General features: G+C 38.2%; 2 protein-coding genes across 2 annotated transcripts; one reads left to right on the plus strand and one right to left on the minus strand.

Annotated features, from left to right (window-relative positions):
* Window positions 1–23733: 23733 nt before the first annotated feature.
* On the minus strand, window positions 23734–24566 carry LOC142550021 (uncharacterized). The gene is made up of 3 exons (XM_075659263.1): window positions 24440–24566; window positions 24150–24333; window positions 23734–23947 (listed from the first exon to the last, which is right to left on the minus strand). The coding sequence occupies exons 1-3, from the start codon at window positions 24564–24566 to the stop codon at window positions 23734–23736; spliced, it is 525 nt and encodes a 174-aa protein (XP_075515378.1).
* Window positions 24567–39261: 14695 nt separating this feature from the next.
* On the plus strand, window positions 39262–40057 carry LOC142550022 (uncharacterized). The gene is made up of 2 exons (XM_075659264.1): window positions 39262–39632; window positions 40054–40057. Exons 1-2 carry the CDS (start codon window positions 39262–39264, stop codon window positions 40055–40057), a joined length of 375 nt encoding a protein of 124 aa, XP_075515379.1.
* The last annotated feature ends 32032 nt before the right edge of the window (window positions 40058–72089 follow it).

Here is a 72089-nt window from a genome sequence, read left to right on the forward strand (position 1 = left end):
GGTTTTGTGTTGGCACTATGAGGATTCGACTGTATATGGATAGAAATCCCAATATGACATGTTTATGGACCTTACATGGTGAGATTGTAACCGTTATACGGCATCGCCCCTTAGAGGAGTAAAAATTAGGGACTGATATCAGTAAACCATGGAAAGTAGAAGAATCTCACTGCCTAGTCAAAGATATGCTTGTTGTATGAGTCATGTTATTTCAAAATTTATGTATTTTGTCACGTATGTGCTCGAACGGCCCCCACTTATTGAGTGACGACCATATCACCCACCTCTTCCTCAGGTCGAAGAAGAGGAGTCGGACAAATTTTGGGGTTGGTGATTCATGAGAACAGTAATTTTGAATTGTGTTTTATTTACGTTGTAAAACTTTTCCGCATTATTTCTATCGTTTCAGTTATTCAGTTGTAAAGACAATGTTTTTTTATTTGGAATTTATGATATAAACTGGTTTTGGTTTATACTGTTCTACGAGACTTGTTGTTTTACGATTATGTGATTGTTGGATAACGTCGGTATTGACTAACCCAGATCTCAAGACGTGACATTTGGAGCTCAGCAAATACACGAGGTCGTATCTCGAAACAAGTTAATGAGTTGAGTTTACTGCATGGACCTTGATAATTTTTTCCTTTCAATAACATTATAGTAGGGTTTTAACACTGTTGTAAATATGTATTTTACTTGTGGTCATCGAGATTTAGCTACAATTTGTTTAAAATAATAAATTCAGTGTATTCACATATCCTTTTTTAAAAAAATATATGTCTAAGGTGATAATTATGGTAAGGTGATAATTATTCCGTTGAATGGACTCAATAATAATGAGAACTATTGAGCTTTGACATGCGTTGTGTGCTTATAAATTTTTTATAATTAATTTATTTTATATTTAAATGAGAATCATATCGTAATTTTGGGAAATAGTGAGAGTTTAAATTGAAATTTTTATGTAATGAATTAAAAAATCAGAATAAGAACAAAAAACAATCCAAGTACAAGTAAGATTGAAACTACAACTTTGAAATAAATTCTCAATGGATTGTGCTATAATTATAAAAACAGATACTAGTCTAACTGATATCAAGTCTCTTTGAACTATGTACTTATGTCAGGAGGTAATGTGTTTGAGACTTGGGGAGGTATCACTCCACCAACCTGGTGTGGACAGTCCTATGCGTAATAACGCATGTGGAAAGCCTGTGAGAGAAAAGGCCCAGAGGAAACCCAAGATGAGACAAGGCCTCCGAGAGAGACCAAGATCGGGATAGTACATGATCGTTACAAGATTTTTTCATTCTATTACGAATAAACTTTAGTAATAGAACACGACGCTGTTAAACAAGCACATATGAGTTAACCTCAAGAAAACAACAAACCGACGACATCATTTAGAGGAGACATCTGAGCGCACCTTTGCATGCAATTTTCTTCTTTAAGCAAAATTTATTATTCTAGGTTTTGCTTTTAAATGTCACATTAAATTTACAGAAGTTATTCGTAATAATAATAATATATAAATACTACAATTTATACATGAGAAAAATTAATTATTTGGTTAGGAATGAAGTTTCAATTTATTGTAGTTAAATATATTAAAATCACATATTACAATCACTGATCTAAAAATCGAACTAGGGATTTTGTTTTTAATTTGTTTGGCTTTTAATTGGAATTAAAAATCTAATTAAAAAATTGAAAGATAATTTTTTATTTGTCATAAACCAAAGTCCAACAAAATATATAATTTTTTGGTTTACCCTAACACATTAAACAATTATTTCATATCTTAAAATCTTATTTTTGCGTCAAAAAATGTCACACTCCAATGTTCAAATTGGTTGTTGCTGGATAAAAACCTCAAAGAGCTAGAGGTCATCGTACCTTGTAAATAAAAATGCATTTTCTATTTATTGATTCTTGAAGATACTTGTGGGCTTGGGCCTTATATGAGTTTTATTAAAATTTAAGAGCATTCTATAAGTATATCAAGCCCAACTTTAATTACATAACCTATACATCAAATATTAACATAATATTCTATTCCAAATTAGTGGAGTAGTTCATCGCGTTTGCTCAATTGTCAGGAGTTTGATTTATCCTACAAATATTTTATCAGTCGTTCTTGTTGCACGGGATTTACATATATTTAGCAATTAATCACATATATAATCCATTTAAAATTACATTTATTTTGTGATTCCTAATTTGGGCCTACCTAAGTGAGGGTTGTTTTCAAAAAATATAAAAATCCATCCAACAATCCTTCCAAGTCTACGAAGTGTCACTCATCATCAGTTCCTTCATTGCCTAATGCACCCACGAAATAAAACAAAATCCCACATAGGGGTGAGCGGATGCCCTGGGGTTTTTTTTATTAAATATTATAAATTAATAAAAGTTTTATAAAAATGTTACAAATTGAAATTTTTATAAAAATAGTACATTCCGCTGAACACTGTCACAGATTCAAATTTATTTTTTTAAAAAAAATTAAAAAAAAATAAAATAAGCAGGTCACGGATATTATTGCCACGAATTCAATACTCACCCGTGACTTCTTTCCGCTTATTTAAATGCGGTGTGTGCTCTTCATTGTCACCGAAGCCGAGCAAAGCCTTAGGAGCAAATTTCTTTCGATCACCGAGCATCGAGCACTCTTTTCAGCACCGGTCTTCAGAATTTTCCAATTATATATTAGCGTAAGTCTTTTTTTTTTTCAGAATATTAAGAGGTAACGATTTTTTTTTATGTTTATTATATTTATTATTGTTCGTTCATTATACCAGTTCTAAGGTAATAACAATAGTTATAATATTAATTGTATTATTGGAATTATAATATTGTAATTTAGAATTTTTGCATCACCGAGCACTTTATGAACGCATCCTAGTAGTTTTAAGTAATAATAATAAATATTATTTACGTGATTTTAAAATAATTACATGATTTTAGAATATTTACGTAATTTTAGAATTAACTAATAAATTTTTAATTACAATAATTATAATATTAATTCTATTATTGGAATTAGAATATGTGTATAAAGTACGGATTTTATATTTACCTGAAATTTTATGTATATTATATGTATAATTATAATATTAATTGTATTATAAATTACGGAGGTTAAAATTACGTGAAATTTTAAAACTTATTCTCAATTTGTTTTTTATATACTTTTTTATTTATGTTAATGAGTGATATATTTTAAGAAAAAATTATCTAGTGGCGAAAATAATTATTAGTGATAGGAATTAGCTAATAACCAAACTAAAATTAATATTAAAATAAAAAAATTGACACGTATATATCATTTAATAACATGTAGTAAATCTCCCGGATTAGGATAGAATTGTCCTTATTCTTATTAATAATGTATTTATTATAAGTATAAATTTATACGAATGTATTTATTATAATTAAATGTTACGTATTATGAAGTATTATTGATTTTTAAAATAAATTATTTAATCTACAGTAATTAGTTTTATTACCAATTTGTCATCAACAAATACGTTTTATTTTTTCGAGCCGGAAATTTCAAATAAATTTCATTTAATTTAAAATATGTAGTTAAATTTTGTTGATAAAAAATATAATATTTGTTAACTAATGATTTTTTATTTGCAAGATGGCTGAAAATACGAATAATATGTTGTATTTGCGGGGTAGACACATATCAAATAATATCAACGCTGAGAACATGGATGCACTAATTCCACCACGCCGGTCTAACAAATATATTCGGAGATTGCTTAATGCTGGGATTCACCTCCGTGTCCACCTATGTTTTGCACGCATGGGCTTCTATAGTGTCATTCGGTGTGGTCCTATTAAAAATTATGATAATCATTTGCTTACAGCCATTGTTAAGAGATGGCGACGTGAGACACACACATTTCACCTTACAGTGGGCGAGGCAATAATCACCCTACATGACGTTCTCTTATTTGAGGGTTGAATATTGATGGCATGCCAATCACTAGTGTAGATACCGCGTACAACAAACATATTTTACAACAGCGCTGCGTTACTTGGTTGAGTTTTACGCCTACATCTTCTCAGAGTAAAGGTGCACATCTTTATCTGACCGCTTTGCTAGACCATTGCCTACATAATATGATTAACGATCAAAGCACTGAAGAGGACGTGACACAATATTTCCGTTGTGTTGCATTAATGATCATTGGTGGATGTATGTTTCCGGACTTGGAAGGTGCTGCTGTGAAACTTATGTATTTGCAATTTCTTGAGGACATAGAAATGGTGAATACGTTTAGCTGGGGTTCTGCTGTGTTGGCATATCTTTATAGAGAGTTGTGCGACACATCAATGAGATTAAAGGTCGATTTGTGTGGCTCTGTTCAGATATTGCAGGTATTTTTACACTTCTATGGTCATTATATTTGTTGTACTGAATTTTTCTTATGATTTGACTATTTCTGTTGTGTGTTATTGCAGATTTGGGTATGGTCTAGAATTACTCTTCTTTGCCCTGATAGAGCGCAACAAGTATCTATTTCAGAAGAGCAGGCTGCAGATGTTCTTCAGGGTCTACCATTCCCACCATACGACGCACAGTACTAATAAGAAATAATTAACATTTATTATTTTTATTTTGTTATTTAGTTTTAATGACTGTATTGTGTACTGTTATAAATTGCAGGTGGAGATGCGGATTCTCTTGGACATAAACGGCCTATCATTCGGTCCGCATAATGAGAGATATGCTTGACAGGATGGTTGAAGGGCAGGTAGATATATAAATTAGTTGTTTAGAGTTTGAAATTTTTTAAAAATTCAGTCTCAATTATATATTATCAACTTGATAATTTTGTTTTTCATTTTATTTGCTTCAATTTCTATGGACAGTTTATGATATGGAGTCCCCGGAGGTCGGAAGAATTCTTGATGAAAATATAATTCATTTATGTCGGTCGGCATGCACATTAATCAATTTTCATATAGTTGAGATGCATAGACCAGAGCGGTGTCTCCGACAGTTTGGAATGCGTCAGGGTATTCCGCCACCTGCTACTAACTTCGACAATTTTCATAAACTGACGTGACAAGGCCGGAACAACTTTGATTGGGCGACATATCACAAAGATTTTGTAGAAATGTGGAATGACATATATAATTTTGTGATTTGTGGGGATTATGTCATACCTGGTACACCCGCCATCACAGTGGACTATGTTGGTTGGTATCATGGCATTTCACAAATAGTGCTCTCGTCGCCAGTGGTACCTTCAAACATCATGGGCTACCATCCTGTTGATGCAAACTACCGATAAATTATCGTAAGAAATGTTCAATTCATCTACATATGTACGTAAAATATAATTTATTGTATTAAATATATGTTACATAACATATGCATCTATGTCACAGACACGCCCAGCTCCGGTGCAATATCCACCGATGTGGACAGGAAATGGGTTTACAGCCTCAGCAGAACTATCAAAATGTCTGACATTTGTGGTATTTACTTCAGGAGCCCATGAATTTAAATCCAATTGGCCTGTTCTACTAGAACCCCACGCAACATCAACTCCTGATAGAACCGTGATATGATGATCCCAACCCCCTGAGGTAAAATCCAATTCTCGTGTTCTATTTATCCCCCATGCATAGTCTTCTTCAGTGTGAGTCGTGATATGGTGATCCCAAGAACCTGTGTTGACCCAGAGTAGGTCTGAGCTGACTGTTCATCGACGTGATACATAGAAGGTCCCGCTTCATTTAAACCTAATGTTCCCAAACCTTGCGTTATTACCAGCATGACTGCATCAAAATCGTAATCACTTACGGTATGTAACACTGGCGATGAATCAACATACAAGTACATGCAATCCAGTGTCGGCAACTCAAACATAAATTGTAGACCATCATCATCTGTGATATAGACATGCTCTTCAATGTAACGAGACAACGAGCTATAACAATATTTCGTTGACAATTTGATGCAGAATTTTGACGGGTCGATCTCCAGCTTGCGATGCACATAATTCACCAGTTGGGAAAATGTAGTAGAGCGAGGGATTTTAATGGGCCTGGTCGCGGTGATACTATATCCAATCCTACCATCTTCAATAATGACATAGCCACCTACGTAAAGTAAGATGATACAGTATCCATGTCTGCAACCAAAAACTATGACATAATCTATACAATCATAACAAAATTTAATTATGAGTATCTTACATATATATTAAAACTATGACATAATGTATACAATCATAATAAAATTTCAAGAATTACTTACAAGTTTTTTTTTTATTATTAAAATTTATATTGTAAAATCATTTTTATTAAAATTTATATTTATTAATACCATCGTTTGTTTTCATAATAATAAAAAATTTGTTATGAGTTATATTAAAAATTTAAGTTTTTAAACATGTGTTATTAAAATTTTCAAATATATCAATTACTTATATTAACAATTTTAACAATTAAAAGTATCAATAGATTTAAAAAAAATAAATATAATGATTTTATTAATTTATAATATTTTTTAAAAATTTACAAGATAAAACGTGATTTTCGGTGCAGTGAATGACGAAATATATTAGTTTTATAAACATTTTCAATTTGTAATATTTTTATAATGATTTTATTAATTTATAATATTTTTTTAAAAAAAGCCCTCACATCATCACAGAAAAACAGTGATAACACAAAAATATTTTACATAAATAAGTAAATTAAATATTTTAAAAAGTAAAATATATTGGACATAGGAAATTTTTTATTATTCATATATTATATTACTCGTACACAATGTGTATGGTTCACTCCATTAGTACTTGAAACATCTATGACTGTATGGCTTATACAGTAATGTTTTAGTTTGAATTACACGTATTAAAAATTCACTTAAACAAAAGCACGTTCTTTTTTTTTTAAAAAAAAATATTTAACTCTTAGTCAAACCATGGAATTAATTCTAAATTTTCTAATATGTATCATATTTAAATTGTAGGAAATTATGGAGAGATAATTTTTCCTTTTTATATTTTATATAAAAATATGTAAAAAAAAAACTACTTAGAAATTTATTGGCAGTTATGATATTAAAAAGAACTTACATGCCGAACATATCATGTTTAATTTTCACTTATATATTTTTTTTAAGTTTAATATAAGATGCACGAGTTTAAAACAGTTCAATAATAAATATAATGAACAAAAATAACTACGTTACCTCTTAATATTTGCTCGTATGAAATAAATGATTAATCAACGAACAATATAATAACCTGTCATGTTAAACATTCTTACAAAAAATACAACATAAAATAATATTAATTCAATAATAATAAAATAAATTAATACTTGACAAGTCTCGATAAAAAAAAATTATGAGCCTAACAAACCGACGAGAATTATTACCAACAAACGGAAATATTAACGTTGCGCAAAATAAAAATATCTAAGATGGAAGAATATGTCACCGATGATCCAACAAATTGAAATGTTGAGGACTATCAATAAATCGCCGAATGAAAATATCGAATGGAATGATCGGGGAAGGTGCAAATATGTAAGGCCCTGTAATTAATTATCCGGTAATTTGGCATAATTAGAATAATTATTGAGTTGTAAATTAAAATAATTATTTATGCCAAATAAATTCTAGAAGTGTGTTAAAAAAATATATTTTAGAATATTGGAGTTAAAACGATATAAAAAAAAATACATATAGAGTTTAAATAACACACGAGAGCAAAATAAATTCAGACCGGGATAAATGGGCTTGAGTTACTATTTGATTAACCAAATATACAATATATATATATACATATATATACACACAACGTACCTTTAAAAGAATGAAAAAGGAAAGAGAGAAGAAGAAAACCCATTTCCCTCAACCCAATTTTCGCAACACATGTAGCAGCTGCGGGAAAGTTGCGATATCTCTTCCGTCTGGTGTCCAAATCTCAATCGGTTTGAAGGGGTGTCTTCCTAACATCCTAGGCTTTGATTCAAGTCAGAAATCGCGAAGTTTGAGCAAGGATTCTGGTAGATCAAAGCTGCTCTTCCGGTGCTCTGTTTCTGCGCGAATTCTTCCGGTTTTGGGGTGAGAGTTTTGGTGTTGCTGCGATTTTTACAATTTGAATTTGTAGAAATGACTTAAAAAGAACTTGTAGCTCCATTTGTTAGCTTTCTATAGCCGCTACAATCATCAAATTTGGATAAGAAACGGAATTGATATGATTTTTCTACCAAAATGTGTCAAATCGAATTCTGAAATGGTGCTGTGCAGGACACCTACTGTAATTCAAGTTTTTGTCAATTAAGCGCTCATATTCTAAACTTGTGATTCAAAAAAAGTTGTAGATCTATGTGTTATCTTCGTAATGATATAAGATTCGTTAAATTCCATTAAGAATTGAGCAAGTTATGCTCATTTTACCGAAACTGCTCAGTAGAAGAATTTTGTTCGAAAATCTGTTGAGTGGCAGTGTGTTCTTGAAAATTCTGGGATTAATCTATTGAGATTTGGAAGATTGTTTCTTCTAGAAAAAGTTAGATATTTGAGTTATCTTTCATTTCCAATTGGCGGATATTGATTTGAGTTAATTTTGAGCGAGATACGAATTTTATGCTCTTTTGTACCAAATTGGACATTGGTATGGAATGTAGTTCATGATCGGTTTATTGTTGCTTTGTTTAGGCCAAGGGTCTTGAAGTAAAGTTGTTATTGGATTGTCAAGTTGGTATAGGTATGTTACAGCTCGGTAACATACGACGGTAAAACATAAACTATGTTTAATTTCCATTCTGTGTTACATTGATCGGGTGTATGACTTGTTGGCTGTTGGAAATTGTTAAATGCCTTCGTTGTGATCTATATTTATTATTGTGACATATTATTGGCATTTAGCATCGGGCATACTGTTATGACATTCATGTTGAGCCCTATCGTTCTTGTTAGCCCATTGTTGATATCCGTTGTTATCTGGAACTGTTGTTTATCTCGGGATCATTGTGTGGCTGATAGGCCTATACACATGAGACCGTAGATGTGATTGAAAAATCCCGTGGTTAGTGCAGCTTTTTGAGATGAGCGCTGGGATTGTGTCATCTAGTTCGTTTTGTTGTGTCATCCTGTTATATCGTATCAGCTGTATGGAGGCCGAGTCAGGGGTGTTATTCAGCACAGCTTTGCATACCTCGCATACTTGGCAGGGCGGTTTAGCTGCATGACGATGTAGCTCCCCTGTGTTGTTGCTCGAGCATTATTCCAGTTGTTATCGTACCGTTTGTTGGCTCCTGTTATCTTGATTATTCGTTGAGCCTTTCATGCATTGCATATTACATTTCATTATATGATTATGCATGATTTATGTTATTGTTGTTATTGTTGAACTGTTTCATACCAGAATCCTAACCTCAGTTGTTTACTGGGGGGGCTGCTGTGGTTGTTTTTTGGGCACCATGGTAGATCTCCCAAGTCGTTTTGCAGCATCAGGCCGAGGTTCCGCCAATGGAGCTCGGGATTGAGGCTGGATTGCTTGGTTCCGTTCAGTGGAGTCTCCCAGATAGTCTATATGTATGTCTTGAGTTTGTTTCAGACTTGTATTGTACTTTATTTGCCGGGGAGATGCCCCGTGTATCTGTAGTAGTATTTGATTTCTTTGTGATGTTCTGAGTCCTCTATGATATTTATGATCTGGTGAGTATTTGGTAAGTTTTAATTTCTGTTTAGTCCTGGCCAGTTCGGCTATAGGTTGTTGTATATTTTGATATAAATTGCTGCTTGAGTTTTTCGGGATGTCCTATTTACGGGGAGGTCATGCCGAAATTTTTCTAGGCCCTGAGGTCCGTTTTAAAGTATTTTAAACCTTTTCGCTGCAGTTTTAAGTCAAACCATTATTGTTTGATCATTAATTGTCATTAGAATAAATGAGCCTCACATCTTGGTATCAGAGCGTAAAATGGGATACGCTCGAACTAGAGTCTAGGACACTTGAGTCTTGGCACTAAAATGGTTGTTGCGCCTGTGTATGCTACTTGACAACATGCTTATGTGATTATATGATTTGTTTACTTCCATTCTAATTGTTTTGGTGTTTTATCGTATAGAATGGAAGGAGGTGGAGAAATTCCTGTTGATGAGATTCCTTTAGCTCGAGGTCGAGGTCGTGGTCGAGGTCGTGGACGTGGTAGATCTCGTGTCCGTGTTATTGATGATACTTTTGTTGAGCAAGCTGCTGATCATCTAGAGCAGCTTAGGATGGATGAGTTAGTTGCGCGTTTCCATTCTATGCACCCTCCTCGATTCAGTGGTTCAGAGGGAGCTGAGAAAGCTGAGTTATGGATTTCTGAGATTGAGGAATTGTTTGATTTGATTGAGTATCCTCCAGAGTGTCGATTGAGATTAGCTGTGCATCAGTTGAAAGATCATGCTAAAATGTGGTGGTCTACTACATTGATGACCTTAGATGCTCAGAGGATCATTCCATCGTGCGATATATTCAAGTTGAAGTTTAAGGAGTGTTGCTGTCCTCCATCATTCTACAGTTCTAAGGCTTCAGAGTTTCATCACCTGAAACAAGGTGATATGTCAGTGGCGGATTATGCAGATACTTTTTATGCTATGCTGAGATATGCTCCTCATGTGGCTGCAAGTCAGGTTGCGGTTGTTGAAAGTTTCATTGAAGGATTGAACGATCATCTGCACCCTTTTGTTTCTACCGGTAAGCCACTGAATTATCTTGAAGCACTGGAAATAGCAAAAAGGGCTGAAGCTAGTCTTAAGAGGAGTAGCAATCGAGTTCCTACCCAACATCATCAGTCGGGGAGGCAACAATTCAGTTCATCTGGTTCTGCATCTCTTCGTCCACGTGGAAAGCAATTTAAGAAGCCTGGTTTTAGTTCTTCGAGTTCAGGGAAATGTGGTGGATATCGTTACAGTGGACCTTATTGTGATCACTGTGGGGGCAAGTATTTCAGTAATCAGTGTGTTGGAGTTCAAGGGGTTTGTAATAATTGTGGTCGACCGGGTCATTTTTCTAGAGTTTGTCCTAGTAAGACGGGGAAATCAGCCCAGGCAGGTAGTGGAGCTCAAGGTAATAGAATTCCAGCTGCGTCCCAGTCTTCCCATCAGCCTAGTCGCCCTTCGCATCAGAGCAGAGGGCAAGGTGGTCAACAGAATCAGTCATTTGCTCATGTATTTGCCTTGACTGAGGATGAGGCTCAGGCAGCTCCAGGTACTGTAATTACTGGTAATTGTACTCTATGTGGTTTTATAGCACGAGTGTTATTTGATACTGGAGCATCTCATTCCTTTGTTTCTCATGCATTCGTTGTTTCGCATGATCTTCGCACCACTAGTATGAATTCCAATCTATCTGTTGTTACTCCGATGGGCAAAATGATTATCACTGATAATTTGGTGTTCAATACGGTTTTGTTTCACGATGAAAAAGTTTTATATCTGAATCTCATAGTTCTACCTATGCATGACTTTGATTGCATCGTTGGTGTGGATGTTTTGACTGCAAATCGTGCCATTGTTGACTGTTATCGAGGAATAGTTTGTTTCAGACCTAGCTTTGCTCCTAAATGGAATTTCTATGGTCGTGGTTCTCAAGCCAAGATTCCTCTAGTTTCTGCCATTGAAATGAATCGATTGTTAGATTCTGGTCATGAAGGTTTTCTGGTTTATGCTGTGGATCTATTGCAAGATGAGCGACGGATTTATGATATTCCTGTAGTCCGTGAGTTTCCTGATGTGTTTCCAGAAGAGATTCCTGGCTTTCCACCAGAACGAGAAGTTGAGCTCAGTATCGAATTAATGCCTGGAACTGAACCCATATCTCGAGCACCATATAGTTTAGCCCCTGTTGAGCTAAAAGAACTGAAAGAACAATTACAGGATTTGTTGAGTAAAGGTTAAATTCGTCCGAGTTCTTCAACGTGGGGTGCACTGATTCTATTTGTCAAGAAGAAAGATGGAACGATGCGGATGTGTATTGATTATCGGCAACTGAATAAGTTTACTGTCAAGAATAAATATCCACTCCCTAGGATTGATGACTTATTTGATCAGTTGCAGATACTTCGGTGTATTCTAAGATTGATCTCCGTTCTGGATACCATCAAGTGCGAGTTAGACAAGAAGATGTGCCGAAAACAGCATTTCGCACGAGATACGGACACTTTGAATTTTTGGTTATGCCTTTTGGTTTGACCAATGCTCCTGCTGTGTTTATGGACTTGATGAATCGAGTATTTCCTAAATATCTCGATCGTTTTGTGATTGTATTCATCGATGATATTCTTGTTTATTCCAAGTTCGAGGAAGAGCATGCCAAACATTTGAAATTAGTTATTCGAATTCTTCAAAAGAAGCAGTTGTACGCCAAGCTATCCAAGTGTGAATTTTGGTTAGATAGAGTTGTGTTTCTCGGTCATGTCATATCTCAACATGGTATTTCTGTCGATCCAAGTAAAGTGGAAGCAGTTCTGAACTGGGCAAGACCGACCAATGTGCCAGAGATTCGTAGTTTCATGGGTTTAGCTAGTTATTACCGGAGATTTATCAAAAATTTCTCAAAGATTGCTAGACCTATCACTCAACTGACTCAGAAAAATCAGAGATTCATTTGGTCTGATGAATGTGAGTCAAGTTTTGTCGAGTTGAAGAAGAGATTGTCTTCTGCACCCGTTCTTACCATCCCAAGTGGTTCTGGAGGATTCGTTGTTTGTACCGATGCATCTAATCGAGGTCTAGGTTGTGTTCTGATGCAGCATGGCAGAGTTGTGGCCTATGGTTCTCGTCAGTTGAAACCACATGAGTCTAAGTATCCTGTTCAGGACTTGGAGTTAGCTGCTATCGTTTTTGGTGTCAAGATTTGGAGACATTATTTGTTTGGGGAGCAATTTGTAATCTATTCTGATCACAAAAGCTTGAAGTATCTGTTCTCTCAGTCAGATATGAATATGAGACAGAGACGTTGGATGGATCTTTTGAAAGATTATGATTGTGAGATCCAATATCAACCGGGAAAAGTGAATGTCATTGCCGATGCTTTGAGTCGTAAGGTTGTTGATATTAGTTTATCCTCGATTCATGTTTCTAAGTTACGAGAGGATATTTGCACTTCTGGGTTGGATTTTCAAATCCAAGGTAATGCTGTTTGTGTATCTCAGATTTCTGTTGAGCCAGAGTTGATTCAGATTGTAAAGTCAGCTCAGAAAACTGATGATCAAGTTCTGAAATCTTATGAGTTAGTATCTCAAGGACACCAATCTGGTTTCTCAATTCACTCAGATGATTCTCTTCGATTGAATGGTAGATTGGTTGTCCCAGATATTCCTGAATTGCGTACAACCATCCTTAAAGAAGCTCATTGTACTCGATATAGTATCCACCCAGGAGGAAGGAAAATGTATCATATTCTACGGCCTCAGTTTTGGTGGAAGATTATGAAAAAGGAAAGTGGCTGAGTTTGTGTCTCGTTGTATGGTCTGTCAGCAAGTCAAAGCAGAACGAATGAGACCTGGAGGATTACTGCATAGTCTTGAGGTTCCTCAGTGGAACTGGGAGCATGTGGCTATGGATTTTGTCACGCATTTGCCACGTACTTCTCGTCATTTCGATGCAATTTGGGTGATTGTCGATAGGTTATCTAAATCGGCACACTTTATTCCGTATGAGAGGACGTATTCATACAAGAAAATGGTTCGTCTGTATATTGAAAATGTTGTGAGACTTCATGGAGTTCCAGTTGCAATAGTCTCAGATCGTGACCCTAGATTTACATCAAAGTTTTGGACTAGTTTCCGAAAAAAAATGGGTACACGACTTGCGATGAGTGCTGCGTACCATCCTCAGACAGATGGTCAGACAGAGCGTAAAATCTAGACACTCGAGGATCTGCTTCGAGCTATAGTCATGGATTTTAAAGACAGTTGGCAGGAAGCTTTACCACTAGTATAATTTTCATATAACAACAGTTTCCAGGTGACTATTAGTATGGCTCCTTTTGAAGCTTTGTACGGCAGACGATGTCTATCACCTCTTTGTGGGATGAATTTGGTGAGAAGCAGTTGACTGGACCTGACATTGTTCAGGAAATGCATGATAAAGTCCATTTGATTTGTTAGAGAATGAAAGCTGCCCAAGATCGGCAAGCTAGTTATGCTAACAGACATCGTCGACCTCTAGAATTTCAAGTTGGAGATTTTGTGTTTCTTAGAATCTCTCCGTTTAAAGGTGTTGTTCGTTTTGGCATGAGAGGTAAGTTTTCACCTCGTTTCGTTGGCCCCTACGAGATTGTTGAGCGTATTGGGACTTGCGCTTATCGTTTGGATTTGCCTCAGTCTTTGTCTGGCATCCACGATGTTTTCCATGTTTCTATGTTGCGTAAGTATGAGCCCGATCCGTCTCATGTGATTCAGGCTGATGAGGTTGAACTTGATCTGTGTTTATCGTATACTGAGTATCCTGTTTGTATCTTGGATCATAAAGATAAAGTTTTACGCAATAAAGTTATACCACTTGTACGTGTTCAGTGGTCGAGACATGGGGTAGAAGAATCAACATGAGAAACAGAACAGAAGATGAGAGAATCTTATCCATATCTGTTTGATTCTTATTAATGTATTGTTGGTTTCGTATCGTGTGTAAGATGTATGTGTATAAACAGAAATTTCGAGGACGAAATTTGTTTTAAGGGGTGGAGAAATGTAAGGCCCTGTAATTAATTATCCGGTAATTTGGCATAATTAAAATAATTATTGAGTTGTAAATAAAAATAATTATTTATGCCAAATAAATTCTAGAAGTGTGTTAAAAAAAATGTATTTTAGAATATCGGAGTTAAAACGATATAAAAAAAATACATATAGAGTTTAAATAACACCCGAGAGCAAAATAAATTCAGACCGGGATAAATGGGCTTGAGTTACTATTTGAGTAACCAAATATACAATATATATATATACATATACATACACACAACTTACCTTTAAAAGAAGGAAAAAGGAAAGAGAGAAGAAGAAAACCCATTTCCCTCAACCCAATTTTCGCAACACATGTAGCAGCTGCGGGAAAGTTGCGATATCTCCTCCGTCTGGTGTCCAAATCTCAATCGGTCTGAAGGGGTGTCTTTCTAACATCCTAGGCTTTGATTCAAGTCAGAAATCGTGAAGTTTGAGCAAGGATTCGGGGAGATCAAAGCTGCTCTTCCGGTGCTCTGTTTCTGCACGAATTCTTCCGGTTTTGGGGTGAGAGTTTTGGTGTTGCTGCGATTTTTACAATTTGAATTTGTAGAAATGACTTAAAAAGAACTTGTAGCTCCATTTGTTAGCTTTCTATAGCCACTACAATCATCAAATTTGGATAAGAAACGGAATTGATATGATTTTTCTACCAAAATGTGTCAAATCGAATTCTGAAATGGTGCTGTGCAGGACACCTACTGTAATTTGAGTTTTTGTCAATTAAGCGCTCGTATTCTAAACTTGTGATTCAAAAAAAGTTGTATATCTATGTGTTATCTTCGTAATGATATAAGATTCGTTAAATTCCATTAAGAATTGAGCAAGTTATGCTCATTTTACCGAAACTGCTCAGTAGGAGAATTCTTTCCGAAAATCTGTTGAGTGGCAGCGTGTTCTTGAAAATTCTGGGATTAATCTACTGAGATTTGGAAGATGGTTTCTTCTAGAAAAAGTTAGATATTCGAGTTATCTTTCATTTTCAATTGGCGGATATTGATTTGAGTTAATATTGAGCGAGATACGAATTTTATGCTCTTTTGTGCCAAATTGGACATTGGTATGGAATGTAGCTCATGATCGGTTTATTGTTGCTTTGTTTAGGCCAAGGGTCTTGAAGTAAAGGTGTTATTGGATTGTCAAGTTGGTATAGGTATGTTACAGCTCAGTAACATACGACGGTAAAACATAAATTATGTTTAATTGCCATTCTGTGTTACATTGATCGGGTGTATGACTTGTTGGCTGTTGAAAATTGTTAAATGTCTTCGTTGTGATCTATGTTTATTATTGTGACATATTATTGGCATTTAGCATCGGGCATACTGTTATGACATTCATGTTGAGCCCTATCGTTCTTGTTAGCCCATTGTTGATATCCGTTGTTATCTGGCACTGTTGTTTATCTCGGGATCATTGTGTGGTTGATAGGCCTATACACATGAGACCGTAGATGTGATTGAAAAATCCCGTGGTTAGTGCAGCTTTTTGAGGTGAGCGCTGGGATTGTGTCATCTAGTTCGTTTTGTTGTGCCATCCTGTTATATCATATCAGCTGTATGGAGGCCGAGTCAGGGGTGTTATTCAGCACAGCTTGGCATACCTCGCATACTTGGCAGGGCGGTTTAGCTGCATGACGATGTAGCTCCCCTGTGTTGTTACTCGAGCATTATTCCAGTTGTTATCGTACCATTTGTTGGCTCCTGTTATCCCGATTATTCGTTGAGCCTTTCATGCATTGCATATTACATTTCATTATATGATTATGCATGATTTATGTTATTGTTGAACTGTTTCATACCAGAATCCTAACCTCAGTTGTTTACTGGGAGGGCTGCTGTGGTTGCTTTTTGGGCACCATGGTAGATCTCCCGAGTCGTTTTGCAGCATCAGGCCGAGGTTCCGCCAGTGGAGCTCGGGATTGAGGTTGGATTGCTTGGTTCTGTTCAGTGGAGTCTCCCAGATAGTCTATATGTATGTCTTGAGTTTGTTTCAGACTTGTGTTGTACTTTATTTGTCGGGGAGATGCCCCGTGTATCTGTAGTAGTATTTGATTTCTTTGTGATGTTCTGAGTCGACTCTGTGATATTTATGATCTGGTAAGTATTTGGTAAGTTTTAATTTCTATTTAGTCCTGGCCAGTGCGACTATAGGTTGTTGTATATTTTGATATAAATTGCTGCTTAAGTTTTTCGGGATGTCCTATTTACGGGGAGGTCATGCCGAAATTTTTCTAGGCCCTGAGGTCCGTTTTAAAGTATTTTAAACCTTTTTTCCACTGCAGTTTTAAGTCAAACCATTATTGTTTGATCATTAATTGTCATTAGAGTAAATGGGCCTCACAAAATAAATTGCTGAAGGAATACCGAATGGAATGGAAGGGTGCAACAAATAAATAGAGGGGAAGAGTTCACGAGTCACGGATTCTGAATCCGTGGCAGGAAGGTCACAGATTCAATGAATCCGTGACTCCCTTCTTTCATTTTTTTTTAAAATTTTTATTTTATTTTTAAGTGTGAATCCGGTGCAATGGAATGCGGATTGTATTAGTTTTGTAATCCCTTTCATTTAGCAACATTTTTATATGATTTTTTTAATTTATAATATTTTTTTAAAAAAACCCAATATGTATAAGAACTGCATATATCAATTTTCGAAAATAAACATTGATGCAAATGATCAATAAATTTGTAATCATCAATGAATAGTGTCATGCACACATATGGTACTCCCCGCACTGCAAGGAAATTGAATTTTCGAAGCGTCGTATCAACAGCGTGCTTTTAATCCATGCTGTCAAAAATGTTATTGACGACGTGCCTATCCATGCGCGTTGTGGATAAGATTAAAGCTTATACTAACAACAGCGTGCATTCTTCGCACGCTGTTAATAACGCACGAGTTGTACCACAAAAGGCGTGCTAACACTTGCACGCAGCTAATAATGCAATAGTTATACAATTAACAGCGTGCACATTAAATACTATTACTTGTGTTTTCGACCGCGTGCTCGTAGCGTGCTGTTAATAGTTTATAACAAACCCAAATTTCAATCTCAATTTTATTTCTCTCAATTTTCGAGCGCGATGACCAATACAGACACAGTGAATGATATGGCCACCCGAGGTCCACCCAATGGAGTAAAAAATCGCATCATGTTAGGAAAGAACAGGTCCAATCATGTTGGACAAAGTCATATAATGGTTATCGTCAATGATACGTCTACCCGCTAAACAGTCAAAACACCCCACACCACAAGAAAAATGCTAATAGAAAAGAATCAATCAACAATAAGTTTAATAAAAAAAACTATTGTCATTTAGGTATGGACAAAGGTTTTCAGGACTAACAGAAAATCATACAAGAATCAAAGCCTCGCACTCCAATAATATAATAACTCTCTGTATTGTATTTCTCTCTCTCCTCACAACCCAAATTTGATTTATGCCATCTTCAATTGCAGAGGTCAAAGCCTCGCTCTTAAATAATATTTCCCTTCTTTGTGACACGTCGAGGAACACTGCTCGCTATATTATTGCCTGGACTCGCCGTGACAGCCCTTCCAGTCTCTTATTGTTGACAAAAAATTTGGATCTTAATAATTTTTAAAATTAATTTGTTTTATATTTCGCGTTCGAATAAAGAACGGAGACCGATGATTATCAGGAAAATGTTTTTATTAAATAATTATTTTAATTATTTAATATATAGTGTAATTAAGTATGATTTTTGAAAATAGACCTTGTTTGGATATTTTTACTCGTCGGGTCATGTTTTTCACCGACACATAAATTTTAACGATTCAGAGAACTTTTTGAGGGTGTGGGCAACATTTTAAAAAACGTACATAAATAAAATATTTTTCGAGAGTGTTTTTAGGTTTGAGGAGTTTGGTTTTTTGTATAATGTGCCTAAAACCATTTTAATCCTCTTTATTTTAACTAAGGGCCCATTTATACCTTTTATTATGATTTAAACTCATCTTTTGTAAACCTTAAACCTAATCTAAACCTAGCAAGCCACGGCCGCCCCTTCCCTGTCTTTAGCAGCACCATTTAGAAGGTTCTTCAATAGTTAACTCGAAAATCTCTCAAAGTTTTCAAGTAAACTCCTTCCCCGTCTCTCTGGTGCCCGTCCTACGCGAAGATATCAGAGTTTTCGAGCGTTTAAACGCAAAGGCACGCCATAAATCTTATTTTGCTCATTATTTTCACACTACTTATTGTTGATGTGTGTGTTTTTGCATGAGAAATTATTTATTCCAAGCATGATGTTACGTTTTTGCAAAGGTTTTGACATGAACATGCATATATCCTATATGCAACTCACGTTTTTCATGTTCTTGTTTAAGGGGCTGCCGAAATGGGATGTTAGGGGACTGCTTAAGACGAGAGTGAAGGAGACACGATGCTGGAGTCGAGTCTTTGTTGGTTTGGATGTGGGCCGATCGGTTTTGGTTTGAGATGGCTGGGGATTTCGATCAGCAGAGTGAAAAAAAGGGTAGGCATGGCCAAGGAGGACTGAACCAGGCCATGATGCAGTCCAGGAGGGTCCAAACGGAGGCCTAGGGAAGGTCCATACGTGGCTGGTCTCGGGTAGAAGGGAGTTCCGAGGGCTAAGAGTCGATTTGGGATGAAACAATGGCAAGTTCGGTATTTTCTTGAGGAACCATGGGGTAAGCGAGCATGGGCTGAGGGTAGTGCCTAGGGTGGTGAATGAGGATCCGATGGTGAGCTAGGAGTGGCTGGTTCGAGGTTGGTCCAAGATGGTTAGGTGTAAGGTCGATGGTTTGGCCGAAAGTCTCACTACAGTTTCGGGGTATGCATGTATCGAAATTCCAGAAACTTTCAGGTGTTTTTCGTAGGTCCTAAGGGGTATGAAACAAGTGGTTTAGTGGCTGGTCTTGTAGGTTCGAGTCATCGTTTAAGTTGGGGAAAGTTTTGTTGAATATTAGGTTGATTCGAGTTAAAACCTGGACCCCGGTTCAAGTTTTAAAACGAATCGTATAAGTTACGAAACAGGCTCGAGTTTGTCACGCCCCGAGACTCGGGATTGACACCGGCGTTGTTTAACAATCACACAATCGAAACAACAAGACTTTGTAGTATAGTGTAAACCGAAACCAGTTTATAAATCATAATCTCAATGAAATAACAATTGTCTTACAATACCGAATTTTCAAAAAACGACAGAGTTAATGCGGAAACGTAAACTGAATAATAATAACTTAAACTTAATCTAAATCTTGAAGTTTCACCAGCCCCAAAACTGGTCCGATTCCTCCTCCTCGATTTCTCCTTGGATTTCTTTGGGACAGGTTGTAAGGGGGTGAGTATTTTGGGAAATACTCACCAAGTGGGGGTTATCGAACACAACATAAAAATTTTATAAAATTTTCGAAAAATACATATAAGTACAGCATGCTTTTCATAATCGTAACACCATATCCGTAACATAACAACACTGACCTTTAATGGTTTACTGACGTCAGTCCCTAAGTTTTAATCGTCTAAGGGAGCGATGCCATAAAACGGTTCTATCCCACCGTTGAGGGCCATATGTTGGAATTCCACCCATTTTCAGGGAGTCCTCACAGTGCCAAACATAATGTACCAAAATTTCATAAAATCGTATAGACGGGAGACGGTGCTCGACCGAATTTTAAAATCAAAAACCGAAAATCACATATGCATAAACCGAGATTTAAATTTTAAAAACAAGCACACTTACAGTATTTGAATGCTAAGAAAACATGGATGCTTGGCTTCGGAATTTAGATCGCTCATCGCTCCTCGTCCGGGCAGCGTTCGGTTCGATTTTTATTTTAATTTTGGGACGATATTTGGGCCGAGTTTCGGCTAGGGAATGCTGAAATTTTCAGACCTTTCAGCTTTAAATTTTTGAGAATTTGGGGTAGGGAATCCTAGGCTTGATGTGGTATTTATAGGGGAGGAGAAGGGAGCTAAACTTGGTATTCAAATCTTACCAAAAATCATGCCCAATCTCATCAATTTTGACTCCAAAATCTTGTTTTTTTTGTATAATGCGCCTAAAACCATTTTAATCCCCTTTATTTTAACTAAGGGCCCAATTACACCATTTTTTATGATTTAAACTCATCTTTTGTAAACCCTAAACCTAATCTAAACCTAGCGAGCCACGGCCGCCCCCTTCCCTCTCTTCAGCAACACCATTTCGAAGGTTCTTCAATAGCCAACTCGAAAATCTCTCAAAGTTTTCAAGTAAACTCCTTCTCCGTCTCTCTGGTGCCCGTCGTACGCTGAAGATATCAAAGTTTTCGAGCGTTTAAATGCATTATTGCTGATGTGTGTGTTTTTGCATGAGAAATTATTTATTCCAAGCATGATGTTACGTTTTTGCAAAGGTTTTGACATGAACATGCATATATCCTATTTGCAACTCACGTTTTTCATGTTTTTGTTTAAGGGGCTGCCGAAATGGGATGTTAGGGGACTGCTTAAGACGAGAGTGAAGGGGACACAATGCTGGAGTCCAGTCTTTGTTGGTTTGGATGAGGGCCGATCGGTTTTGGTTTGAGATGGCTGGGGATTTCGATCAGCCGAGTGAAAAGAAGGGTAGGCATGGCCAAGGAGGACTGAACCAGGCCGTGGTGCAGTCCAGGAGGGTCCAAACGGAGGCCTAAGGGAGGTCCATATGTGGCTGATCTCGGGTAGAAGTGAGTTCCAAGGGCTAAGAGTCGATTTGGGATGAAACAATGGCAAGTTCGGTATTTTCTTGAGGAACCGTGGGGTAAGGAGCACTGGGCTGAGGGTAGTGCCTAGGGTGGTGAATGAGGGTCCAGTGGTGAGCTATGAGTGGCTGGTTCGAGGCTGGTCCAAGATGGTTAGGTGTAGGGTCGATGGTTTGGCCGAAAGTCTCACTACATGTTTCGGGGTATGCATGTATCGAAATTTCAGAAACTTTCAGGCAGTTTTTCGTAGGTCCTAAGGGGTCTGAAACAAGTGGTTTAGGGGCTGGTCATGTAGGTTCGAGTCATGGTTTAAGTTGGGGAAAGTTTGGTTGAATATCAGGTTGATTTGGGTTAAAACATGGACCCCGGTTCAAGTTTTAAAACGAATCATATAAATTACGAAACAGGCTCGAGTTTATCACGCCCCGAGACTCGGGATTGACACCGACGTTGTTTAACAATCACACAATCGAAACAACAAACCTTTGTAGTATAATGTAAACCGAAACCAGTGTATAAATCATAATCTCAATGAAATAACAATTGTCTTACAATACCGAATTTTAAAAAACGACAGAGTTAATACGGAAACGTAAAATGAATAATAATAACTTAAACTTAATCTAAATCTTGAAGTCTCGCAATTCACCAGCCCCAAAACTGGTCCGATTCCTCCTTCCTCGATTTCCTCCTCGGATTTCTCTGGGACAGGTTGTAAGGGGATGAGTATTTTCGGAAATACTCAGCAAGTGGGAGATATCGAACACAACATAAAAATTTTATAACATTTTCGAAAAATACATATAAATACAGCATGCTTTTCATAATCATAACACCATATCCGTAATATAACAACACTGCGATTTTTCACCTTTAACGGTTTACTGACGTCGGTCCCAAAGTTTTAATTCTCTAAGGGGGCGAGACCATAAAACGGTTCTATTCCACCGTTGAGGGCCATATGTTGGAATTCCACCTATTTTCAGGGAGTCCTCACAGTGCCAAACATAACGTACCATAATTTCATAAAATCGTATAGACGGGAGACGGTGCTCGACCGAATTTTAAAAAAAAAAACCGAAAATCACATATGCATAAATCGAGATTTAAATTTTAAAAACAAGCCCACTTACAGTATTTGAATGCTATGAAAATGTGGATGCTTGGCTTCGGAATTCAGATCGCTCCTCGCTCCTCATCCGGGCAGCGCTTCGGTTCGACTTTTAGGATAATTTTGGGACGATATTTGGGTAGAGTTTTGGCTAGGGAGTGCTGAAATTTTCGGACCTTTCAGCTCTAAATTTTCGAGAATTTGGGGTAGGGAATGCTAGGCTTGATGTGGTATTTATAGGGAAGGAGAAGGGAGCTAAACTTGGTATTCAAATGTTACCAAAAATCATGCCCAATCTCATCAATTTTGACTCCAATATCCTTGCCTAATTTCGAAAATTCATCTACCTAAGTTGTGAGATTTCTTGATCTCATGGCCCTTGATTTGGCTTGAAAATATGATGGCTAGATCCAACGGTTTTGATGCAAGGTTTTGATGATTATCTTTCAATTAACCAAACATCTAACCATCACCAATTTTGGCAATTAATCTAGGAGGATTTTCGAAAATCATATACAATATCATGCCTTAATTCTTTAAGTATTGAACAAATCTTCCATGATCTTGTATTAATTCCCATAAATTTCGAAATTATGCTTGTACAAGTGCATGTATCAATATCTTGACATCAAGGATTTCCATATCAAATATTCTCCAATATACATATCTTATTTTAATACCATAATCAAAGAAATCCTATGCTCTTAAATTTCCTTACAATGATAAATCATATGGTGGGAAAAATTGGTTCTCAGGTCCCTCCCTCCTTATGAGAAGTTTCGTCCTCGAAACTTGAGTTGGCTTGGTCACCAAATAGGTAAGGATATTCTTTTCGCATCTTTTCTTCAACTTCCCAAGTTGCTTCTCGCTCTGTGTGGTTAGACCACTGCACCTTGACGTAAGGGATGATACGTCGTCTAAGGATTTGTTATTTGGTGTCCACGATTCTGATAGGAACTTTTTGAGAAACATGGAACACATTGTGGATTCTTGACATGCTCGGTGGCAACGCTAGTCTGCATGCTAGCGTGCCTACTTTTTCAAAGATTTCGAAGGGTCCAACATATCGAGGGTTCAGTTTCCCCGCCTTACTGAATCGGACAACACCTCTCATAGGCGATACTTTCACATAAGCCTTTTCGCCCACGTTGAACTATACAGGCCTTCTTTTCAGATCTGCCCAACTCTTCTGTCGGTCTTGAGCTGCCTTGAACTTTTCCCGAACGATCTTAACCTTGTCCACGGTCATTTGTACTAGCTCGGGTCCCACTACAGCTTTCTCTCCCACTTCATCCCAATAAAATGGTGATCGAAATTTTCTCCCATAAAGGGCTTTGTATGGAACCATTCCAATGCTGCTGTGATAGCTGTTGTTGTAAGCAAACTCAATTAAGGGCTAAATGAGTGCTCCAGTTGCTACTGAATTCAAGAGCGCATGCTCGCAGCATATCTTCTAAGGTTTGGATGGTTCTTTCCGTTTGCCCATCGGTTTGAGGATGATAGGCCGTACTTAGGGTCACTTTTGTTCCCATGGCCTCTTGAAAGCTCTTCCAAAAGCGCGAGACGAACCTCGGATCTCTATCAGATAAGATGCTCACTGGCACTCCATGCAGCCTCACGATGTTGTCCATGTATAGTGAAGCCAGCTTGTCGAGATTGTAATTCATGCGGACGGGCAGGAAGTGTGAAGTCTTTGTGAGTTTGTCCACGATCACCCATATTCCGTCGTGGCTTTGCCTAGACTTTGGCAATCCTACCACAAAGTCCATGGAAATGTGCTCCCATTTCCACTCGAGAATTTCCAGAGGTTGCAGTAATCCTCCAGGTCGCTGGTGTTTTGCTTTGACCTGCTGACATACCTGACATCTGGAGACAATCAGCTACATCTCTTTTCCTGCCATTCCACCAGAAATTATTCTTGAGATACCTGTACATTTTCGTACTGCCTGGATGGACTGAAAATTTTGACTTGTGCGCCTCTGCCATTATCTCTTGGCGAAGGTTATCGCTATCGGGCACACACAGTCTTCCTTTCATCCATAAGATTCCCTTATCATCAATCTGATGATCTTGAGACTTCCCTTCTCTGACTTGATCCTTAAGTTTAAGCAGTACAGGGTCTCTATCTTGGTTTAACTTGACGGTCTCCTGCAGACATGGCTGGGCCGAGAGGGAAGCTAGAGTTACCTTGCCTGGGCCTCTTCCGACTTAGCGCATCAGCCACTTTGTTTGCTTTACCCGGATGGTAGCTTATGGTCAAGTCATAGTCCTTCAGAAGTTAGATCTATCGCCTTTGCCTCATATTAAGTTCTTTTTGGGTGAACATGTACTTGAGGCTCTGATGGTATGTGAAGATTTCACATTTGGCACCATAGAGGTAGTGCCTCCAAATCTTTAAGGCGAAGACAATGGCTGTCAGCTCCAGATCATGAGTAGGGTAGTTCTACTACGTGCAGTTTCAACTGCCTTGATGCGTAAGGGATCACTCTTCCTTCTTGCATTAGTAAGCATCCTAGACCGTCCTTAGAGGCGTCACTGTAAATAGTAAAATCTTTATTCTCTGCGGGCAGGATCAACACTGGCGTGGATGCGAGTTTCTCTTTCAGTGTCTGGAAACTCTTCTCACAATCCTCATTCCAGATGAATTTAGAATTTTTCTGTGTGAGTTTCGTCAGTGGCACGACTATCGAGGAGAACCATTCGACAAACTTCCAGTAGTAACCTGCCAATCCAAGAAAGCTTCTGATGTCGATGGCGTTCTTCGGTTTTGGCCACTCTGTAATTGCCTCTACTTTCCTTGGATCCACTGACACTCCTTCTTTAGATATCACGTGTCCTAGAAATGACACACTCCTTAGCCAGAATTCACACTTGCTAAACTTGGCATAGAGCTTATTCTCTCTTAAAGTTTGCAGAGCAAGGTGAAGGTGCTCTTCGTGGCTCGTCTCATCAGGAGAATAGACGAGGATGTCGTCGATGAATACAACTATGAACTGATCCAGAAATAGCTTGAATACTCTGTTCATAAGATCCATGAATGTTGTCGGTGCGTTTGTCAGACCAAAAGGCATCACTGTGAATTCATAATCCCCATATCTGGTTCGAAAGACTGTTTTGGAGATATCTTCAGCCCTCACCTTCAACTGATGGTAACCTGTCCTCAGATCCAGTTTAGAAAAGATGGCGGCTCCGTTAAGATGATCAAACAAATCGTCTATCCGAGGTAGAGGGTACCTGTTCTTGATTGTGATCTTGTTCAATTCTCTGTAGTCGATGCACAATCTCATACTCACGTCTTTCTTCTTCACGAAGAGTACTGGAGCTCCCCAGGAGAACACACTCGGTCGAATTTGCATTTTATCTAGAAATTATTGGAGTTGTTCTTTTAGCTCCTTGAGTTCGGCTAGTTCCATTCTATAAGGTGCTTTAGAGATTGGAGCAGCACCAGGAACCAGATTGATCTCGAACTCCACTTCGCGGTCCAGGATCGTCCCCGAGAGTTCTTCTGGAAAAACATCTGAGAACTCTCTCACTATCGGGATGTCCTCCAGTTTCAGCTCGACTTTTTCTCTTACTTCACTGACCATTGCTAGGTAAATGTCTTCTCCGGATTTCATGGCTCTCCAAGCTTGAGATGCGGAAAGGAGTGATTTCCGCTCCTTGGATTTACCTTGGTACACGACTTCCTCCTGATTCGGAGTTATGAGTTTGACTTTCTTCCCTTTACAATCTACCATTGCATTGTTCTTGGCTAACCAATATATCCATAAGATAATGTCGAAATCGACCATGATCAACTGTATCAAGTCGGCGCTAAAAGTCTGATTACTGATACTAACCTTACAATCTCTGTACATTTCGTGAGTTTCAATGACCCTACTTGTAGGTGTGGCTATTCGAAAGGGCTCATTTAGTTCTCGGGCTTACATCCTAACTTCTTAACAAATCTCTTAGACATAAAAGAATATGTAGCACCGCTGTCAAATAACACATAAGCAGGCACTTGCTGAATAAATATGGTACCTGACACGACATCGTTCGCGTCGTCTGCCTCCTCTTGCGTTATGGCAAACACCCTGGCATTCGGTTTGTTCTCTCGTGGCTTATTGGCATGCACCCCTGAGTTTGACCCGTCTCTTTTACCCAGTCCAGTTGTTCTGGTGGTGGCGTCTGGACATTCTGCCATACGGTGTCCTGGTTTCCCGCATCCAAAGCAGACACCGCTCGCTCTACGACACTCTCCCAGGTGTCGTAAGTGGCACGTTGGGCAAGGCTTAATAGCTTGGTAGTTTGTGGCAGGCGAAGGCCCTTTTGATGGTCCACCAGACTAGTTAGGTCTCTTGAAAGTCTGACCGACATATCCGGAGCTTGAATGAAATTTTCAAACTCACACAGTTTCTGCAGTCTGACCTCGGCTGGATAATACTGTTTCAGTAAGGCGTCTCTAAATCGCTGCCACGTGATTGTTCCTGCAGCTGTCATGGCTGGCGAGATTTCTTCCCACCACTTGCCTACTTTATCTTCTAGGAAAGGCACTATCACATCCACTTTCAGTTCCTCGGGGACTTCCAGCAGTCATAGATGAGTCTCCACACTTTTCAGCCAACTCTGGCTAACTTCAGGGTCTACAGCGCCACCGAAAGCTGGGCACCTGTTCTTGCGCAGTGATTCATAATGAAACTTGATTTCATGCTGTGGTGGAGGTGGTGGTGGTTGATTGGCGTTTGGGTTCACTAACCCTTGCAGTTTTGTCGCCACGATCGTGGCTGTGGCCATCAGGTCTGCTTGGTTAAGACTAAACCTAGGTGGCGGTCCATTATCGCCTTCGTTGGTATTGTTGTTGTTAGCGTAGCGAGGGTTGCGGTTTTGTCTTGGAGGTCTACTGGCCATTTCCTACAATTTTAAACGTTCCTAAGAATTTGCGGAGCATAACGACATGATTGAGTAAATAAGTTATGCTGGAACAACTGAGATAAGTAAATAAATATAACTTTATTAAATTTGAATATCGAGGAACAACTGAATGGAAACAAATAGTACTGAATGAAAACAAATCGTGCTGAATAACATAGCAATAAGGATAAAATAACTCCTAGTAATAAAGCAAGGTTACTAAGACAGCCTAGTCATCTATCTCTCCGTCGCCAACTACTGCTATGGGCTCATCTATCTCTATCAGTTCCTCCTCTTCCGATTCCTCCTCTGGCTCTTCCTCTTGCAGTATCTCCACCATATGGGTGAGCTGGGCGTTCTCTTCCATGAGCTACGCCACCCTGTGCCTTAAGTCCTTGTATCTCCGCATCAGCCACGTCCATCTCATCATTCCAATGCTGCTGATACAGCAATGGTACTGTTTCTTCTGCTTGATTTGGTCCTTCAGTGCTTCAACTTGCTGAGTCAGACGTTTGTTCACATACTCAAGGCTGTTCATGGCCTCACTTGAATTTTCCAGTCTCCTCTTACCTTTGGCATTCTGCTGTTTCTCTTCCTCCAGCTCCTTGCGATAACGCTCCGTATCCTCTCGTAGCTTCCCATGTTGATACATACATTGTTCTATGACATCTCTTAGGTCCATGTTATCACCTCTAACTAGCTCACCCGGATAGATAGACTGGTTAAGGCGGACACGAATCTCCTCTTTTTCAGCTGCTAAAGTCTCGACCTCCCTCCTCTTCTCACTCAGTCTGGCTCTAAGTCGCTGAATCCGACGGGACTGATAGTGAAGGGCAAGCTCCTTCAAACGAATGGCAGCTTGGGCACGGGTGTGGGGTCGCATGGGAGTAGATGGAGCCATTTCCTGAAATCAAAAAAATGGAAAAATGCTCAGAATCGGAAAGAGACAATATATAATAAGGGACCATATGCAATATATATGAAATTTTCGAAAATTACATAAATATATTTTTTTTCAAAAATGGGAAGTTTTGAATTAGACATATGGGTTCGAAGCATATGTCGAGAGGATTCCAGAACAATCGACGGAATCGAATTCGGAATTTCCTATGAGAAGTTATAGGGTCTACGAATATTACCTAAAACGGCAAAAACGACGTTTCGGAGGCCTAAACGAAGGAATTTCGCGATTTCGACCCCTACTTAACGACAAAGTCGTGAAAATCGCTCGTTGGGCCGTTTCGGAGGTGATAGCATCGGCCTTACTCAAAAATTCCACCGAATTTTTTTTTTTTGTAAATTTTTTTCTCATTTTTTCCAACCGGATTATGAACCTGGCGGCTCTGATACCACTTAAATGTCACGTCCCGAAACTCGGGATTGACACCGGCGTTGTTTAACAATCACACAATCGAAATAACAAGCCTTTGTAGTATAGTGTAAACCGAAACCAGTTTATAAATCATAATCTCAATGAAATAACAATTGTCTAACGATACCGAATTTTCAAAAAACCGACAGAGTTAATGCGGAAACGTAAACTAAATAATAATAACTTAAACTTAATCTAAATATTGAAGTTTCACCAGCCCCAAAACTGGTCCGATTCCTCCTCCTCGATTTCCTCCTCGGATTTCTCTGGGACATGTTGTAAGGGGGTGAGTATTTTGGGAAATACTCAGCAAGTGGGGGTTATCGAACACAACATAAAAATTTTGTAACATTTTCGAAAAATACATATAAATACAGCATGCTTTTCATAATCATAACACCATATCCGTAACATAACAATACTGCGATTTTTCACCTTTAACGGTTTACTGACGTCAGTCCCTAACTTTTAATCCTCTCAGGGGGCGAGGCCATAAAACGGTTCTCTCCCACCGTTGAGGGCCATATGTTGGAATTCCACCCATTTTCAGGGAGTCCTCACAGTTCCAAACATAACGTACCAAAATTTCATAAAATCGTATAGACGGGAGACGGTGCTCGACCGAATTTTAAAACCAAAAACCGAAAATCACATATGCATAAATCGAGATTTAAATTTTAAAAACAAGCCCACTTATAGTATTTGAATGGTAAGAAAACATGGATGCTTGGCTTCGGAATTTAGATCGCTCCTCGCTCCTCGTCCGGGCAGCTCTTCGGTTCGACTTTTAGGGTAATTTTGGGACGATATTTGGGCAGAGTTTCGGCTAGGGATTGCTGAAATTTTCGGACCTTTTAGCTCTAAATTTTCGAGAATTTGCGGTAGGGAATGCTAGGCTTGATGTGATATTTATAGGGGAGGAGAAGGGAGCTAAACTTGGTATTCAAATGTTACCAAAAATCATGCCCAATCTCATCAATTTTGACTCCAATATCCTTGCCTAATTTCGAAAATTCATCTACCTAAGTTGTGAGATTTCTTGATCTCATGGCCCCCTGATTTGGCTTGAAAATATGGTGGTTAGATCCAACGATTTTGGTGCAAGGTTTTGATGATTATCTTTCAATTAACCAAACATCTAACCATCACCAATTTTGGCAATTAATCTAGGAGGATTTTCGAAAATCATATGCAATATCATGCCTTAATTCTTTAAGTCTTGCACAAATCTTCCATGATCTTGTATTAATTCCCATAAATTTCGAAATTATGCTTGTACAAGTGCATGTATCAATATCTTGACATCAAGGATTTCCATATCAAATATTCTCCAATATACGTATCTTATTTTAATACCATAATCAAAGAAATCCTATGCTCTTAAATTTCCTTACATTGATAAATCATATGGTGGGAAAAATCAGTTCTCACATAGTTTACGTCTAAGAATCGATTATAAATATGTTTTGAGGTGTTTTAAGGTGTTTGGTTGGCTTCGGGTCGAAATTTTAATGTCTGGAGGTAAAATGGTCGATTAGGGTTTCCAAGGGCGAAATAGTCATTTTGCACCCGAGTCGAGTTAGCAGTCCTGGCAGCGCCCTGATCACAAAATTGCACGTTTTTAAATGTATACGATATCATGAACATGACTTTTTATGTAATTATGAAAAATACGTTTCATGTTTGGTTTTAAGAAAAAATTTCGTATAGGCATGATTTTTATAAATGATGAATATGATGACATGTTTTGAAGGATGATAGTTGATTGTGACTATACAAATAGTTGATTGTGACTATACAAATACAATGACATGTAAGGCCATTATTCAGTGGATGTGTAATATTGTCGCTGATGTCCGCGTCGTCGGATATAACGGTTATACGTATATGGATCCATCGAATAGAGCTGATACGATAGAGCTGATACGAAAGTCACAACTAATGAACTAAATTCAAATAAAAAAAATGAATACGTATATGATGATATGTTGAGACATGTTTTGACACATTATACTTTGTTACGATACGTTTACGTTTACGTTTTTAAGATCATGAAATGTATGTTGATTACAGTACTTTTCACTGTTGTATGTTATGTATATGTACTTATTATAACGTTTATGATGTTTTGAGTCTTTAGACTCACAAGGTGTGAATGATACAGACGAGTATATCGATGAGGAGACTGGAGGCGCCGAAAACTGAGTAGGCGGGACCGGATGTGCGTACGCTCACCCGAGGACCATATTTTTCCGCACATCATGTTTATGAGTTAGGAGAGGTCATGAATATTTTCATACTCTGTCATTTTTATATGTTGATGGTTGGCAAAAGTTTTCCAAGTTTGACGTTTTGTCGTATTTTTTTACTGCAGCGTTTTTATTGATATTAGAATACCTTTATTTTAACATGTGTAAATTTTCAGTTGTTATCGCATACATGCAAAAAATGTTTATTTCGAAATATAGTTTTCAAAAAATAAAAATAAAAAAATTAGTAGACGTTTCAAACATATTCGATGCAGAAACAGTTAAAGAACATTGAAAGGAAGAACACAAGAGTAGTATGTACAAAAGCATATCAAAGATCAAGTAATCAGAGAAGCAATCAGTCAATCAAGAGCATTATATACAATAAAGAACATTGTATACAAGGTTAGATCAAAGTTCAAGTAATATAACAAGAGCATTAATGTAACTCCCGAAGATCAGTACACGCAAACCGCATGCATGAAAATTATTAAATTGCTAAAATATATAATTAAATTATTTTAGATGCATGAATGATATATTTTGAGTGACTAATTGATTAATTGTGTAATTTTGCTTGGTTTCATAATTTAAAAGATTTTCATATGAATATCGGTGGTTGGCCCGAGACGAAGAATCGGAGACGATTAAGTGTTAAAGACTTAAAAGCTAAATTTTTATTTTAGTTAAGAATTATTTTTTTTAAAGTCAACTTTAAATTAAATAGTGCACGTGGGAGCAAGTGAATTATGTATTTTATAAGATTTTTTTTTTTGGAAATAGATATTTGTAAATATTTTAATTTGGAGTATAATGATTTTATTAATTTTAATAGGCCTAATTAGTTATTTAAAAATTAGGGTTGATTAAGCCTATTAATTAAGTTATTAAAATCCTTTTTGTTTTCTTTTTAATTAAAAACCCTACACACACACACCTACACACCTAAACACACACACCTACACACCGGAACACACACACACTAGTTTCACGTAAGTTTGAAAGAGGAAAAGAGAACAGCGGCCATTCTTCTAGCTAGCCAAAGAAGTTTTGATTTTTTTTCTCATCCATTCTTCGAATTTATTCATCGTTAATCCTTCCAACAGCGATCACTTGACTCCTTTGCATACCAAGGTGGTTTTTTGGTGGGGTTTTGACAAGAAAAAGAGTAGAAAAAAATAAAAAAACATCCTCCGTTCGTCACCGATTTCCACCGCTTCGGTATTCGTATTTCGAGCATTTTAAACATAAAGCCACATTTATAAACTTTTTTTTTGCACAATTCAAATTATATTATGTGTGTTTAATCATGCTTGCATGAAAAATATGAAACCCTCCTTTTATTTTCGTTTTTATGGCTTGTACAAGTTAAAACTTGAATTTTCATGCTTTCAAACTCACTTCTCCGTCGCACTTTACCAGCTTTATGGCCTTTCGGTGTTCTTGTGGGTGAACGCACCGCCCCCTCATGCCGAAGCAACCTGTACTGGCCGCCATCCGATCCTATTCCTCTCGTTAATCTTGCTCACCACACTTGATCATCTTTACGTATATAAATTTTGTGTTTGTTACAGCTGGTACCTACACTATACGCTACTTTTAGCGAAATAGGTAAAAGAAATTTCCATCCAAGATTTTAAAGTTGGTCTATATTCTCATTGTCTCGGTAAAGTCCATCTTATTGCAATAGAAATGAACAAGATTGGGATCGAGTCATTTGAGGAGATATATACATGTGTGTGTATATATCATACGAGTCAGATGACACGTACGTACACAACATACAAGAGCAAGTCGAAGGAATACAAACCCAATTATTATGCACGTGAAATCATTATGGTCACTTGTGTGTTTGTAATATATCAAAATTGTATATATTTTTATTTATTTATAAAGAAATTTGATAGTTATTATGAAATCAACAAATCTTATGATAAAAAATAACATATTTCTATGATTAATATTATTTCAAACCATTGAAAAAAATATTTATTTATAAAAAATGTTTAAATACCATGTTTAGTGTATATATAAAAATATCAATCTGAAAAAGTATTTTCATGAATTATTAAACTAGTAGTGACTTTCATAATAAAATAAATATTAGTATGACTATACTTTTCAATATAATATATAATTATTAGTAAATTATTTTATTAATTTTATAATTGAAATATCCAGTAATATAAAATGATGTAATTAAAATATTTTAAAAAAATTACTACATCAATATTTATATAATTAATTTGTATTTTGATTATAAAATTTTAAAAATTCTCTATGTAATAATTGATTACATTTTTATCCATTTATTAACTATGTATGGAAGTTAGTTTATATAGCCAAAAATTTTGTCACAATATGAGAGCAGATAGCATCATAGGAGAGTGTTTAAATTTTAAAATGATTTGAAACCTTACTAAATAATATGAAATGAATAATATTATCAATTTGTAAAATAAAACGTAAAATTGAGTATTATTAACATTTTTGGAGTGTAAATAAGTAAATAATACTTCTACTAATTGTCGAACGTTGATGTGACATCGATAAATATTGACGTAATATTTTAAATTGTTGACTTGTTCGATAGTTATGATGAAGATGGAGAATCCAAAGGCCTTGTTGGCTTGCTATTGATATTTAGGGTCCGATTCCAGCAACTGTCACTAGTACAGACGCATGTTGCAAAATTGTCCCGAGCCTGAAATCACGAATAAGACCATTAGAAGGGGGCCAGGAGGGTGTCCTGGCGTAGCCCCTCTGACACTCAAGTCAGAGACTAAGGATATATGGGGGGAGCAGCTAAGGGTGCTGCTGAAAACAATATAGTGAATCCATCAAATAAACAATCAAACCTGGTATTTATAGGAGAATACATGGGCCCTTGATGAGCCTGTCTTTCATTTGGGCTAGGGATGAGCCAGAGGTAGCAGACCCATTCATGGGGTATCAGATCGAGTTTGCGATGCAAACGGAAATATTAAAAAGAAGCATTGCTTTTGTGGTTCACGCAAGAAGCATTGCTTTTGTGGTTCACGCAATTGCAATGGGAGAATGTATTAGGAAAAGGAAGCTTGGGTCTATATCTCTGTTTTTCTTAGAGAAATTTTTGTCTTCATCATACTAATATTTCTAGGTACTCGGCTACTTATGTGATGCTTTCTTGCTGCTGTATGCAAGAATATGGGTGTTTCCGTTTTGCTTTGTTTATGTTAGAAATACCATGCTTAGATTGACCTGTGGTGATAGGAGTTCTGTCCCACATTTAGTATGAGACACGCCATGATATCTCATATAAGATGCTTAACTTTAATATAATACAGATATATATACACCTGTGTCTTTAAATCTTAAAATAGATGTCTTGCAAGCCAACTTTGGCCAGGGATTTTATTGACTCAGTTGTAATAAATAATCTTTATTTTAATATAATTCATTATTTTATGGTTTGTTATTTCTTTATCTGTATACCCATGTTATCAAACACAGATAAAGACCTTGATTATACTTTAATACAAATGAATCGTAATTCGATGTTGAAACTCGTTTGTAAACACTGTATGATCTAAATTCGTTCCTAGTCGATTCAATCGCCTAAAACATGGATAAAGATCGCTTGAGCTCGAGACTAGCATCTGTGATGTTGTGTACTGCGTTTCTTGGTAAGGGCATAGAGATGTCCAAACATGCAGATGAGTAGTCATATGATGATTATACCGAACAACCCTCCATCGGACTTTCCAAGTGGTTATCATTCATCGAGAGGATAAGTCCGTGGTTATGATTTTTCATCATTAGTCCTTATGACCCGGGACAACACTGAGGCTCTATATGCTAGGGCTGTGCTTTGACTCGTTTACCGGCTCCAGGAGAGTCATCAAGTGGCGAGGTTGGGTACAGTTGCGACACATATAGGAGCCAGTGCATTGTAGTCGGGAATTCACCGCTCACCTAGGGATGTGGATATCCTATGTGATATGATGAAATAATTGTGCGTGGAATCTCTGGCCAAAGTATGAGATGTACATTGGAGAAGGAGTTCTCTAATGGTACATGTGAGGCCACTATTTATATTTATCACATAGTTATCGAAGTAATATGCAACCCTCAGTGAACCAATGATTGCAGATTCGATCGGGATATATGAGATGAAGAGACTGTACTGTACGCTAATCATAATCGACTGGTTCTTGCAGGCACTATCAGTGATACCTAGGGAATCATGGGGCGATGCTACTAGACACTCTTATCCAAAATATGATTTTCGATGGGTTTAATCCAAAATATGATTTTTGACATTCTTATGATCAATTATTTATACATAGAATGTGACAAATAAAGGTAAGCCCGTATAAAAAATTATGTCCTGAATCACAAGGTGTTGTGAACCCACGACTAGATGTATCCCTGAACCATTGAGGTTCATACATTGAGGTTCACACAAGCACTGGATCGTTTGTTCCCGTTGAGATAATAAATTCAAGAAGTTGAATTTATATTATGATATAATAAATTCAAGTAATTGAATTTATGATAATTAAATTTTGAGAGAATAAATTCAAGAAGTTGAATTTATATTATGATATAATAAATTCAAGGAGTTGAATTTATGATAATTAAATTTTGAGAGAATAAATTCAAGAGTTGAATTTATAAAATTTGAGAATTTAATTTATTAAGCTCAAAAGTTGAGTTTATTAAATATTAAATTAAAATTGATGGGAAGTATGTTTAATGGGCTTGTAGGAGTACAAGTCCAACATACTAAATAATTAAAGTTTTTAATGGACTTTGATTAATTAATTAAATTAGTTGGACTGTCTCAATTAATTAATCAAGCTCATTAATATTAATTATGTGTATTAGGTTATGACTTAATTATAAATAGGAGTAATCAAGCCATAACCCTAGCCACCAACACCACAATTTTCGAAAATCCTCCTTCTTCTCTCCACAAAATTTCGGCCACTTCCTCTTGAAGGAAAAGTTTGATCCGTCTCTCGTTTTTAATATCCTACGTAAAAACTTCTTCTAATTTTTCTAGTGCAAATTAGAAGAGGAACAAATCATCTAGTCGTGAACCTGATTAGAAGAATAAAGAAAGGAGTTCTTGAAGAAAGTTCGTAGGGATTCATCAAGAGCTATATCCGCCTATACCGGATTAGTTGGAGCCGAGTGATTTAATTCACCAAGGTATAATATTCTAACACCCTATGAATGTTTGAATATATAAACCATACGAGGGCCCAAACACAAATATATTTTGATTGTCAAAATAAAATAAAAATTTTTAAACTTCCACTGCGTTTTGTTCACGAGAAAATCGAGATCCAACAGTGGTATCAGAGCCAGTCTTTTCTAAATCGTATGGTTTTGATATTGAATAATTTTTTTATTCTAACCACACAAGAAAATTTTTCATAAAATTGTAGCACCATTAAAATTATTTTTCCAGAAAAAAAAATTCGAATCTGCCTGGAACTGTTCCAGGTAGACCGCGCTGCAGCGCCCTGCGCACAGAGATGCGCAGCGTGCGGAGCATCCGGACGCTGTTCGCCGCCCTGCGCGGCGCACTACGCAGCGCAGCGTGCGGACTGCGCGCATCTGCACAGGCTGTTGCCACTGCTCGAAACGTTCGGGCAGCTGCACAGGAGTGTCTCGGGAACAGTGCTGGACGATGGGCTTGAATTGTTTGGGCCTAAGGTGCAATTTTCTGATTTTTTCAAATTTTTAAACAAAATTGATATTTTTTAAAATTGGTTCAATTTTTATTGAAAAATTAATTTTTGTAAAATTAATAATTTTATTGTAAAATAAATAATTAGAATATGATTTTAATTATTTATGGTAAAATGAGTTTTACAAAAAATCAATTATTATTGATTTAATTATAAATTAAATAAAGGTGTTTATTTAATTTATTAAATTCTTTAATAATTGTGGTGGTTAGTAATAAAATTATTAGATATATGATTTATCAATTAATTAAATTTTTTAAATTAAATTGATGTAATATTTTATATTAAATGCATGAAGGATGATCGAGAGCCTTGACCAATGTGTTAGGTGAATGTTAAGATATTTTACTGTTTTATTCATTTTGTTAATATTTGATATTATTAAAGTGAGCCTTGTTTATGGTCCGTTCCCACCCCATGAGATGTATCCCTTATGTACCATGGCTATTTAAATGTAATTATTAGAAATAGTGGGAGAACAAGACTGGAAGATGGTGGGCCCGATGAACAAGATGAAGACATGTAAAATATTGGAAGCTCCTGTAATAGTTGCATTTGCATCCTTGCATTTAGGGACGTAAATGAACCAAACTGTTTGCGAGCTATTCGAAGCTCGGTTCGATAAAAAGCTCGTTTGAGTTCGTTTGTTAATCATATCAAGCCAAACTCAAGCTCGATTTTGAGCTCAAAAATTTAATCAAACCAAGCTCAAGCCTAAAGATATTCGGCTCGTGAGCTCGCAAACATGTTTGATAATAGACTCGCGAGCTCGAGCTCGGCTCGTTTAGGTGGCTCGTAAGCTTGAGCTTGACTCATTTGTTGAGTTGACAAATAAAAATATTAGTACTAATGTCAATGGAAGGAATTGAAAACAAGACAAATATAAATATTAGTACTAATATTATTATGAACTTTGCAGGATATTTGACTAGTTGTTATTGGAGATGATTTTGTAATTCCTGATTTTAATGGATACTTTGACGTCCTCCCTACTTTCTCACCAGACTTAGTTGAAGTATTAAAAGGGTGAAATTATTTCATTGTTATTTATATGGTGATATCAGTGTTTGATGAATATTCAAGATGTATTATTTTGGAATGTTTAATAATATATTGATTTATGTTTTTTTAGCTCTTATTTGTATCGTTTTGGTTATTTATGCTCGAATCAAGCTCAAACTCGAGCTCAATTCTATGCTTTACGAGCTCGAAAACGAGCCGAGCTCGAGCCACGCTTGTTAAACATGCAAAACGAGCTATTAATGAATCAAGCTCGAGCATGGCTTGATTAACATGCTAAACGAGCTTTTAACGAGTCGAGCTCGAACTTTTCCAGAGCCTGGTAATTTCAAGACAAACCAAGCTCGATCCTGATAATAAAAGCTTGAATCGAGCTTGAGCTCGAGCCTCAAACAATCTAAAACGAACCAAGCTCAAGCCTTATACTATTTGGTTTGGTTTGGATCGTTTACATCCCTACCTGCATTCACCTAGGTTTTGGACCTGGATCCATGTTTGGCTCACATGGATCTAACAGTGATGGAGATCGTTCATCCTTATCTGTTGTTGAATGTCATATTATGATATGTGCGATATATAGTAATATGCATGTATATATATTATTAAATAATATAGTTGCATTAATCCGGCAAACATACAAACATAGCACGCGATTTTTAAATTAAAATGTTGAGACAATTTTAAAATTAAAATCCCTCATGGTGAATATGATTCAAATTTTATATTAAACCGAAAAAGTAAAAATTAAAAGAGTTTAATTTTTCCTTGCCTTCCATCAACCGTGGTTACATGTTGAACGTTACCCGCGGACATTGTATGGCTCATATTATTGGGGAGGCCTGGACGCCGGAAAGCTGTGACTTCCTCCGGACATATGATGTGAACTGAGTGGAACTCCCATGACTTCGGCTCATATTATTGTGGGAACTCATGGCGACTGTCCATTACAGTTCAATATTGATGGGTTGGTTTGACACGTGAAAATAAACGACGTCATATTATTAGGTCCTTATTAAACGTGAGGCAAAACACGTGGAGGTTGTATAGGGATGCAATTGGATTCTACCTTTTAGAAATTATAATTGGCTGATATTATTCGGGATTATAATTGGTTAATTGGACTCTACGTGCCCCCACTAAGGAAATACGATTTCCCTTTTTCATCAGAGGGTCGTGGAAATGTCAAAGTAGTTGGAGGAAAATTTATAAAATGAAATCAATATTTTATATCTTAGAATTATTTTAAAATTATCAGTAACCATTGTCTGTTTTCATTGTAAGTATATTTACGATGTCTACTCGTAACCCGCTTTCAATCATTCTCGATCAAAACAAATTTATTGGCCCTAACTATCATGACTGGTTTCAAAATTTAAAGATTGTTCTGAACTCCGAAAGGATTGCGTATGTGGGCAGCTCCTGATATTAGTAGGACTGAGTTAGCTAAGCTTGAGAAATGGTGGGACCATGATCTTCAAGCTAAGAGCTACATGTTGGCTTCTATGTCTAATGAACTTCAGAGGAGGTTCGAGGAGGCGGTGAATACTGCTGAGATTCACCTTCATCTGAAAGAATTGTATGCTGTACAAACTCGTTCAAAGAGACATGCTACAGTGAAAGAACTCACGACTACACGCTTGCGAGATGGGACTTCGGTCCATGAGCATGGTGTTAGGATGATTGGGCTCACCGAGAAGTTGGTGGGGCTGGACGTGGTTATTCCTAGTGAGCTCTCGTATGATATTCTCTTGCTGTCTTTGCCTGCCTTGTTCGATGGGTTCGTGGTTAATTTTAATATGAACAAGCTATAGGCCACCCTTGAAGAGTTGGTCAATATGCTTACTAATTATGAGACCATAATTAAAAAAGAAAAGCATGTTCTTCTAGTGGGTTCTTCGTCCGGTACGAAAAGGGGAGCCCCAGATAAAGGTAAGAAGCGTTCTGCCCATCTAAAGAAGAATAAGCCCAACAAGAAGCCATACAAGAAACCAAATCTGGGGCCCACAAAGCCTGACAAGTCAGAACAAGTCTGTTTCCACTGCAACAAGCCTGGACATTGGAGGCCTAATTGCGAGGAGTATCTTACCCAGAAGCATTCTGGCCATGGTATGTTTTATATTGAAGTTTATGTTTCTATTAATTTCTCTTCTTGGGTATTGAATACCGGATGTGGTTCTCATCTATGTAATGATTTGCAGGTGATGGGAAGAAGCATGTAATGCCCGAGAATTTTGTTATTGTAATCTGAAATGATTTATTGATAATTGATGTGATTATAGACTGGAAAGGAACAGACCGGGAAAGATGGAAAGAAGACTGAATTATGTGCGAGGACTGAGCCTCTCGCGCATATGCGCGACCCAGCCGGGCGCATATGCGCGAGGTAGGTAGAGAACCTCGCGCATATGTGCGACCTAGGACCCGCGCATATGCGCGAGTATGGCAGAGAACCTCGCGCATATGCGCCAGGAGAGGGCGTGCATATGCGCGAGCTGCCGAGAAGACAAGCGCCGAGACAGAATGTCTCACGCATATGCACCGAGGAGGGTCGCGCATATGCGCCGAGGAGGGTCGCGCATATGCGCGAGACGTGTTGCACAAGAGATGAGCCACATGTCTTTGGGCATGCATTGTATATATATCAACAAGTGATTTCATTCCCTCAGAAAGAAAGAAGAAAGAACCGAGGCTAGTGAGAGTTTCAAGTTCTTGATCTTAGAATTTGATTGACGAAAGATCCGCCCATTCAATCTTCAATCCGACTTCAGTACTGTACTCATCTCGATAAGAGCTTCAACTGGATGTAAGTTTTTTTATGTTTTGATATGATTTGAAAATACGATATGAGAGGAATCATGATATGACTGATATTGTCTATTTCTGAGATTGTGGTCATTGTATAATCGAAGTCAGGTTGAAGAACGGATACCATATGAAATTGTTATCATTTTCAGAATTGATTTGATTGAGATTATACAGATTTGATATCAAATTGAGTTTGTTATCGATTATGAGTTGATGAGATTGATATCTATTGATATCTGTATTGTTGGGTATATTGAGATTGTGCGGTTATGCCGTTGAAACAGAATTTGATTGAGTTCTGATTTTATCCAGTATTGATTTGAGTGGTATATTGATATTATACTCCTCGATATTGTCATTGCCAGATTGAGTATTGACAGGCTTCGAATTCGAGACTTCGACTTCATCCGATCGAGAAAAGAAATGTATAAATCAATGTTGAATCGGGAAGATACGACTCGAGTTTGATTTGACTTGAGTATCCCAAAACCACTTACTTTACTTTATTGCATTGATATTTCCAATTCATGGGATTTATATGCGTAGTCTATTGATTTATAGCAAAGCATATATTGAGTCATGGACGGATGTGCCTAGTCATTGGCGGAGGTGCCAAAACACTGGATGTTGGTTTATATTGATGTTGCGTAGGAGCAGATCGGCTTCTATTGCGGAGATTCGATATATTGTGCCAATGTCCAGGAACCGGGATCCCTAGATTAGAGATGAGTCGAGTCTGAGATGATGAGTCCAGAGTTTATTTACAGCTTTATATCGATTCATGTCTTTCAGATTTTGATACATGTTATTGATAGCTGTTTCATTCTTTTATATATGTTTATATGATTGCATGCATACGTTGCTTATACTGGGATTATATTCTCACCGGAGTTATCCGGGTGTTGTTGTGTTTGTATGTGTGGATGACAACAGGTGGGACAGGATCAGGGTTACGAAGAGGATGAGAGATTCAAGTTTAGCGTGGAGATCCGGACTTAGAGTAGATGGGTTTTCAGTACTTGATGTAGTGACTGAACATTACTTTGAAATAAATGTACTTTGTACATGACTTGTACTTTACTTTTGATATCTATATCAGACTGATTATCTTATTTTCCGCACTGGTGTATTTAAAAAAAAAATTAGTCCCAGATTAATTAAATGATCCTATAATGATTAAGAAGACGAATTAGGTTCGGGTCCCCACAGCAGGTGGTATCAGAGCAGTATGTTCCTTAGACTGGAGATAGAAGCTATTGAGCGGGGTAGATTGAGTTTTCTTTCCTGCTTTTGCTATGCTAGCATGTTTACTGCTTTGAAATGCATGTTTACATGTTTATCTGATTTGATTGGAAACATGTGTTATTGAGAATGAATCAGAACCGATTCTTGATCAGAGGTAAGATGATCAGAAGGAGGACTGAAACAGGTTTGTTGTATTTGGTTACTAATCTTTTTGATAATCAGATATGCATCCTCGAAGATTCTCAGAACAGGGAAGTACCTCAGCCAATCCGATGGATGTTACAGCAACACCGATGGAAACGTTACTGAAGAGATTTCAGTCTTTTAAGCTGCCGAATTTGAAGGGTACAGAGAATTCAGTTGAGTGAGAGAGTTGGCTCGATGATATTGAGATGCTGTTTCATTCATTGGATTACACTGATGAGCGCCGAGTTAGACTGATTGGGCACCAGTTGCATGACGTTGCAAAGAATTGGTGGATCACGACTAAGAGGGCTTTGGAACAACGAGGTACAGTGATTACTTGGAAGATCTTTAAGACTGAATTTTATCAAAGATCCTTCCCAGTGTCATACAGGAAAGACAAGGGTGCAGAGTTTGCAAATTTGAGACATGGTCAATTGAATATAGAAGAGTATGTGGCCAAGTTCTCTACTTTGTTGCGATTTGCTCCACACGTTGCTGAGAATGACGAAGCTGTTGCTGATCAGTTCATCAATGGGCTGAATCCTGAGATCTTTACATTGGTGAACACTGGGAGACCGAATAACTTTGCTGATGCCTTGAACCGAGCTAAAGGAGCTGAAGCTGGTATGAAGAGACAGAAAGGAGCTTCGTATGTTCCTCCAGCACCGAGACCACAGCAACCACCTTCTACTCAGTTTCAGCAACCCCCTCCCATATTTGAGAGTGTTAGTAGCAGTGGTGGGAAGAAAGATTTCTTGAAAGCCCGAGGAAAACAGTTCAAGAAGTCAGGGAGCAGTTCATCTAGCTCCCGTGGTTCTCGACAGAGCCAGAGTAGTACAGGGGTCTTTTGCAAGACTTGTGGAGGGAGACATCCCACATAGCAATGCCAAGGAGTACTTGGTAGTTGCCGTATTTGCAGACAGCAGGGACATTTTGCTAGAGTTTGTCCCCAGAGAAGTTCCCAAGGATCTCAGGGAGCAGAATCATCTGGATCAGTGGCTCAGTCAGATAGACGATCATCTGCTGTTTGCTCCTTCCAGCCACCACCGACTACTCCTCAGTCACAGGCCAGGCCAGGAGGAAGCCAGACTGTTAGCCAGCCTCCGAGACAGCAGGCCAGGGTATTTGCTTTGACTGAAAAACAGGCTCAGGAAGCAATAGATGATGTTGTTGCAGGTAAATGTTCTTTATGTGGGTATCCTGCTTACGTATTGATTGATACGGGTATGCATCTCATACATTTATTATTGAGCGATTTGCATTGAGTCATGCATTGCCTGTTGAGTCTTTATCATCTGTAGTATCTGTCTCTTCACCTTTGGGGAGAGTTCTTGTATCATTGACGTCTGTTAAACATTGTATGCTACAGTATGACGGGCATGAGATTGAGTTAGATTGTATCGTACTTGGGTTGTCTGATTTTGACTGTATTATCGATATTGATATGCTGACCAAGTACAGAGCTACCGTTGATTGTTTTCATAAGATTGTGAGATTCAGACCTGAGATGGCTGATGAATGGAAATTTTACGGTAAGGGTTCTAGATCTAGAATTTCATTGATATCTGCTATGTCTATGACTCGATTATTACAGAAAGGAGCGGAGGGATTCCTTGTGTATTCAGTTGACTTACTGAAATCGAGCCCATCATTGGCTGATTTGCCAGTGGTCTGTGAGTTTGCTGATGTTTTTCCAGATGAGATTCCGGGTTTGCCTCCGATTCGAGAGATAGATTTCAGCATTGAATTGGTACCAGATACAGTTCCGATTTCTAGAGCTCCGTACAGAATGGCACCGATTGAGTTGAAAGAATTGAAAGAGCAGTTGGAAGATTTACTTGCCAAGGGTTACATCAGACCGAGTGTTTCTCCTTGGGGTGCTCCAGTACTGTTTGTGAGAAAGAAGGACGGTTCAATGAGACTCTGCATTGACTACAGGCAACTGAACAAGGCTACGGTAAAGAACAAATACTCTTTGCCTCGTATTGATGATTTATTTGATCAGGTGCAGGGTTCTTCTGTTTATTCCAATATCGATATGAGATCTAGATATCATCAGCTGAGAGTCAGAGATTCTGATATTTAGAAGACAACTTTCAGAACCAGGTATGGCCATTATGAGTTTATCGTCATGCCGTTTGGTTTAACGAATGCTCCAGCTGTATTTATGGGTTTGATGAATCGTGTATTTCAGAAGTATCTCGATAATTTCGTGATTATATTTATTGATGATATTCTGATATACTCGAAGAATATGATTGATCATGCTGAACATTTGAGAATTGTATTGAAAATTTTGAGGGCTGAGAAATTATATGCAAAGCTGTCGAAATGTGAGTTTTGGCTGAGACATGTTGTATTTCTGGGTCATATTATATCTGGAGATGGTATTTTTGTTGATCCCAGCAAATTTGAGGACAGTGATCAGTTGGCCTAGACCGACATCTGTGCCAGAAATACGCAGTTTTATGGGTTTAGCAGGTTATTACCGTCGATTTATTAAAGATTTCTCGAGTATTGCTATGCCGATTACTCAGCTGACTCAGAAGAATGCACCATTTGTTTGGTCAGAGGAATGTGAGTCCAGTTTTCTTGAATTGAAGAAGAGATTGACCAGTGCTCCTGTATTGACGATTCCATCAGGTACTGGTGATTTTGTTGTTTATTGCGATGCTTCTCACAGAGGATTGGGTTGTGTTTTGATGCAGCGAGGACATGTTTTTGCTTATGCCTCAAGACAGTGGAAGCCACATGAGACTCGCTACCCAATTCATGATCTTGAATTGGCGGCCATCGTCTTCGCACTGAAGATTTGGCGACACTACCTATACGGTGAGAAGTTTGAGGTTTATTCTGATCATAAAAGCTTGAAATATCTGTTTTCCCAGTCAGAATTGAATATGAGACAGCGAAGATGGCTTGATTTATTGAAATATTTTGATTGTGAAATCAAATACTATCCGGGGAAATCTAATGCAGCTGCTGATGCACTGAGTCGAAAGGTATGTTCTTTATCATTATCGACGATTGGTGTTTCGAATTTGATTGGAGATTGCTGTTTGTCTGGATTAGTATTTGAGACAGATTGTAACCGAGATTATATGCTGTTCAAGTCGAACCAGAGCTGATTTTGAGAATTAAAGCGGCTCAGAAAATTGATCAGAATGTTCAGAACTCGATTTCGATGGTCAGAGCAGGGCATCGATCAGAGTATCAGGTACGTGACAGTGTACTGTATGTGAATAATCTTCTTGTTGTGCCGAATGTTTCAGATTTGAAACGACAGATATTGTCAGAAGTGCACAGTAGTCGATTCAGTATTCATCCTGGTGGCAGAAAGATGTATAACAATTAGAAAAGACAGTTTTGGTGGAAACAGATGAAAGCGGATATTGAAAAGTTCGTATCAAAATGTCTGAATTGTCAACAGGTGAAAGCAGAAAGAAAGAAACCAGGAGGTTTGTTACATAGCTTGTCTATTCCTGAATGAAAATGGGATCACATTTCTATAGATTTTGTGACGAAGCTACCACGTTCCTCCCGAGGTTGTGATGCGATTTGGGTCGTGATTGACAGATTGACCAAATCAGCATGTTTTATTCCGTACAAGATGACGTATCGACATGACCAGATGGCAGAGATTTATGTCAGAGATGTGGTCATATTGCATGGAGTGCCGAAGTCGATTGTATCAGACCGTGATCCTCGGTTTACTTCGCACTTTTGGCACAGTTTACAGTAGGCTCTAGGTACGAAGTTACATCTGAGTACAGCATTTCATCCACAGACTGACGGACAGTTAGAGCGGACTATCCAGACATTGGAAGATATGCTGAGAGCTATAGTGCTAGATTTTGGCACTAGCTGGCAAGATTCTTTGCCACTTTGTGAGTTTTCGTACAACAACAGATATCAGACGAGTATAGAGATGGTTCCATTTGAAGCATTGTACGGCAAGAAGTGCAGATCCCCTCTGTATTGGGATGATTTATCTGAGGTACCTGAGATTGGACCTGATATGATTAGAGATATGACAGAGAAAGTGAAGCTGATTTGACAGAGAATGAGAACAGCTCAAGACAGACAGGCCAAATATGCCAATGTTTGTCGTCGACCATTGATATTTGAGGCAGGAGACCGCGTATTTCTGAAGATTTCTCCTTTCAGAGGTATTGTCAGATTTGGCAAGAAAGGGAAGTTGTCTCCACGATACATTGGGCCTTATGAGATTCTCGAAAAGATAGGAGATCGTGCCTATCGACTCGCCTTACCGCCTTCTTTATCTGGAATACATGATGTCTTTCATGTATCTTTATTACGGAAGTATTTTCCTGATGCATCTCATATTATTCAGCCAGACGAGGCCGAACTTGATGAGACACTGAGTTATTTTGAAAAGCCGATCCAGATTCTCGATCTAAAAGAGAAGCAACTCAGAACGAAGACTATTCCGCTTGTGAAAGTTCAGTGGAGTCGTCTTGGCATTGAAGAAGCTATGTGGGAGACTGAATCAGATATGAAACAGAAATTCTCGGAGTTATTTCACTGATGTGAGTCTCTTTATTTAGCTTCTATTCTCCATTTCTTATTGTATCTAATTCGTTATCTGATTTGATTGCCTGTGATTTCGGGGACGAAATCAGATCTTAGAGGGGGAGAAATGTAATGTCCGAGAATTTTGTTATTGTAATCTGAAATGATTTATTGATAATTGATGTGATTATAGACAGAAATGAACAGACCGGGAAAGACGGAAAGAAGACTGAATTATGTGTGAGGACTGAGCCCCTCGCGCATATGCGCGACCCAGCCGGTGCATATGCGCGAGGTAGGCAGAGAACCTCGCGCATATGTGCGACCAAGACCCGCGCATATGCGTGAGTATGGCAGAGAACCTCGCGCATATGCGCCGGGAGAGGGCAGCGCATATGCGCGAGCTGCCGAGAAGACAAGCGCTGAGGAGGGTCGCGCATATGCGCCAGACGTGTTGCACAAGAGATGAGCCACATGTCTTTGGGCATGCATTGTATATATATCAACAAGTGATTTTATTCCCTAAGAAAGAAAGAAGAAAGAACCGAGGCTAGAGAGAGTTTCAAGTTCTTGATCTTAGAATTTGATTGACGAAAGATCCGTCCGTTCAATCTTCAATCCGACTTCAGTACTGTACTTCTCTCGACAAGAGCTTCAACTGGACGTAAGTTTTCTTATGTTTTGATATGATTTGAAAATATGATATGAGAGGAATCATGATATGACTTATATTGTCTATTTCTGAGATTGTGGTCATTGTATAATCGAAGTCAAATTGAAGAACGGATACCATATGAAATTGTTATCATTTTCAGAATTGATTTGATTGATATTATACAGATTTGATATTAGATTGAGTTTGTTATCGATTATGAGTTGATTGAGATTGATATCTATATTGCTGGGTATATTGAGATTGTGCGGTTATGCCGTTGAAACAGAATTTGATTGAGTTCTGATTATATCCAGTATTAATTTGAGTGGTATATTGATATTATACTCCTCGATATTGTCATTGCCAGATTGAGTATTGACAGGCTTCGAATTCGAGACTTCGACTTCATCCGATCGAGAAAAGAAAGGTATAAATCAATGTTGAACCGGAAAGATACGACTCGAGTTTGATTTGACTTGAGTTTTCCAAAACCACATACTTTACTTTATTGCATTGATATTTTCAATTCATGAGATTGATATGCGTAGTCTATTGATTTATAGCAAAGCATGTATTGAGTCATGGGCGGAGGTGCCAAAACACTAGATGTTGGTTTATATTGATGTTGCGTAGGAGCAGATCGGCTTCTATTGCGGAGATTCGATATATTGTGCCAATGTCCAGGAATCGGGATCCCTAGATTAGAGATGAGTCGAGTCTGAGATGATGAGTCCAGAGTTTATTTACAGCTTTATATCGATTCATGTCATTCAGATTTTGATACATGTTATTGATAGCTGTTTCATTCTTTTATATCTGTTTATATGATTGCATGTATACGTTGCTTATACTGGGATTATATTCTCACCGAAGTTATCCGGCTGTTGTTGTGTTTGTATGTGTGCATGACAACAGGTGGGACATGATCAGGGTCACGAAGAGGATGAGAGATTCAAGTTTAGCGTGGAGATCCGGACTTAGAATAGATGGGTTTTCAGTACTTGATGTAATGACTGAACATTACTTTGAAATAAATGTACTTTGTACAGCACTTGTACTTTACTGTTGATATCTGTATCAGACTGATTATCTTATTTTCCGCACTGGTGTATTTAAATAAAAAATTTAGACCCAGATTAATTAAATGATCCTAATAATGATTAAGAAGAAGAATTAGGTTCGGATCCCCACAAAGCAAGAGGCTTAGAGATGGTGAGACATTTCTAAGACTTGGAAATGGAGCAAGAGTTGCTGCCACTGCCATTGGAGACATTACTTTTATTTTGGACAATAATTTTAAGTTGTTTTTGAGAGACGTTTTATTTGTTCCTTAATTGGTTAAAAACATTATTTCTATTTCTATGCTTGATAGGAATTGTTATTCTTGTGCTTTTGCTAAAGGTGTTTGCAATTTATACAAGAATGAATGTTTGATTGGAACTGGAGAATTAACAAACAATCTCTATAACTTAAAATTAAAGGATATTCCGTTAACAATGTCCAATCGCATACAAAAACAACAACAAAAAAAAAAAGAAAAATAGAAGATCTGAATCCCGCATGAATATGGCATGCTCGACTAGGTCATATTTCCCAAAGAATGATGCACAAGCTAGTGGGAGAAGGCATGTTTGACTTTTTAGACTTAAATTCTCTACCTACTTGTGAGTCATGTCTAAAAGAAAAGATGACTAAGACTCCATTCAATGGAAACGTGGAACGTGCACATGGTTTACTGGATTTGATCCACACGGACGTTTGTGGCCCGCTAAGTGTTAGCACAAAATTTGGGCATTCCTACTTTATTACCTTTACTGATGACGATTCGAGGTAATGGTACTTTTATTTGATGAAACACAAATCTGAAGCATTTGAAAAGTTCAAAGAATTCAGATCTGAAGTAGAAAACCAGCTAGAAAGAAGTATTAAGGCACTTCGATCTGATCGAGGTGGAGAATACTTAAGTGCTAAATTTTTGGGTTATCTAAAGAGAATGAGATTCTCTCACAGTGGACTCCACCAGCAACACCAAAATTGAATGGTGTTTCTGAACGTCGAAATCGAACCTTGATGGACATGGTTCGATCCATGATGGGATTCACTGAATTGCCTATATCGTTTTGGGGCTTTGCGCTTGAAACTGCTGCAATGTTGTTGAATAATGTCCATACTAAAGCAGTGGATAAAACACCATATGAGATATGGATGGGAAAAACTCCCAAATATTCTTACATGAGAATACGGGGATGTCCTGCTTACGTGAAGCAGACAGTGGGAGACAAATTGGATAGTAGATCCATTTTGTGCTACTTTGTAGGATATCTAAAAAATTCTGTTGGATATTATTTCTATCATCCCAATGAAGCAAAAATGTTTGTTTCAAGAAATGCCACTTTTTTGGAAAAGGAATTTCTATTAGATAGAAAAGGCAAGATGATAGAACTTGAAGAAATTCAAGATACTCCCTCAACTATAGAAGTTGAAACCATTTTCCAACAACTAGTAGTTGAAGTACATGCTCCTAGAAGGTCTGATAGGGTTATTAGACCACCTGCAAGATATACGTGTGAAGGGCCAAAAACTCCTTTCTTGAAATTTGCGGAAAATTAAAAATTTTCTTTTTAAAAGAACTTAAATGGCCTCATTCATAAAATCACTGGTGAATCAAGTTCAATATTTAAAATAATAGCAGCGGAAGAAAATAAAGTTTGTCAAAAATCACAATTTAAAAATATCCAACAACTGATAAAATTGTTTGCGGAAAAACATAACAACTGCTGCACTGAGGTCCTCGGGTGCCACTACTGCCGACCCAAGCTGGCTCACTGGTCCCCGCCCTCGGCCCTGGCCTCATCAGTACCTACAACAATCAAGTCTAGTGAGCCTAAAGACTCAGCATGCATATATCACAGGTAACGAGTAAAAATCTGAATTAAAATATGCATGAGTTAACTTATCCTATCCTGAGGCATACTGAAAATAATCTGTACTGAGCAATTATAATACGTGCATAACTGAACTGGAAATCACTGTAAAAATATTTGCTCCTTGGAGCCTGTACTGAAATATCTGGTAAAATTTTCTGTTGAGATTATGTTTTACGCCTGTGGCCACTGCACTAAGCTGAACTGATCGGTAACTGGCTACCGGGGAGGCTGAAACTGAATTGAGCTGGCCGGTCACTGGCGACCGAGTGGTACCATACTGAACTGATCGGTCACTGGCGACCGTATAAAATAACACTCCCACATAGTGAATGAACCACAAGCCATATCGCATAAATCTCAAAAATAATCATTTTCTGTTTAATGCACGTAAAATAATTAACTGGCGTAATGAAAATTCCTGTAATTTTACCAACTGGGTTGGATTGGATCGTTCCTAGGCTCGCTGCAACCTAACTGTGCCATGAAAAATATGCAATAGCTTAAACATGACCAACTATGCAATTTACGTTCAAAAGATGTGACTATGACGCCTAATGACTTCGCATTTAATCATGACTCCGAGCCAACCTGAACCGACACTGAACCGACGTATAGTCATGATTAAAATACGCTGAAAAATCATAAAATAATGTTCCTAAAATGATAGGGTCGAAATCTAGGTGGAATGGAGGCCAAAACACGAAACGCTCTTTCGAGAGTCAATTTGGCACATCGCACCGTAAATTCTCGTACGACCTCAAAAATGATCCGAATGACGAAACGGTCAAAAACATGACCTTCCCAACTCAATGAGGCACTGTCCAGTCCAAGGCCATGGGCTAAAAGCCAACCAAGAACTCGAACGAGCCTCTGAACCGACACAGAAACTTGCTGTAATTTCCAGCAGCTGCGCAACTACAAGACTTGCGTTGGTTTCGAGACTATCGGCCATTAGGGGAGTGAACCACCGACCAGAGACTCTTACCAACATCCCAAGGAATGATTTGAACCATGGCTAAGGGCCCTAGGCCAGCCACAATCCGCATCACACCAAAACTCAACCGAAGGGTCCAACCGAGAGCAACGTGCATGCGTGTGTAGTGTTTATGCTATGATCGATGTCTTGCGTCGTTCCAGTGGCCATTTGATTGACCATGGCACGATCTAGACATCTAGGAGCATGATATGAACCGTGGCTAAGGGCCATAGGCCAACCAAGATCCACACCAAGCAACAAAAGAAACGAAACCAAATGCTGAAAAATGGAAGGGCCGAATGGGGAAAGGGGCTGTTCTTGTTGATTATTTAAAAACCGATGAGCCATGGACCAAGCCACCAAAAGGGGCACTTAGTCACGTCTTAGACATGCTAGGGAAGTGATCCAACCATGGCTAAAGGCCCTTGGGGCAGCCAAGATCAGATCCTTCCTCCTTGACATCCAAACTGAATTTTCGAATCACATTTCTGCACTTATGGGGAACTTGCTGTCATTCTGAATTTCCAGCAAGCATGGGGCTGGTTTGAATGGACCAAAATGGTCCTAATGCATCCTATTACGTGTATACAAGCCGCCTTGGGAGCCTGGAGTCGATCCAATACCTGAAACCATCAAAACTCAGAAAAACGTGAAGCTTGTCAAGGGAAGTCGAAAATTCTGCATGTGTGTTCCAAAATATTTTGACATGGATCTCGATTTTTGCTTGCTACAACATGATCATGTACTGAAAAATAAATGATAATATGACTTGATTGAGGTTTGAAAGAAATCTAGACATGCCTGGTTTCGTTTCGAAAGAAAACGAAAAGAAGAGACGAGACGGCGCGGAGGAGACGGAGTGGCTTGCTTCTCTACCTTTCTTGGCTCTCGATTTTTCTCCCTTTCTCCCTAGCTGTTATTCACGTTTTTTTCTACTGAAAAGGGGTCTTATTTTCGGTGGAGGTGGAGGGGGAGTGATGGTTATGAAGGTGAGGAGAAGGGTGCACAAAAATAGGATCATATCAAGACCAAGTCTTCATGCATTTGAATTTTGAATTTTGAATTGCTATCAAATGATCTCTTGGGTGATTCTAGACTATAGTGGCCGATTTTATCATGCCAAACAAGGGTTAGGATAGTGGTCTAGTATTAATTAATTAAGGTGGAAAAATAGCTAAAAGAATTAGCATGCTAATCAACCAAGAATGGGTCAAAGGTGAGTTGGCAAGTCCTAGTTTGTTCTTCTAGGGGTGTGGCCGAAAATGCATGATAAATGGTAGGGGGAAAATTGATTATCTAGTAATTTAATAACCCTTAAAAGCCTTACTAATCCTTTAATTAATTTAGTGAACTAACCCCTTAATTAAGTAACTTAAATGAGCTCATTTCTTAATCACCTCCAATAATTTAAATTAAAATCCTCAACTAACTTAAATAATTCCTTAAACTTCTTTTTAACTTAAATGAACTTACTTGCTAGCTAAATTAACTTCTGGAAATATTTCTCAAATCTTAAATTCTATCTCAAAACTCCAACTCCAGTCCGGCCTCACTGAAATAACTGAAATGCTAAAAATCAAACTACTGAACTGAAATAATGAATAATTAACTTCAAATAAATGCATTTAAAATAATCATGCAATGAAGTCAATTAAATTTAAAAATCTAGAATTATGCATGGCTTATACGTCTACTGACTTACGGGTTCTACAATCCTTCCCCCCTTAAATAAATTTCGTCCTCGAAATTAGAACTCACCGAATAACTCAGGGTATCGACTTCTCATCTCCGGCTCAGACTCCCACGTAGCTTCCTCCTCTGAATGGTTGAGCCATTTGACTTTGACTCGCTTAACCAACTTGTTCCGAAGTTTCTTCTCCTGACTGTCTAGGATCTGCACGGGTCTCTCCTCATAAGATAAGTTCGGAGTAAGCTGCAACGGCTCGAAATTCAGCACATGCGAAGGATTTGCCATATACTTCCTCAGCATGGAGACGTGAAAGACATTGTGTACTCCGGCCAGATTCGGCGGAAGAGCCACACGATACGCTAGCGTCCCAACTCTGTCAAGGATCTCAAACAGGTCCAATGAATCTCGGACTGAGCTTCCCTTTCTTGCCAAATCTCATGACACCCTTCATAGGTGCCACTTTCACGAAGACATGATCGCCCACTGCAAACTCTAACTCTCTCCTCCGCTGATCGGCATAACTCTTCTGTCGGCTCTGGGCAGTCCTCATCCTATCACGGATCTTGACTACTACATCAGCTGCCTGCTGAACAATCTCTGGACCCAACTCTGCTCTCTCTCCTACTTCATCCCAATGAACAGGAGATCTACACTTGCGGCCATACAGCGCCTCATACGGAGCCATACCTATAGACGACTGGAAACTGTTGTTATAGGTGAACTCTACCAATGGTAAGTTCGACTCCCAACTCCCAGAGAAATCAATGACGCAAGCACGGAGAAGATCCTCTAAGATCTGAATAACTCGCTCCGACTGTCCATCTGTCTGCGGATGGAAAGCTGTGCTAAACAGCAACTTCGTACCCAAAGTCGAATGCAAACTCTTCCAAAACGAGGAAGTGAATCTGGGATCTCTGTCGGATACGATAGAAACTGGAATACCATGGAGTCGGACTATCTCTCGGATATACAGCTCTGCATACTGAACCATGGTGAAAGTCGTCTTAATAGGCAAGAAGTGCGCTGATTTGGTAAGACGATCTACAATCACCCAGATAGCATTCGATCCTCTGGCTGACCTCGGCAATCCGGTCACAAAGTCCATGGTAATGTTCTCCCACTTCCACTCGGGAATAGGAAGAGGCTTGAGCAAACCTGCTGGTCTCTGATGCTCGGCCTTCACTAACTGGCAAGTCAGGCACTCGGATACAAAACGCCTGATGTCCTTCTTCATCCCTGGCCACCAATACAGTAGCTGCAGATCTTTGTACATCTTCGTACTCCCAGGGTGAATGGAGTACGGGGACGTATGGGCCTCTGATAAGATGTCTGCTCGGATAGAATCACTGCTAGGAACCCATATCCTATCTCGGTATCTCACAATACCGTCGCTGACTGAATACAAAACACTGCCCTTGGCTTCATCTCTCTTCTTCCACTGTGCCAACTGCTCATCTGCGGTCTGACCACTGCGAATACGGTCCAAAAGGGAAGACTGAATGGTCAAGGTAGATAGACGAGGAACTCTACCTCGAGGGTAAGTCTCAAGATCAAACTTCTGCATCTCAATCTGAAGAGGTTTCTGAATCGTCAAATGAGCCATCACTGCGACTTTCCTGCTCAAAGCATCCGCAACTACATTAGCTTTACCCGGGTGGTAGCTAATGTCACAATCGTAGTCTTTCACAAGCTCCAACCAACGCCTCTGCCGCATGTTCAGCTCCTTCTGCGTAAAGAAATACTTGAGGCTCTTATGGTCGGTAAAGATCTGGCACTTCTCTCCATACAGATAGTGCCTCCAAATCTTCAAAGCAAAAACTACGGCCGCTAACTCCAGATCATGGGTAGGGTAATTCTTCTCGTGGATTTTCAGCTGTCGAGAAGCATACGCTATCACTCTCCCATGCTGCATCAAAACTGCACCTAATCCAAGCTTCGAAGCATCGGTATAAAGGACAAACTCGCCGGATCCTGACGGTACAGCCAAAACGGGTGCTGAGATAAGAGCTTGCTTCAAAGTATCGAAGCTCTTCTGACACTCCTCGCTCCACACAAACTTCACATTTTTCTTTGTCAGTGCTGTGAGTGGAACGGCAATGGATGAGAATCCCTGAATGAATTTCCTGTAATATCCTGCTAGCCCAAGGAAACTGCGGATCTCGGATGCATTCTGAGGCACAACCCAATCTCTTACTGCTGCAACTTTTGCGGGGTCTACCTCAATACCACTGCTAGAAACAATGTGGCCCAAGAACGCCACCTTCTCTAACCAGAATTCGCACTTACTGAACTTTGCGAATAGTTTATGTTTCTGCAATGTCTGCAACACTGTGGTCAGATGCCTGCTGTGCTCCTCCCGACTCTTGGAGTAGACGAGAATGTCATCTATGAACACTATCACAAACTGGTCGAGGTACGGCTGAAATACGCGATTCATGAGATCCATGAAGATCGCTGGCGCATTCGTCAGACCGAACGGCATCACAAGGAACTCGTAGTGACCATAACGAGTCCTGAAAGCTGTCTTCGAGACATCAGCATCTCTCACCCTCAACTGGTGATAACCGGAACGCAGATCTATCTTGGAGAAAATCGAAGCTCCCTGCAACTGGTCAAACAGATCCTCAATCCTCGGCAGTGGGTATTTATTCTTCACTGTAACCCTGTTCAACTCCCGGTAGTCAATGCAAAGCCTCATCGAGCCATCCTTCTTTTTCACGAATAAGACCGGCGCGCCCCATGGAGAAAAGCTTGGGCGAATGAACTCCTTGTCGAGAAGTTCCTGGATCTGCTTCTTAAGCTCTGCCATCTCTGTCGGTGCTAGTCGGTACGGCGCTTTGGATATCGGAGCCGTACCTGGCATAAGCTCAATGGAAAACTCCACCTCTCTCTCTGGTGGCATACCAGAGACGTCTTCGGGAAAAACTGTCTAAGAAATCTCTAACTATCGGAACATCTGAGGCTGACTGGCTGGGTTCCTCGGGGACAGATAAAAAGGTTGCTAGAAATGCCCTACACCCTCTATGCATGAGCTTCCTAGCCTGAACATAAGGAATAATGCGCGGTAAGGAAAAGTACCTGTCCGGCTCAAATAAGAACTGCTCCATTCCAGGCGGTCGGACAAGAACGGATCTCCGCTGGAAGTCTATCAACACTCTGTTCTTCAATAGCCAGTCCATCCCTAGGATGATGTCAAATTCCGGCATCGGTAACACGATCAGATCCGCATAAACAAGATTACCGTGCAACTCAAGGTCTATATCTCGGATAACATTGGTAGCTGCCATCTCCTCGCCTGACGGCAACACTACTGAAAAGGCTGTATCTAGCCCAATGGTCTGGATCTTGAGAAAGTTTGCAAAGATCTCCGAAATAAACGAGTGAGTGGCCCCTGAATCTATCAAGGCCTTGGTAGCGGAACCAGATATAAAAATTCTCCCTGAAAGAGCGGAGTTCTAAGTTGAATCCCACTACAAGATCTAAACTTATAGACATGCAAAGGTCAAGGTTCCTCTAGCTTAATTTCCCCGAAATAAATCTGAGTAGAGCATGCAATTCTATAACAGTTCTAAGTTCAAAATCTAAATCCCGATTCCCAAAACGCGGAAATTCAAAGAATAACTTTAAGTTTAGAGGTACCTGTCAACAACATAGTCTCCGGGTTGGTTTCCGCGGCATGGAGAGCAAAAACTCTGCCTTGGGTAGGCAGATTCCTCTGAGGACACTGCAGCAACATGTGGTCTGGACTGCCACACTTAAAACACTTTCCTGAGCCAGCCATACATGCTCCAGGATGGCGACGTGAGCACCTGGGACAGACTGGGTGCTCCTGAGTCCTCGGGGCTGGGCGTCCCCGCTGCTGCTGCTGCTGCTGCTGCCCTCGGTTCCTGGGCGGTCCATGAAAAGGCCTCTTATTCTGCTGCTGATGCTGAAGAGGAGGAGGGCGGTGCGGTGCCTGGACTGGGCGCTTGCCCTGGCGATCCCTCTCGATATCCCGCAGATCCTGCTCTGCGGCTAAGGCCTTGGAGACGGCAATCTCATAAGTAGCAGGGTCAGATACCCTAACATCCCGGCGCAAGATCGGCCGTAAACCCACCAGGAAGTGCATCAGCTTGGCTCTGGCATCATTCGCTATCAGGGGCACAAAGTGACAGCCCCTCTCGAACTTACGGATAAACTCCGTAACCGACATATCCCCCTGTCTCAGGCTCATGAACTCGGTGGTCAGCCTGGTGCGAACCTCCTCAGCAAAATACTTGGAGTAGAAAACCTCCGTAAAGCGGGTCCAAGAAAGTGTAGCCAATGTCAGGGCTACCGAAGCTCCTTCCCACCATAAGCGGGCGTCTCCAGTGAACAAGTAGGTGGCACATCGGACTCGGTCTGCGTCCCCCAGCTCCATAAAATCGAAGATAACCTCGAGGGATTTGATCCATCCCTCGGCAACCATGGGGTCAGATGCCCCAGAGAATTCCTTCGGGCGCATCTTCATGAATCGCTCATACACAGCCTCGGGCCCTGTCGGCCTGGCTGCGGCTGCGGCTACGGCTGCGGCATTGCCCCCCGCAAACTGTGCGAAGAACTGTGCCATCCCAGCTAACATCTGGGCACTCATGTCCGGTGGGGGCGGTGGAGGAGGTGGTAGGTCTCCCTCCGGTCTATGCTCCTCTCTGTCCTCTCGGCGAGGCTCCTCCTCTCTGTTGCGCTCTAAAATGCGTCTAGGGGGCATACTGTTCCAACATAACCCATACGTAACTAACATGCATAATTCCATAATTTATTACTGAAATACTCAAAATCTGGAAGCATGCTGACAAAATAATTCATGCTATAACTGAAATGCTGAACAAAATGCTGAACTGAAAAACTTACAGACCAAAGGCGTGGCTTCGTGAGCTTCTCGCGGTCAGTAGTAGTGAAACCCTATACAGAACCACCGCTCTGATACCAACTGTGAAGGGCCAAAAACTCCTTTCTTGAAATTTGCGGAAAATTAAAAATTTTCTTTTTAAAAGAACTTAAATGGCCTCATTCATAAAATCACTGGTGAATCAAGTTCAATATTTAAAATAATAGCAGCGGAAGAAAATAAAGTTTGCCAAAAATCACAATTTAAAAATATCCAACAACTGATAAAATTGTTTGCGGAAAAACATAACAACTGCTGCACTGAGGTCCTCGGGTGCCACTACTGCCGACCCAAGCTGGCTCACTGGTCCCCGCCCTCGGCCCTGGCCTCATCAGTACCTACAACAATCAAGTCTAGTGAGCCTAAAGACTCAGAATGCATATATCACAGGTAACGAGTAAAAATCTGAATTAAAATATGCATGAGTTAACTTATCATGTCCTGAGGCATACTGAAAATAATCTGTACTGAGCAATTATAATACGTGCATAACTGAACTGAAAATCACTGTAAAAATATTTGCTTCTTGGAGCCTGTACTGAAATATCTGGTAAAATTTTCTGTTGAGATTATGTTTTACGCCTGTGGCCACTGCACTAAGCTGAACTGATCGGTAACTGGCTACCGGGGAGGCTGAAACTGAACTGAGCTGGCCGGTCACTGGCGACCGGGTGGTACCATACTGAACTGATCGGTCACTGGCGACCGTATAAAATAACACTCCCACATAGTGAATGAACCACAAGCCATATCGCATAAATCTCAAAAATAATCATTTTCTGTTTAATGCACGTAAAATAATTAACTGGCGTAATGAAAATTCCTGTAATTTTACCAACTGGGTTGGATTGGATCGTTCCCAGGCTCGCTGCAACCTAACTGTGCCATGAAAAATATGCAATAGCTTAAACATGACCAACTATGCAATTTACGTTCAAAAGATGCGACTATGACGCCTAATGACTTCGCATTTAATCATGACTCCGAGCCAACCTGAACCGACACTGAACCGACGTATAGTCATGATTAAAATACGCTGAAAAATCATAAAATAATGTTCCTAAAATGATAGGGTCGAAATCTAGGTGGAATGGAGGCCAAAACACGAAACGCTCTTTCGAGAGTCAATTTGGCACATCGCACCGTAAATTCTCGTACGACCTCAAAAATGATCCGAATGACAAACGGTCAAAAACATGACCTTCCCAACTCAATGAGGCACTGTCCAGTCCAAGGCCATGGGCTAAAAGCCAACCAAGAACTCGAACGAGCCTCTGAACCGACACAGAAACTTGCTGTAATTTCCAGCAGCTGCGCAACTACAAGACTTGCGTTGGTTTCGAGACTATCGGCCATTAGGGGAGTGAACCACCGACCAGAGACTCTTACCAACATCCCAAGGAATGATTTGAACCATGGCTAAGGGCCCTAGGCCAGCCACAATCCGCATCACACCAAAACTCAACCGAAGGGTCCAACCGAGAGCAACGTGCATGCGTGTGTAGTGTTTATGCTATGATCGATGTCTTGCGTCGTTCCAGTGGCCATTTGATTGACCATGGCACGATCTAGACATCTAGGAGCATGATATGAACCGTGGCTAAGGGCCATAGGCCAACCAAGATCCACACCAAGCAACAAAAGAAACGAAACCAAATGCTGAAAAATGGAAGGGCCGAATGGGGAAAGGGGCTGTTCTTGTTGATTATTTAAAAACCGATGAGCCATGGACCAAGCCACCAAAAGGGCAACTTAGTCACGTCTTAGACATGCTAGGGAAGTGATCCAACCATGGCTAAAGGCCCTTGTGGCAGCCAAGATCAGATCCTTCCTCCTTGACATCCAAACTGAATTTTCGAATCACATTTCTGCACTTATGGGGAACTTGCTGTCATTCTGAATTTCCAGCAAGCATGGGGCTGGTTTGAATGGACCAAAATGGTCCTAATGCATCCTATTACGTGTATACAAGCCGCATTGGGAGCCTGGAGTCGATCCAATACCTGAAACCATCAAAACTCAGAAAAATGTGAAGCTTGTCAAGGGAAGTCGAAAATTCTACATGTGTGTTCCAAAATATTTTGACATGGATCTCGATTTTTGCTTGCTACAACATGATCATGTACTGAAAAATAAATGATAATATGAATTGATTGAGGTTTGAAAGAAATCTAGACATGCCTGGTTTCGTTTCGAAAGAAAACGAAAAGAAGAGACGAGACGGCGCGGAGGAGACGGAGTGGCTTGCTTCTCTACCTTTCTTGGCTCTCGATTTTTCTCCCTTTCTCCCTAGCTGTTATTCACGTTTTTTTCTACTGAAAAGGGGTCTTATTTTCGGTGGAGGTGGAGGGGGAGTGATGGTTATGAAGGTGAGGAGAAGGGTGTACAAAAATAGGATCATATCAAGACCAAGTCTTCATGCATTTGAATTTTGAATTTTGAATTGCTATCAAATGATCTCTTGGGTGATTCTAGACTATAGTGGCCGATTTTATCATGCCAAACAAGGGTTAGGATAGTGGTCTAGTATTAATTAATTAAGGTGGAAAAATAGCTAAAAGAATTAGCATGCTAATCAACCAAGAATGGGTCAAAGGTGAGTTGGCAAGTCCTAGTTTGTTCTTCTAGGGGTGTGGCCGAAAATGCATGATAAATGGTAGGGGGAAAATTGATTATCTAGTAATTTAATAACCTTTAAAAGCCTTACTAATCCTTTAATTAATTTAGTGAACTAACCCCTTAATTAAGTAACTTAAATGAGCTCATTTCTTAATCACCTCCAATAATTTAAATTAAAATCCTCAACTAACTTAAATAATTCCTTAAACTTCTTTTTAACTTAAATGAACTTACTTGCTAGCTAAATTAACTTCTGGAAATATTTCTCAAATCTTAAATTCTATCTCAAAACTCCAACTCCAGTCCGGCCTCACTGAAATAACTGAAATGCTAAAAATCAAACTACTGAACTGAAATAATGAATAATTAACTTCAAATAAATGCATTTAAAATAATCATGCAATGAAGTCAATTAAATTTAAAAATCTAGAATTATGCATGGCTTATACGTCTACTGACTTACGGGTTCTACAATACGCTTCTTCATGAACAAAGCCGTGATGAGCATTGTGTTGGATGTGATCCAATGAATTTCAAAAAAGCAATATCTGATACTGATTCAACCAAATGGCTTGAAGCCATGCAGTCTGAAATAGACTCTATGTATTCAAACCAAGTCTGGACATTGGTGGATCCACCTGAGGGAATCGTTCCCATAGGATGTAAATGGATCTACAAAAGAAAGCTTGGGGCAGATGGGAAGGTAGTGACCTTCAAAGCAAGACTGGTTGCAAAATGTTATACTCAAAGGCAAGGAATTGACTATGAGGAACTTTTTCACCAGTTGCTATGTTTAATTCCATTATAATACTACTAGCCATATCAGCATGGTATGACTATGAGATATGGCAAATGGATGTAAATACTGCATTCCTCAATGGAGACATCAAAGAAGAAATTTATACGTCTCAACCTGAGAGATACACATCAATAGGAAGTGAGCATAAGGTATGCAAACTTCAGAGATCAATATATGGTCTCAAGCAGGAATCAAGGAGTTGGAACCTCCATATTTGATAGCACTATCAAAGAGTTTGGTTTTGCTAAGAATCCTGAGGAAACATGCGTGTACAAGAAAGTTAGTGGGAGTGCAGTGACATTCCTAGTACTTTATGTTGATGACATCCTACACATTGGGAATGATGTAAGATTACTGCAATCGACTAAAGTATGGTTAGCAAGTAAATTCTCCATGAATGAAATGGGTGAAGCATCCTATGTATTGGGAATACAAATATATAGAGATAGATAAAAAAGGATGCTAGAACTCACCCAAGCCACTTATATCGATACCATTCTGAAGTGATTCTCTATGGAAGAGTCCAAGAGAGGATACTTACCAATGTGTCATGGTGTTACTCTATCTAAAGCTATGTGTCCCAAAACTGATGAAGAGATAGAGATGATGACAGGTATTCCATATGTGTCAGCCATTAGTAGTATCATGTATGGTCTGATATCGACACGTCCCGATGTTGCTTACGCTCTGAGTGTTACAAGCAGATATCAGGCGAACCCTGGTCCAATGCATTGGAAGGCCGTGAAAGATATTCTTAAGTACTTGAGAAGGACTAAGAACTTGTTCATGGTCTATGGGGGTGGAGAATTAAAATTGGAAGGCTACACTGATTCTAGTTTCCAATGTGATGTAGATGATTCGAAATCGACCTCTGGTTTTGTATTCATGCTTAATGGTGCGGCTGTCTCTTGGAAAAGCTCCAAGCAAGACACCGTTGCGGATTCCACCATTGAAGCTGAATACATTGCTGCATCTGCTGCAGCCAAAGAGGCAGTTTAGATGAGGAATTTTGTCCAAGAGTTGGGCGTTATTCCTAATGGAGTTGATCCAGTCCCGGTGTACTGTGACAACACTGGTGCCGTTGCGCAAGCAAAGGAACCAAGGTCTCATCAGCGATCCAAACATGTACTGAGAAAGTTCCACATCATCCGGGAGATTGTGTGAAGAGGAGATATATCGGTCAAAAGAGTCCCCTCTGCAGATAATGTTGCCGATCCACTTACAAAGCCCTTGCCAGGACCATTATTTGAAAAGCATCGCGAAGCAATGTGATTAAAGTTTATGGGTAATTGGCTCTAGGGCAATGGGAGATTGTTAGAGTAGAAGCCCTGCAAGCCAACTGTTGGCCATGGATTTTATTGACTCAATTGTAATAAACAATCTTTATTTTAATATAATTCATTATTTCATGGTTTATTATTTCTTTATCTGTATACCCATGTTATCAAAATAGATAAAGACCTTGATTATACTTTAATACAAATGAATCGTAATTCGATGTTGAAACTCATTTGTAAACACTGTATAATCTAAATTCATTCCTAGTCGATTCAGCCTCCTAAAAAAATGGATAAAGGTCGCTTGAGCTCGAGACTAGCATCTGTGATGTTGTGTACTGCATTTCTTGGTAAGGGCATAGAGATGTCCAAACATGCAGATGGGTAGTCATATGATAATTATACCGAACAACCCTCCCTCGGACTTTCCAAGTGGTTATCATTCATCGAGAGGATAAGTCCGTGGTTATGATTGTACACCATTAGTCCTTACGACCCGGGACAACACTGAGGCTCTATATGCTAAGGCTGTGCTTTGACTCGTTTACCGGCTCCAGGAGAGTCATCAGGTGGCGATATGATTTTTGACATTCTTATGATCAATTGTTGATACATAGAATGGGGCAAATAAGGGTAAGCCCGAATAAAAGATTATGTCCTGAATCACAAGGAGTTGTGAACCCACGGCTAGCTGTATCCCTGAACCATTGAGGTTCACACAAGCACTGGATCGTTTGTTCCCGTTGAGAGAATAAATTCAAGAAGTTGAATTTATATTATGATATAGTAAATTCAAGGAGTTGAATTTTTGATAATTAAATTTTGAGAGAATAAATTCAAGAAGTTGAATTTATATTATGATATAGTAAATTCAAGGAGTTGAATTTATGATAATTAAATTTTGAGAGAATAAATTCAAAGAGTTGAATTTTTAAAATTTGAGAATTTAATTTATTAAGCTCAAAAATTGAGTTTATTAAATATTAAATTAAAATTGGTGGGAAGTATGTTTAATGGGCTTGTAGGAGTACAAGTCCAACATACTAAATAATTAAAGTTCTTAATGGACTTTGATTAATTAATTAAATTAGGTTGACTGGCTCAATTAATTAATCAAGCTCATTAATATTAATTATGTGTATTAGGTTATGACTTAATTATAAATAGGAATAATCAAGCCATAACCCTAGCCACCAACACCACAATTTTCGAAAATCCTCCTTCTTCTCTCCACAAAATTTCGGCCACTTCCTCTTGAAGGAAAATTTTGAGCCGTCTCTCGTTTTTAATATCCTACGTAAAAACTTCTTCTAATTTTTCTAGTGCAAATTAGAAGAGGAACAAATCATCTAGTCGTGAACCTGATTAGAAGAATAAATAAAGGAGTTCTTGAAGAAAGTTCGTAGAGATTCATCAAGAGCTATATCCGCCTATGCCGGATTAGTTGGAGTCAAGTGATTTAATTCACCAAAGGTATAATATTCCAACGCCCGATGAATGTTTGAATATATAAACCATACGAGTGCCCAAACACAAATATATTTTGATTGTCAAAATAAAATAAAATTTTTAAACTTCCGCTGTGTTTTGGGCACGAGAAAACCGAGATCCAACAATAAATATAAATAAATAAATATATACATATATATATATATATATATATATATATTACCTAATATATAATTTTATAATCACGATATACTAGATATAAATAAAATGATTACGAGTATTCGAAAAAAGATTTTTTTTCTTTACCATAACTTCGTGATCCGGCTTATGTGCATGGCTATAAAATGGGTCAGGTTTATTATAAAAAAAATCCACGGAATATTCAAATTTAATCGGAGTGAGTCTAATCATTGCGGTTTTCTTCTAACTGGGATTGAGTTCTCTGGTTTTGAAGTCTTGGATGACGAACCAACTCATAAGCAGCTTCGTAGACTAAAGTAGTGTTTGTGTGAATTTCTAAGAAGCGCTCCTCGGATTTTTAAACCTTGAAAATATTTTTGAGTGTTTGTGAATGTCAGCTTCACCTTTTATAAATTGAGTAGTTCTGTTGGGAGACGGTCTCACGAATCTTTATCTGTGTGATGGGTCAACTCTACCGATATTCACAATAAAAAATAATACTTTTAGTATAAAAAGTAATATTTTTTCATGGATGACTCAAATAAGAGATCCGTCTAACAAAATACCACCCGTTAGACCGTCTTAGAAAAGTTTTTACCTTATAACTTTTATCTAAAAGTTAAAATAAGAGTGATGTTTTTTCTTATTTTTTTTTAAGGGTGTAAAATACAAGTTGACATTTATATCATTAAAATATTTATTATATTAAATTTATTTTTAATTAATATTTTGTATTTCCAAATTTTTTTATACATATTTTATGTATTTTATATAAATTTTATCATTTTTTATATTTTTATTATTAATCTTATATATTTTTTCAAATATTCATGTTATAAAAAATAATAATAATTTAATTTTGATACAATATTTATAATGTAATAATAATTGTATAAACACATTGTTGAAGGTGTGAATATCAAATTTTAGATAATTAAAATAGATCAATTTTATGTAATTTAAGGATATGATTAACATTTATACAAAAATTAAGTTTGTAAGCAATTATTCTCCAAACATTTAAAATTTAGCTCGATCACCTCGATCACTTCGAATCATTTTGATTTTTTAACTCAATTGATTCTCGACCCCATTCTTATAATTTTTAAAAACTTCTAAAGTTTCATCCTTACTTTTCAATAGATAGACGTAGCAAAACCTTGTGCAATCGTCAATGAATGTTATGAAGTATTTTTTCTCACATCGAGTTTGCACAAGTTTTAAATCACATATGTCAGTGTGAATCAATTCAAGTGGTTTAGTACTTCTTGTCACTGAATGGGATGGAGTTTTGGCCATCTTTGCTTCAACACAGATCTCACACTTATCTCATGGATTTCTTTTAAATGCAGGTAGTACATTTAAATTTGCAAGTCTATGTAGAATGTTGAAATTAACATATCCTAATCTTTCATGTCATAAATTAGAACTTTCAAACAAGTAAACAGAATCATCAACTTTATTCTTCGCCTCTGGCGGATAACATTCATTACATTCATTTTAAAGAGACCATTGTCTTGATACCATTTGCCTACAAATACACCGTTTTTAGTTAGGACAAACTTGTCCGATTCAAACACAAGCTTAAAACCTGCCTTACTCAACAAAGATCCAGGAACTAAGTTCTTTCGAATGTCTGGCACATGCAGCACATTCCTTAGTGATATCTCTTTCCCAGAAGTCATCTTTAATACCACTTTGCCAATCCCTACGACCTCAGACGTCGTAGAGTTTCCCATAAACAATTTTCTATCACTTACAGAAGTGTAGGATGAGAACATCTCTTTGTCAGCACAGATGTGACTAGTGGATCCGGTATCTACCCACCATTCCCTTGGATTATCCACCAAATTGGTTTCAAACACAACTGCAGATAGATCAAGTTCTGATAGGTCTATTGGCACATGACTTTCCTCGATGACGTTTGCTTGCTTTATTTTCTGATTTTTGTTGTCTTTCTTCGGAAGACGATAGTCCTTTGGCCATATGATTCGGCTTGCCACAATTGTAGCATGTTCCTTTGAACTTTTTGGCCTGCCCTCGCTTATTTTCATTCATAGGGCGCTTTCTCTTGTGATTGGTACTTGATTCTGTCATATTGGCCTTGGCCTCGGCCTCCATTGTTCTTTTGTATGTTTTGGCTTCAGAGTTTTGACTATCTTCCTCAATTCAAAGCCTGACAATCAGATCTTCAAGTTTTAACTCCTTGCGTTTGTGCTTAAGATAGTTTTTGAAGACTTTCCACATTGATGGCAACTTCTCAATAATAGCCGCCACTTGGAATGGTTCATTGATTTCCATCCCCTCTGCTAATAAGTCATGAATAATAATTTGAATTTCTTGTACCTGGCTTATTATAGATTTGGTGTCCACCATTTTGAAGTCCAAAAATCTAACAACTACGAACTTTTTGACTCATGCATTTTCTGTCTTGTACTTTTTCTCCAATGAGTCCCACAATTCTTTGGCTGTCTTGACAGAGCAGTAGACACTGTAAAGCATGTCGTCAAGTCCGTTTAAGATATAGTTGCGGCAGAGAAAGTCACTGTGGTTCCATGCATCAACAACATTCCTTCGTTGCGAGTCTGTATCGCCTTCGGATATGACAGGAGGGGACTCTGTCAGAAACCGAGACAGGCTCGATGTGGTCAGATAGAATAGCATTTTCTGCTGCCAATGTTTCAAGTCAGCACTAGAAAATTTCGGAGGTTTTTCACCGTGAGCAGGGGCGGCAGGCACGGGAGCGAATGAAGTGGTTGACATATTCAGAGTGAAGTAAAAAAACGATTCGAGTTGCGATTGTTAGTACTCTGAATGATGTGCAGCAATGACAAGTCGAGGCAAGGATGTATCCTCTATCCGTAAGACGAATTGCCCGTATAGTGCCTTACGTTGGCAGAAAACGTCTCTAAGATACAACAACTCAATCCAGAAATCGCAGCACAGCAGGTTCTGGATATCAACGAACATAAGTTTGGAAAGAAAACGGATGCAGCAACATGATGATGCAAAAGTGTGCAACGAATGTCTGCAGAGGAATATTTATAGAGTGAATGTCATAACCCAAAGGACACACTCTTCTGCCCAGAAGACACATCTTTCTGCTAGAAGACATAAGCCATGGGACGCGTACAAACCAAGGGTCGCACGGTTCTGTGCCAAAGGACATGCGCATGAGACGCATTGGTTCGGACAAGGGACACAACTGTTTGGTCTAAGTGACACTATTTCGAAAATAAAAATTATTTTTTAATGAATTTTGTCTAAAAAGATTAATATAATCAAGAAAACGGGCCGAGTCGAGCCGAGCCGCGCGCGCGTGTGTTTCACCGAGACCTGACCTATCAACGTCTTCTCCCTTTCCAAAACCTTCTGGTACCCCTTGGGGTCCAAATCCTTAGCTCAAACCTTGAGCTAATAAAGAAGAATTTATTTGGCACATTTCCCAACGTGGGACAAGCACATTATTCAAGGTTCATTCACCTTCATTCACATCTTATCTAACAATTATAATATATAATTATTAGTAAATTATATTATTAATTTTATAATTGAAGTATCCAGTAATATAATATGATGTAATTAAAATATTTATTAATTTTATTAGTAAATTATATTATTAATTTTTGTCTTCATCATACTAATATTTCTAGGAACTCGGCTATTTATGTGATGCTTTCTTGCTGCTGTATGCAAGAATATGGGTGTTTCCGTTTTGCTTTGTTTATGTTAGAAATACCATGCTTAGATTGACCTGTGGTGATAGGAATTCTGTCCCACATTTAGTATGAGACACGCCATAATATCTAATATAAGATGCTTAACTTTAATATAATACAGATATATATACACATGTGTCTTTATATACATTTATTACCTAATATATAATGTTATGATCACGAGATACCGGATATAAAAAAAATGATTATGAGTATTCGAAAAAGATTTTTTTTATCGAATACACCTTCGTGATCCGGCTTATGTGCATGGCTATAAAATGGGTCAGGTTCATAATAAAAAAAATCCACGGAATATTTGGTTTTAATCGGAGTGAGTCTAATCGTTGCGGTTTTCTCTTAACCGAGATTGAGTTCTCTGGTTTTAAAGTCTTGGATGAAGAACCAACTCATAAGCAGCTTCGTAGACTAAAGTAGCGTTTGTGTGAATTTCTAAGAAGTGCTCCTCAGATTTTAAAACCATGAAAATATTTTGAGTGTTTGTGAATGTTAGCTTCACCTTTTATAAATTGAGTAGGTCTCTTGTGAGACGATCTCACGAATCTTTATCTGTGAAACGGGTCAACTCTACCGATATTCACAATAAAATGTAACACTTTTTCATTGATGACCCAAATAAGAGATACGTCTCACAAAATACTACCCATTAGACCGTCTCACAAAAGTTTTTATCTTATAACTTTTATCTAAAAGTTAGAAATAAGAGCGTGATGTTTTTTCTTATTTTTTTGTTAAGGGTGTAAAATACAAGTTGACATTTATATCATTAAAATATTTATTATATTAAATTTATTTTTTTAATAATATTTGTATTTTTATATAATTTGTATTTCCAAATTTTTTTTATACATATTTTATGTATTTTATATAAATTTTATCATTTTTTATTATTAATTTTATATATTTTTTCAAGTATTCATTTATAAAAAATAATTTAATTTTGATACAATATTTATAATATAATAATAATTATATAAACACATTGTTGGAGGTGTGAGTATCAAATTTTAGATAATTAAAATAGATTAATTTTATGTAATTTAAGGATACGATTATCATTCAATCCAAAAATTAAGTTTGTAAGCAATTATTCTCCAAACATTCAAAATTTATCTTGTATTAGTTTTAAACTTCTATTTCCAAACACTCTTTACTTTAGCATTTCACTAACTTCAAAATAATCTATAGAATAATCACTTTAAACATATATGCTTAAAATTATTCAACAATCACAAAAAATTACATGTTTTACAACGGGTATCCTAAAATAATGAATTGACTAAAATCATTGAGCATGGATGTCATCAATTCATATTCATCATTCGCCAAAAATTACCAATCTCATCACCTCCATCTAGCTGCTGTATGACTCAAGCATACCAATTCATAACAACTAGACATTAAAAAAAAAATAAGACTACCCTTTGCCCATACTAAAGTCGTGCAATGTCCCCATTTCACTAGATGACAAAAAATTGATAACAAAAAATAAAAGAGACACCATGCAAAATACTAACAAAAACCGAAAATATAAGGGAAAAAGAAGGCTCACCTGATCACTGCTCATCCTCGTCCGGTGGTGGCACTCCTGCCTCATGATCACGTGGATGTTGAAACCACATTGAAACTGGAAAGGTGAAGGGAATTCTGGTGGCTGTTGATAGGCAGATAGATCAAGCCCCATCCATGTTGCCATGCCCCGCATGAAGGAATCCATCGATGTTAAATAGGTGTTTTTAACTACTTGGTACTGGTTCTGGTAAGCCGCGAAAGCGCAGAGTTCATTAGGCTTGTTATTAGCGTGACACCAACAGGGTTTTGGTGATATTGGTGGTTGGATGGATCCTTATTCTATTTCTTCCGTTTTGAGCTAGGAGTCATCGATTGGTTGTATTGGTTGCATCCATTCCTCGTCCTCATTAAATATGACCCATGCTCGAGCACATAATTCGATGATGATCGTGGGAAAAAATAATCCAATATTCGGGCAGTGAATAGATTGTTGTATCTGTGATTAGATTAATTTCTCTACATTTATTGGTACACATGTCACCAGTGCATACACAACAGTAGCGCCTTATTTTTAACATAGCCTATATGTGAGACATGAATCAGAAGCTTTGGCAGAAAGGCATACCACCAAGCGAGAACAAACATTTAGAAGTTCTCAAGAATCAGCTATAGAAATTTGGAGTCTTCCAAGTATAACCTAGATAACATAACATTTGTATGATCAAATTATAATCCATGTTAGCCATCAAATCCTCAAGCACTGTTTCATCCATCTCAGGTGTGCCTAAAAATTCATTGACTGTTTTGGAGTCAAATGAAATTAACCGATCCCTAACCACTGCCTTGCCATCAGTCCTTTCTACTGCATTTGCATAAAACTCTTGTACCACTGGAATTACAGTAGCCTTAGGTTGAGCACACAAAAGTTCCCAAACGCTCTCAACATATATATCTTGAAATGCTAATTCCGTAGGCGACAAATTAAAACCCTACTCAAGAATGGGGTGCATATTTATTTTAGCATGTTCAAACATCATTCAATCATTCTCATTCACAAATATTCCCGTGTCATGAGACAAAGAAGGATAGGTGTGTGCTATCTTAGCTTTCTTAGGTGCCATAAATGAACCTCAAAGTGAGATGGGGAAGAACTGAAAGGATGCCTTCAAATCGAGCGAAAGAGGATTCCTAATGACATGTTCCTGAAAATTGAGCGTAAGAGAGTTAAATTTTAAAGGGTAGATTGAGATTTCATATAGAAGGGGGATAGGGTTCGCATGGGGAAGAAAAAGAAAATAGAGAAAAAGTTATATAACACGCGCTGCGCTGGGGCAATTGAAAATGACCACCCTAGCGTCTCTTAAAAATTTTTCTCTAAAAATTTTGCTTCTCTTTATAAATACGGAAGATGATACACCCAAAAATTTTCCCGTAGAATTGAAGATTTTGCTTCAAAATCGAATAAAACCTACACAACATGATACATCTAAGATTTCTCATGCAAAAACATATAAACCAACATATATTAATGTGAATGCTGAGAAAAACGAGATATAGGCGTGCCTTTGCATGTATACGCTCGAAACCGTTGAGATATTCGCGTAGAACATGCACCTTAGAGACGAGGAAGAAGTTCTTTGAAAAAGCTTGAGAAAACCTAAAGAGGAGAGCTGCTGAAATTCAAAACTTGCTGCTGGAAAAGTAGAGAGGGCGGCCGAATGCTAGGGTGGAGAGTTTAGGGTTTGGATGAAGGGTTTAATTATACTAATTAGTGCTAATGGGTCTTTAATAAAAAATTGAGATTAAAAAGGATTTTAGACCCATTTTGCACTAAAATAGTCCCATCAAGCCCAAAAACATTCTCATAAAATATTTCGTTTAGGTACGCTTTTGAAAATATTGTCCGAACCCTCAAAAAGTCCTTCGACTTGCTAAAATTTGCGTACCGGTTTTAAAATATGACTCGACGAGTAAAAATACTCTAACTAGACTCATTTTCGAAAATCTTCTATAATTACATCATATATTAAATAATTAAAAATAATTATTTAATAAAAATATTTTTCCTTAATTATCCTCGATCTCTATTATTCGTTCGAGCGCGAAATATTGCTAAAAGCCCTAATACATGAAATGTTAACAACCATGAAATAAAACCCCTATTCATGTCATTATCATGCATTTAATGGATTAAAATAATTAAACACATATTTTAGTAAAACCCTAGATTGCATGCAGTCAGGTTACGTAGCTTGAATTTCCTAGACCTTACAAGGCTGAACATGTTTATATCAACTATTGTGAATATGACATTATATGCATTTGAATTGCAGTTCGAAATTTTGACTTCATTAGTTGTTCAATCACTTTCTGGTTTGATCAGATTGTCACCATCTTCATCCATACTTTTTAGTGGAGTTCAACATTGACAACATGTTGACATGCTTTTTCATCTATGGACTTGATATAAAATCTTACTTTGACTTTCCAAATAGTGTAGTTAGATCCATCCAAGACAGATGCTCGCAGTGTAGCGTTGACAAGTGACACGTCCATTGAACTTTACCTGTTAAACAAAAATGACCAGAATCTTACTTAATAACGTCAAGAGTTAGCTCTGATACCAAGTGATAGTATTCTGTTTAACATAATGGTAATGATTAATGTGTGTATCAGATAAGTATTTTCTCGGATATTGTAACACCTTACGACAACATTCAGTTAAATATTTTAACACA

The sequence above is a fragment of the Primulina tabacum genome, chromosome 6 (genome assembly GCF_025594145.1).
Source record: "Primulina tabacum isolate GXHZ01 chromosome 6, ASM2559414v2, whole genome shotgun sequence".
In the NCBI taxonomy this organism is placed as follows: domain Eukaryota; kingdom Viridiplantae; phylum Streptophyta; class Magnoliopsida; order Lamiales; family Gesneriaceae; genus Primulina; species Primulina tabacum.

Bases quoted from the DNA above. Each gene is read 5' to 3' on its own strand.
- LOC142550022 (XM_075659264.1), top strand. From the start codon at position 39,262: ATGTGGGCAGCTCCTGATATTAGTAGGACTGAGTTAGCTAAGCTTGAG.
- LOC142550021 (XM_075659263.1), bottom strand. From the start codon at position 24,566: ATGGCAGAGGCGCACAAGTCAAAATTTTCAGTCCATCCAGGCAGTACG. The intron at 24,334-24,439 runs GTATGTCAGCAG...ACTTTGTGGTAG, and splicing joins TGATTGTCTCCAGATGTCAG to GATTGCCAAAGTCTAGGCAA. The intron at 23,948-24,149 runs GTTCGTCTCGCG...TTACAACAACAG, and splicing joins TTATCTGATAGAGATCCGAG to CTATCACAGCAGCATTGGAA.